At 41.0% G+C, this 69,365-nt stretch overlaps 7 protein-coding genes and 1 pseudogene across 9 annotated transcripts in view; 3 read left to right on the top strand and 5 right to left on the bottom strand.

Annotated features, from left to right (window-relative positions):
• The window catches only part of DDX25 (DEAD-box helicase 25), a 22,684-nt gene extending 19,276 nt beyond the window's left edge, over positions 1-3,408 (bottom strand). The window contains exons 1-4 of one of the 2 annotated variants that reach the window (XM_023516766.1): positions 3,369-3,408; positions 1,549-1,615; positions 1,272-1,316; positions 657-792 (exon numbers count right to left, since the gene is read on the bottom strand). Coding sequence is in view for 1 of the 2 variants with exons in the window: in XM_003795883.1 (XP_003795931.1) it covers positions 657-792; positions 1,272-1,316; positions 1,549-1,615; positions 2,221-2,283 (311 nt within the window). In the remaining variant the exon portion in view is untranslated. Of the gene's footprint in view, positions 1-656; positions 793-1,271; positions 1,317-1,548; positions 1,616-2,220; positions 2,420-3,368 lie in introns of those variants that run through there. The other variant, XM_003795883.1, reaches the window with a different exon arrangement.
• Positions 3,409-5,431: 2,023 nt separating this feature from the next.
• HYLS1 (HYLS1, centriolar and ciliogenesis associated) lies at positions 5,432-17,677 on the bottom strand. 2 transcript variants are annotated; one of them, XM_023516780.1, is made up of 3 exons: positions 17,650-17,677; positions 9,183-9,312; positions 5,432-6,679 (listed from the first exon to the last, which is right to left on the bottom strand). In XM_023516780.1, the coding sequence occupies exons 2-3, from the start codon at positions 9,194-9,196 to the stop codon at positions 5,758-5,760; spliced, it is 936 nt and encodes a 311-aa protein (XP_023372548.1). In that variant the 5' UTR covers positions 9,197-9,312; positions 17,650-17,677; the 3' UTR covers positions 5,432-5,757. The 2 variants fall into 2 exon arrangements, with proteins under 2 accessions (XP_023372548.1, XP_023372549.1); XM_023516781.1 differs by lacking the exon at positions 17,650-17,677 and adding an exon at positions 14,878-14,914 and having other exon boundaries at positions 5,676-6,679.
• On the top strand, positions 9,648-12,831 carry PUS3 (pseudouridylate synthase 3). Its single transcript, XM_012808966.2, has 3 exons — positions 9,648-10,086; positions 10,202-10,767; positions 12,055-12,831. Exons 1-3 carry the CDS (start codon positions 9,712-9,714, stop codon positions 12,554-12,556), a joined length of 1,443 nt encoding a protein of 480 aa, XP_012664420.1. The 5' UTR covers positions 9,648-9,711; the 3' UTR covers positions 12,557-12,831.
• Positions 17,678-20,300: 2,623 nt separating the features above from the next.
• Positions 20,301-22,544, bottom strand: LOC100955046 (annotated as a pseudogene).
• An 8,065-nt stretch (positions 22,545-30,609) lies between these two features.
• LOC100954737 (prostate and testis expressed protein 2-like) lies at positions 30,610-31,864 on the top strand. The gene is made up of 4 exons (XM_003795924.1): positions 30,610-30,661; positions 30,791-30,814; positions 31,166-31,306; positions 31,653-31,864. Exons 1-4 carry the CDS (start codon positions 30,610-30,612, stop codon positions 31,862-31,864), a joined length of 429 nt encoding a protein of 142 aa, XP_003795972.1.
• An 8,122-nt stretch (positions 31,865-39,986) lies between these two features.
• Positions 39,987-42,574, bottom strand: PATE3 (prostate and testis expressed 3). Its single transcript, XM_003795880.1, has 3 exons — positions 42,526-42,574; positions 41,149-41,271; positions 39,987-40,111 (listed from the first exon to the last, which is right to left on the bottom strand). Exons 1-3 carry the CDS (start codon positions 42,572-42,574, stop codon positions 39,987-39,989), a joined length of 297 nt encoding a protein of 98 aa, XP_003795928.1.
• Positions 42,575-47,565: 4,991 nt separating this feature from the next.
• On the top strand, positions 47,566-48,744 carry LOC100940637 (prostate and testis expressed protein 2). Its single transcript, XM_003795879.1, has 4 exons — positions 47,566-47,617; positions 47,747-47,770; positions 48,118-48,249; positions 48,608-48,744. Exons 1-4 carry the CDS (start codon positions 47,566-47,568, stop codon positions 48,742-48,744), a joined length of 345 nt encoding a protein of 114 aa, XP_003795927.1.
• A 4,201-nt stretch (positions 48,745-52,945) lies between these two features.
• On the bottom strand, positions 52,946-55,960 carry PATE1 (prostate and testis expressed 1). The gene is made up of 5 exons (XM_003795923.1): positions 55,909-55,960; positions 55,573-55,608; positions 54,919-54,954; positions 54,533-54,655; positions 52,946-53,079 (listed from the first exon to the last, which is right to left on the bottom strand). Exons 1-5 carry the CDS (start codon positions 55,958-55,960, stop codon positions 52,946-52,948), a joined length of 381 nt encoding a protein of 126 aa, XP_003795971.1.
• Between the last annotated feature and the right edge of the window lie 13,405 nt (positions 55,961-69,365).

Genomic DNA, 69,365 nt, shown 5'->3' with positions numbered 1-69,365 from the left:
ATAAATAGAGAATGCCAACTTTTTTGGAGAAAGTTGTTTACTTTAATACTATCTCAAACAAAATATAATTAGGAAAGTAAATGCTTGTAACTTTTCTAAAGGGGTTAGGGGAGAACGTTTATGTCATCAGTGCCCCTGTATCTAGATTCGGTATGGAGAGTAGCAATTTGGCTGTGCCTGGCTTAGCTATTCCCCTTAGCACTGTAAGATTAATATATTTTACTACCAAAAATATTCTCAATTCTCTGAGCAACTTGGGAATTCTGGTGTTTCCTGAGCTTTATTTTGATTGCATGCAAAATGTATATACCTCTTTTTCTTTTTTTTTTTTATGAGACAGAGTCTCACTTTATCACCTTGGCTAGAGTGTCTTTGTAGCTCACAGCAACCTCAAACTCCTGGGCTCAGGGATACTCCTACTTCAGCCTCCCAAGTAGCTGGGACTACTACGGTGCTTGCCACAAGAGCCAGTTAGCTTTTTTTTTTTTTTTTTTAGTAGAGATGGGAATCTCTTTCTCAGGCTGGATACACCTCATTTTAATACTGAATATTATTAAACAAAGGAAATACTGATGGTACTTGTTATAAGCCGATTAGTTTGCTGTGTGTTGCGCTTTCTGCTGGCATTTTCCCACACTAAGAATGAAAGTACTCACAGCCGCAGCTCTTCAAACGTTTTTACTGAGTAAAGTGGAGAGCTGGGATCCTTCTGTAAAACTTCGACTCGGTGACTGGATTCTACCAAGGACTGACGGATTAACTTGTTTAAGAGTGAATTAGCTGCCAAATCCACTAGAAAAGCAAAAATAAAAAAGGGGGATATCAAGCTTCCTGAATGACATTAATTAAGTTGCCCTGTCTCATTCAGTGTTTTCAGTGTTTGTATATCAAACAACTGCAGCTACATTCATTATTTCTTCTGAAAGAAGGTTCTAGAAAGAATGAAATAGCATGGAGAACTCATTCTTTATGAAGATCTACTTTGCTGGGTTGCTACACAAACCTCTAACTTCAAGCAGCCTATGACCATGTCCATGAGATCTAATTCTTCCCTGGCAGCTGGAAATTCTTAACCAGCTTCCCACATATTCCAACCCATCTTCCTCTAAAGAAATAGACCCACTCTTAGAATTTCTTCTGATATTTGCTATTAGTAAAGAAAATACAGTCCTTTTCCAATTAAGACGTTATTCACTCACACTGTGAAAATGGTAATAAACTGATCGATACAGAATGCCAGGAGGGTAAATGCAAATGAATTTATCTCCTACCTACATCTTCTTCATCCTCTTCTTCAGTGTTATTAAGAGAACCATCTAAAGGAATGGAAGAGAAACAGCGTAAAGATAAATGCTGACCAGAAATGTAAAGCATATGATTCCATTTATAATGACATGAGTCATCCAGCATAGCAGTGGATAAAATGAAGGTAGCTGAGGGTCCTGAAGGTTAAATTAAAGAAGCCCAAGATATTTCTCTTGGCAGAGAAGCGATTGAAAACAATACTTGTTAAGTAAGGTCAATCTGTTTTACCCTAACAGCACTCACCTATGTTTGGGACTGTAGTACTCTTAATACCCCGAAGGTTCTTCCGGGGGTGGATGGGGTTTGAAAACTATTGAAAGACACAAATTTCAACCAGTATTAGGAAGCAACCATCACGCAGCCGAGCGCTCCCTACCACAGGGGCTGGAAGGGCTTCAGGGAAAACCACCCGAGTACTGTTTCCTGTGCAATACCACGTTAGGTATCAATGAATTCCTTTCAGGAATAGGTCTCCTGTAGGAATTATCCTAAAATTGGTGGAGACTTTCTGTAGTCCCTGTGCACAAAGTTTCTCTTTATTAAGCCGCTAGTTTACATACAGGGAGTACTCGGGGGTCGCAGCACCAACAGGGGGACGGTGGCTAGAAAAGTGCGACGGCAGATACAAGACGGAGGCGAGGCAGGGCTCCATGGTCAAACCAGAGTGGGACACCAAGTCTAGCTGGGATAGCAGCTGCGTTCCCAGTGTCTTTACTCCACCCTTTCGAACCAAGGGTCTTGTCTCTCTGGACCTCCTGTTCCTTGGCCCTCTTCCAAACTCCTCCCCCATCTCCCTTCCACCACTTGACACCCATATCACAAACTAGCTGGGCCACCCTCCCTCCCGGCGGGCTTCCCCGGGGACTCGGTGCTCAGGCCCTGCTCCTGCGCCCTCCCAGGCTCGGTAGCGGTTACATGGCTGCTCAGCCGCTCGCTCTTCGCCGCCCCTGCGTCGCCTCCCCAAAGTAACGACGCCATAGCTGCGGTCGCCACCGCCGCACTCCGCACGTGCTTCTACCGCGCAGGATGCTCGGCCCCTCCCGGCGGCCAATAGGCTTCCTCAGGGGGCGGGCTCAAGCCCGAGACCACCCTTGCGCGGCGCGCAGGCGCTGGAGCTAGGGGCGGGGCTCGGAGAGGGGAGCGGAGGAAGAGGGAGGGTAGCAGAAGGGGCGGACCCGGGAGGTTTTGGTTTGCCAGCCCCGAATTCGCCTCAGGCGTTGGAAACCCGGTAGGGGGCGAAGCCGCAGCCCTTGTTCTCTTGCTGCTGCCCACGGCTAGGCTGATCCGCTGCAGTTTTCCGACTGACAGTCTTAACCCCGTCCCACGTCGACGGGTCTCCTGTGGCGAGGCTGTGTCCTCACCCGCTTCTGCGATGGTGTCTGCGTGTCCCCGGATATTCCCGCCTTTGCATTACAAGATGTAGGAAAGGTTAGCGAATTGCATAGGACGAAATGGGTGAATTTGATCTGAAGAATCAAGTCAAGTGCGAAAGTGCGGCAAGGAAGCAGTTGTTCAAGTTCTACTAATAACTACTGCTCCTGCCAAGATGCCTGTGAAGTTTCCACATACCTGCTTATTTTAATTTTCATTCTAAGATGTGGCCCATTGTTAAAGCAGTCCTGAGAAAACTTTTCCTCTTGGTGCAACCTCTGCTTCATACTTGCAGAGGGGCAGACCCCTCGTACTAATGACTGCTAAACTTGAACGAAAGAACAACATAACCCCCTCTCCCAGTTCTCTAACTGGAATTTTGAGACTTAGGTCAGCATCTTTGGAATTGGGGTAAAAATCCAAAACCCACAAAGGGTTGTCAACCCACAAACTGTTGTCATGACCTCTCCGTGGTGCTGAAACAAAACTCCAGCACTGCTCTGCCACTTAAAGACACCTCAGTGGTTTGTTTTGAGATTATCATATTCCTTTTTAGCTTTTACATTTGGATTCCAACAGTAAATATTTTGTTTCTCAACGATCACTTTCTCCTAACTTAACTAGGTATACAAAATTGGCCAGGATCATCAATGTGTTAATTTTCGGAGGATAACAGACATTTGAAAAATTACCTCTTTTCTGTTATCTTCACACAGCAGTAGAATTTCTCCTTTTATTCTCGTCCTGTCACGGGCCCCAGATTTTGATTTGTCGTGGGTGCAGAAACAGTGGCTGAACTGGAGAACATGAGGCCGATTGTAGCGCCGCGCCCTCAGGACCACATTTCCCACCGTGCGGACTACACTTCCCACGGAGCCGCGGGCGCGCGCAGACCACGCATAGTGACAACTTCCTGTCTGCAGAGCGCTGGGCTGTCGGCGACCGGAAGGTAAGGGTGGGTTCTGACGGGTGGGTAGCTGTCTGGGTTCGGCAGGGCCACGGACAAATGGGCGTACAGCTGGATGGTTATCCTCCTTTTACCTTCTTTCCCATACTTTAATCTTTCCAAGAAAGCGCCGGGGTATGGCAGTGAGACCTCGCTAAGACCGTGTCTTTATCTTTGGCGCTGGTCCTTCCTCGCGCTCCTGGCAGAAACTCTCAGCTGTAGGGGCACTTTTAGTCCAATTCTGTGTTAGGAGTGTAGGGGGCCCTGGGGTGGTGGTGAATCTGCCCTGCTCCCGTTAGAATTGATGCCGCATAAAGTAGTTAAACAGGAGAAGTTTTGAATCATTTTGGGATTGCTTTACAGCCCACTAATGCTATTTCCAGTAATACACGGATTCCTGATTTTTTTTTTAACTTCAAAAAAATGTATAAATGTTTAGTGATGGCTCTTTTAGCTTATAGTCTAAGCTTAGCGGACACATGAATTCCTTCTGTGGTCATTTTGGCGGTCTCCGCCAAGGAACTACGTTTGCTTGCAAACTACTGTACTTCACATTGAGGTTATGGTGTGCTGGAGAAAGCACTGTACTAAGTTTTGGGCTCAAGTCCTTTTTTGCCACAAATCTTTATGACCAGACACACTCTCTGTCCTTGTTTAGTGATTAAGGTTAATCACGTCAGAAAATTTTGATTTTGGTAATACTGGACTTTGAGATCCAAATAAAGGTAAATCAGTGAAGTGTTTTTTAGGTAAAATGTAAATTTGAGCTTCTTAAAAAATTTTGGTTACCTTTAATCCCACAACCCAGAGTTGGGTTTTGATATTCCTGTGTTGTGGGTGGGTACATGTCTCAGGCTGTGTAGTTCACAATGTATTTCACTTAATTTGCGTTTTTCCTTGTTTCCCAACATTCCCAGTGACTTTAATATTCTAATGTCTCTTTAAACTGTCCACTATTGGTGAACAGTTTGCAGTTCCTACTTTTTTGCAGTGATATATCCTACATATCTTAGTCACTGATTTTATCACTTTTACAGATAAATGCATAGCAGCAGAACTGGGGGAGTGAATTATAAAGCTTTAAATAATATAGAGAAAATATATATTTAGCAGATAGTAACGGTCAAGGTTGTTCATGCTTATGTTAAAAGTTTTCTGTGAACAAGCAAACTTTCTGTCACTCTTCTGTCCAATGTTAAAACTATTAACTTCTAGGCTTCATATGTTCCTCACTGGATTAGAAATATCAAGAACAGACACATTCCACTACAAGTTGAGCAGAAATAGTATGTGGATCTTTACCCAAACAGTCCAGATTCATTTTGGTACTTGTTTACATCCATCTGATTTCAAAGGTTAGTTTGAAATTCTGTTGTACAGTGGGACAGCCTATAAGTGACAGGCATAATTCTTAAGATACAGTCTCAGTGGTAAATTAGTAAAAGCCTAATACTCCAGAAGTAAAAAACTGAGAGACAGTATACTGTACATATTTTAACATCCGGAAACAAAACTTAGGATCCTATGTAAAATAGTGCTATTTGGGAGTTATTTATTAAAAAAGAATTTTACATAGAATTTTACCTAAATTTGCTATATTCTTTTAGTAATGGGGGATATCTATGCCACTACCTCTCTCCCATTCATTAGGACTGTGTGTAAAAGATAGGATTTTGTTCCTTTCAGCTAATTGTGTAGGTAGTGAGAATAAGATAGGCAATGTAATTGGAAGCAGAATCCTAGCCCAGGTTTGAGATCATCTTACTTAGGGAAGTATTTAAAAAGATTAAACTCATGAATGTTGAAAAGTCTTTAATTGATAACCTAAATGCCCATAACTTTAAAAACACATTAAAACACAGCAACTCATATTGGCCAAAGATAAATATGTTATAGAATAGAAATGGAGCTTATTAATTTGGCAAAACAGAAAGACTACTCATCTTTCTCTGGCATGATTTCTCTCACAATTGCTCAATTTGAGTAGTTAATTTGGGAGTAAAGTAGTATCTGATGTTGATGTGCTACATAGCTCAAGAAGACCAGTATGGGCTTGTCAAGTCAGTTTTTTTCTATTAAAAGGGAGAGAGGAAAAGAACTAGGTTATCCCAAACAGTTCTGTAAAAGGGGGGAGGTTAAGAAGGTGAAAGAGGGAAGGGAAGTTTGCTGGGCATGACACCATTTGCAAGGTCACAGCGAATATCCCAGCGGAGTGCAGATCTTTTCTTCTCAGTTGGTACTAGGTAATTGTTTGGAACATACATGTGCTGAGGTTTGGATTGGGGTTCTGGTCGACAAAGCATCTGCTCTCGGACACCCCAGCGTAGTTCTTTTCTATGATCTTCACCAGGTAACCGCATTGAGTCCCAGTCCCGTTTATACTCAAAGTATCGGGCTACCCGGTCTACCTTACCACGGTTACGGCTTAACTGGTCCAGCCTTGGGAGAATAAAGGACTTGGGTCTGCTGGCAACAATTAGGTCTTGTTCATAAGCTGGAGGGCCCATTCCTTCTCTTCGTAAATAGCAAATGAGCTGATCTTGAGAAATTCCTTGGTTTTCATGTGGTAGATTAAATTTTTGTGTACTATCAGCTGTGGATTCCTTGTCTTCTTGGACCTGCAGATTCATCAGCCTCTGTCTTAAGTCCCAGAGATCTGGATCACTTTCTGTACCAGATTCTGATTCACTGATAATGGACTCATCTGTCACCAACACTTCCCCACCTGGCTTTCTACGCAGCACCTTTCTCTTCATCACTGGCTTTCGGAGTCTTTGGGATGTCTCTGAGACTATTTCTGAAGTAACATTAGTTTTTATGTGTGGGTACTGCAGTTGCACAGGAAGAGCAGGTCGCTTCCCTGGGGTTACTGAAGCTTTACTGTAGGGATCATATTGGATAGACTGGGCTTCTCTCCTGACATCTCCCTCACCCTGCCCTGCACAGATACGGGTAAAAGCTGTAGCAGCTGCCAACATTCGTTCTTCTGGATCCATATTGGCCCATTTTTGTCTGTCAGGTCCCATGAGTTCCTCCATTGCTTCCCCGTATGACCTTCTGCAATAGAGAACATTGGTCAGTTTTCTTACAGTAAATTCCCAGCTCATAAATGACTCATTCCCTTGTCTCCATTTTATAGCAGTGAAATCTATAAGAGTGATTTAATCTAAAAAACCATCACAAAAGCAGTATTGTGCTCTCATACATACGCATATATATCATGTACATATGAGGCCAGACAATTAAGTTTGAAAACTTATCCTAGAAAGAGTGCTACACACATCATTGCTGAATATCACCATGGTTACCTTCACAGTACTCCCCTTGGGAAGCTGTGCCCTAATGCCAGTGCCTAGTCCACTTTTCCAAGCAATTTTGGGACTCTTTCTGGAATGGCCACCAGAGTTGTGGTCATACAAGGTCTAATAATTAAGTTTATGAATTCACCAGATAGGCAAGGGGAGTACTTCAGAGGTGACTGTAGTGATATTCAGCACTAAGGTACGTAGCACTTTTTCTAGGATGAGTTCGCAAACATAACTGTCTGACCTTCCATATACATTTATACTCCCTATGCATAAGTATTTTCAACACCTTTTCCATTGTCAAGATAAATCTGTTCATTCTGAACCACGTCACTAAAATAATTAAGTACCCAAATCAACTAGCAAAATACCCAGTGCTAGTTTCTCAACTTGATCTAAGAGGTAGGACCTATTGCTCACTATTTCCTGTGTCTCCATTTTTGTTTTTAAACTAAGAAATAAATGCACTTGATAATTTTAAGCCCTTCCTACAAAATTTCATTCTCAAAGGCAGTTTCTTTTCATTTTTTTATGAGACAGAGTCTCACTTTCTTGCCCCCCCCCAATAAAGTGCTGTACTGTCAAAGCTCACAGCAACATCACACTTTTGGGCTCAAGGGATCCTCTTACCTCAGGTTCCCAAGTAGCTGGAACTACAGGTGCCTGCTACAACTCCCAGTTATTATTATTATTTTTAGAGACAGGTGTCTCATTCTTGCTTAGGCTGATCTTGAACTTGTAAGCTCAAGCAATCTACCCACCTTGGCCTCTCGGAGTGTTAGGAATGAATCACAACACCGGCCTCAAAGGCAGTTTCTTATGATTTCTCCAGAAGTTTTTCATATTCATGTGTACATTTGTTTTTTTATATCATAAAGGAGCATAGAACACAACTCTTCTGAACATTAAAGATAACCTTGTTGATCTAGCTATATCAGCATGCGTACACTTAGTTCATAAATATTCCATAAAATTCCAATGTGTAAATATACCATAATTTATTCAGTCAATCCCTTGTTGATGTGATTTAGGTTTAGTCTTTTGTTGTTAAAAACAATGAATTAAATACTTGTGTAAGCATTTGTGTAGGTTAAATTTAAAGGGTAGGTCAAAAGGTATGTGTGGGCTGGGCACCCATAGCTCAGTGGTTAGGGCGCCAGCCACAGGTGCCTGGGTATGGCGGGTTTGAACCCAGCCCAGGCCTGCTAAATAAACAACAACAACAAAAATAGCTGGGCATTGTAGCAGGTGCCTTTAGTCCCAGATACTAGGGAGGCTGAGGCAAAAGAATCACTTGAGCCCAAGATTTTGAGGTTGCTGTGAGCTGCGATGACACAGCATTCTACTGAGGGTGACAAAGTGAGACTCTATCTCTATTAAAAACAAAACAAAAAGGTATGTGTGTATTCAATTTTGACAGCTGTTGATAAAATGCTTACCTAAAAAACAGCTGTACTAACAGTGTATCTCTTCTCCAGAGTGGGGTACCATCAGACTTCTTAGTCTTTGCATTAAAAATAGTTCTCAGATATATTTGCACTTATTTAAATTGAGTGAAATTGAACATCTGAAAAACTTATTTATAAACTTTATTTTCTGTTTGCAATGCTTGGTCTTTGCCCGTTTACCTCTCAGGTTATTAGGCTTTTTCTTACTGATCTTTTCATTAAAACTGATTTACATATTCATGCAATACTTATATATTAAAGAATTTAGCCCTTTACCATCATTCACTTTTCATCCCAGTTTGTCCATCCCCCCTTCTTTTTTTTGCTGGCAGAAATTTTTATTTTTAGGTAACTACGTTTTTTTGTGTTCTGTAGTTTCTGGATTTCTAGAGTGTTTTAATTAGAAATGCCATTTGCACTAATGATTTAAGAAGAAAAGTTACTCCGCGTTTTTTTCTAGTACTTTTATAGTTTCATTTTTTACATTTAAACTTTTGATCTGCCTATCACAGATACAGAAACTCAAAGGGCCAAAATGGAATGAGCTACCTAGACTTATAGCTTACCCTTAGAACAGATGGGGAGATGGTCTTCTATAAAGAAACTGTCAGTCATAGATAGTCTAGGACTGTCCCAATTTTAAGGATGTAAGGACAGTTGTCCCCAAGATTACTGAAATTTACCAGGAATTTCAACAATGACATCTAAATTACAACAGATTAACTCTTGTAACCGTTAGAGGTACAGAAATCTTTTATTGGATAATAAATTATGTTTGGCTTTTAAAAAGTCAGTGGTACTTATTACCTTTTTTCTGCCATCAAAACTGCTTAAAGTTTGAAAATATTTTGTCTCCAGGTTTTGCTTCCAATGTGAAATACAGTCTTGGACAAACTTCTTCAATAGGCTAGCTTCTATTACACCACCTTTAAGACAACTGAATAATGGGTGATAGAACATATGAACTAGTTATTTGATCTGAAATAATGGAAAACGATGGAAACTCAGAGTAGACATAAGTAGCCCATAATTTCACAATTACAAAAATAGGAAAAATAGGAGAAATCAAAAGGAAATATTTTAGGGAAAAAAATATCAATAATATAAGTCTTTACTCATGTTAATGAAGAACAGACAAATCTATAGACACTTCCCCCAATTTTGATACTTCAACCCATAAATTATTAAGCTAATGTTTATATTCCATGGATAAACAAAAGTATTAATATATTCATTGGGCATTAAATTAAATCTTGTATTGAAACTGTTGTATCCTTTTGCTCTCTTTTTCAGTTAGGGTGGACCTATATGATTCCTTTATTCCTGTGGTCGTATCATGGCTGAAAATGACAGAGACAGAAACCAAACTGAGAAACTCCTAAAAAGAGTACGAGAACTGGAGCAGGAAGTACAAAGACTTAGAAAGGAACGGGCCAACAACAAGGACTCAGATATTAGGGAAAACCCATCAGGAAGTGGGAAAGCTAAGCGTGCGTTTGATTTTAGTGCTCATGGTCGGAGACATATAGCCCTAAAAATGGCCTATCTTGGCTGGGGATACCAGGGCTTTGCTAGTCAGGAAAATACAAATAATACCATTGAAGAGAAACTATTTGAGGCTCTAACCAAGACTCGACTAGTAGAAAGCAGACAGACATCCAACTATCACCGATGTGGGCGAACAGACAAAGGAGTTAGTGCCTTTGGACAGGTAAGTGCCAGTACACTGTTTCTCAAAGCAAGCAATACCAAGATATTCTAGGTATACATTGAGTATTGAGATTATTTGTATCTCTGTAACACAGTATCTTTCTCTAACTCCACAGGTGATTTCTCTTGACCTCCGTTCTCAGTTTCCAAGGGACAGGGATTCAGAGGATTTTAATTTAAAAGATGAAGCCAGCAGTGCTGCAAAAGAGATCCGTTATACCCACATTCTCAACCGAGTACTCCCTCCAGACATCCGTATACTTGCCTGGGCCCCTGTAGAACCTAGCTTCAGCGCGAGGTTTAGCTGTCTTGAGCGGACTTACCGCTATTTTTTCCCTCATGCTGATTTAGATATTGAAACCATGAACTATGCAGCACAGAAGTATGTTGGCACCCATGATTTTAGAAACTTTTGTAAAATGGATGTAGCTAACGGAGTGATTAACTTTCAGAGGACTATTCTATCTGCTCAAGTACAGCTAGTGGGCCAAAGCCTAAGTGAGGAAAGATGGCAAGAACCTTTTCAGTTATGTCAATTTGAAGTGATTGGCCAGGCATTCCTTTACCATCAAGTCCGCTGTATGATGGCTATCCTCTTTCTGATTGGCCAAGGGATGGAGAAGCCAGAGATTATTGATGAGCTGCTTAACATAGAGAAAAATCCCCAGAAACCTCAATATAGGTAAGTTAAGAAACAAAATAGCAATTTTCGTCTTCCCCATGGTTGTCTAACCTAAGTCACTCATTCTGCCTTCATAAAGCTTTATTTATTTATGTATTTATTTATTTAGAGACAGTCTCACTTTGTCACCCTTGCATGGTGTCATAGCTCACAGCAACCTCAAACTCTTGGGCTCAAGTGATCCTTTTTCCTCAGCCTCCCAAGTAGCTGGACTATAGGTGCCCACTACAACACCCAGCTATTAGAGATGGAGTCTCACTCTTGCTCAGTCTGTTCTTGAACTCCTGAGCTCAAAGGATCCACCTGCCTCAGTCTCCCAGAGTACTAAGATTACAGGCATTTCATAAAGCTTTTAATCTAACTTGTACAATGTTATGAAGGAAGACGTTATTACTTCTAATTATCTTTGGTTCTAGGAAGCAGGTGTTTGACCTGGCTTTAAGTTCTGGTAAAATTAAAAAGCAAACAATCATATTAAATCTTGCTTATTTTGTATTACTGAGTAGTCACACTGCTGTACTTTTGAATCTTTCATAATCTCCAGTTTCTGAAATGGTAGGAAAGGCAAAAGAGTCAAGATTTTTGTTTTGAGAACAGGCTGAAGTCAGATACCAGCAATTCATTCCTAAGGTATGAAATATATTTTTTACTCATACTATACAAAATTGAAATGCCATTAACAAATTTCATCAGTGGTATGATAAAGCCATGTCAACTTATTTAAAGGTTTATTAAAACCTGCTACCATTGATATACATATAATACAGATCATGTCTAATATAAATCAAGTTAATTCATATTGCATCTTAAAAAATTATGTCCAAGTTGTTCAAGGTTAGGGATAGTGTATTTTCTTAGCTATTGGATATTCAATATTTACCTTAATGCCCCCCTCCTGCCTATTCCCCTTAACCCAACTAACCCTCAGTTTAAGAATTGTTGGATCACCAGGCACAATGGCTCAGGCCTATAATCCTAGCACTCTGGGAGCCAGAGGTGGGTGGATCACTTGGCTCAGGAGTTTGAGACCAGCCTGAGCAAAAGCAAGACCCTGTATCTACTAAAAATAGAAAACTTAGCTGAGCATTGTGGCGGGTGCCCAGCTACTAAGGCAAGAGGATCTCTTGAGCCCAAGAGTTTGAGGTCACTGTGGGATATGATGCCACAGCACTCTACCCAACATGACAGAGTAAGACTGTCTCAAAAAAATAAAATAGTTCAGAAAAAAAGAATTGTTGGATGGCTATGTGTATTCTTATACTTTGTTTCTTCTCCTTCCTTCCCTAGTATGGCTATAGAATTCCCTCTAGTCTTATATGACTGTAAGTTTGAAAATATCAAGTGGATTTATGACCGGGAGGTTCAGGAGTTCAATGTTACCCACCTGCAACAACTATGGGCTAATCACGCTGTCAAAACTCACGTGTTGTATAGTATGCTACAAGGTCTGGATTCAGTTACAGTGCCCTGTGGAACAGGGCCAAAGATGGATGGAATGAAAGAATGGAGAAATGTTCAGCCCTCTATAATGAAGCAGACCAGTGCTTTTGTGGAAGGAGTGAAAATGCGCACATATAAGCCCCTTATGGATCGTCCTAAATGCCAAGGATTGGAATCTCGGATCCAGCATTTTGTACGTAGAGGACGCATTGAGCACCCCCATTTACTCCATGAGGAAGAAATAAAAGCCAGAAGGGAGTCTAATGACACACCGGAGGAAGAGAATACTATGCTGGAGACACCATCAAAAAGGGTCTGTGTTGATACAGAAATGAAAAGCAGCATTTAATAGGAACCAACAACCAACTAGTGGTTGATGGGTAGAAAAGAAATTAAAAAAAGAAAATTCACTATGAGAAATACTAGAAATTCAGATGATCCACACCCTTTTAAGAAAAGATTTTAAGGCCCTATTAAGGAAGTTTTTGCTTTAACAAGAAAAATCTTTGTCTAAAAGGATTAAGAGATGAAAGAAGCAAAACAACTATAAAATGGAAATGTACTTATGTACTCCTGGAAACTTGTGCCTTGTATTCAAATTCATCAAAGCATAATACTGCAAGTGTTTAATTTGTTGTGCAGTTCTTTTTTAAGGCAAATGAAGTATTCATTACTCATCTGAATTCTTATAACGACCTTTGCCTGAGTGTCTTATTTTATAAGTATTTAAAAATATCAAATTCAATCAATTAAAGATTGGAAAAATCGATTTAGGGGCAGGCATGATGCTAAGTTGAAGTCACCTAACCAAATAAGGCACACCACCTTTTCCTATGAAGCATGTAAACCTAGTGCAGAGGTTGATAAATGTTTTCTGTAAAGGACTAAAGAGTAAATATTTTAGGCTCTGTGAATCACAATTTTTTGTCTCATATTCCTTTAAAAAATCCTTTGTAGGCCACAGTGTTTGCTTAACCCTGGTAATAGTGGGTTAAGGAGAGTTTTTATAAAGAGGAGATATTCAAGCTAAACATTGCAGAACAAGTGGGAGCCAGGTTAAAGTGAGGTTTGAGAACTAGAGCTGTGAGTCTAATGCAGAAGGTGCAATTTGTGTAAATGGCTAGAGATTATAGCATATGCATTCAGGCAACTGTAAATTATTTTAGTATGGCTTGAGAGGGAAAAGATCATAGTTCTACAAATTAAACAAGGGTCAGTCACATTGTAAGACCACATTGTAAGGCCTTGGAGACCTTCCTTAAAAAGCTTAGATTTTATCTTGTGTGGCCACTGAAAAAACCTTATAGAATTGTGTAGCAAAAATATTGTTTTGTGTATATTGTGGACAGGAAGAGGGTAAGACTGAAGGTAAAGGGACCAATTAGGAGGCTGCTGGAATAATGAAGACAATAGATGACAATGGCCTAGAATAGATTTGTAGTAAGAGGAAATGGAGAGAAATACATGAATTTCAAATAAAGGAGGCAGAACAACAGGACTCTGCATAAGTGAATGTGGGATTCCCAAGTAGAGAGGCTTTCAGACCTGAGCAAATGAGTGGCACGCATTACTAAACACTGAGACAGGAAAATGAGGTAGGATTTTGCTTGTACTCAAAACAAAGTTGATAAGTAAGCCTCAAAATATTACTCACGAACACCAATATTTATTCAAAAGACCTCAAAGTTCTCTTAAATACATTATCTTTTATAACAATAAACAATAATAAACATCAAAGCAAATGAACTCAAAACTTTTCATTACTGGAGAGTGTTACCCACATTTATAATTCTGCCATAAGTTTAAGAGGTCCAAAGTTCTATCTACCAACCAACAATTAATTTCTACCTATGTTCAAGATTCCAGATATACAAATATGGTTTCTATCCTAAAGCTCATAGTTGAAATATAACTGCACATAAGACAATTAGAAACAATACAAATATATAAATAGTAAACTGATGCTGTCTAAGTGCTATAGAAGCTCAATAGGGGGTAGACCACAAATAAGACTTCCTTGAATGAGTTCCAGGTTTATAAAGCAAAATAGCATTCAAAAAGTTAGGTGACTTTGTGCTATATTTGAAGAGAAAGGAGGCATATTACAATAGATTTTATTTTCTGAGACACAGTCTCACTTTGTAGCCCTTGTCACCCTTGAGTACTGCAGTGTCATAGCTTACAGCAACCTCTAACTCTTGGACTCAAGCAATTCTCTTGCCTCAGCCTCTGGAGTAGCTGGAACTACAGGCACCCGCCACAGTGCCTGGCTATTTTTAGAGTTGGGGTCCCGCTCTGGCTCAGGCTGGTCTTGAACCAGTGAGCTCAGGCAATCCATCCTCCTCGGCCTCCAAGAGTACTGGGATTACAGGCGTGTGAACCACCAAGGCCAGCCATTATAATAACTTTTAGATTCAGAAAATATCCCCATTTTAGAGATGGGGAAATACTGGTACAAAATAACTTAGGATATATTCAAAACAGTCAACTGATTATCCGGGTCTTTAGGACTCTAAATCACTTTTACTGCTTTTTGGGACCTGATCTACCAAACACTTTAGAATACCCTGAGTTTTCTTAAAATATGATTGCTTTGTCCTGTAATTTTGATATAAAGATACTCTACTTAAATATGTAAGTATAAACCAAAGTTTTTTTTTAATTTCTTACCTTATTTCAATGTACTTTGATTGGCATTAGTATTAAGAATTTTTAAAAAATCTAGAAAAGAACAGTTTGAGAAGTCATTCCACATTTAAAAAAACACATCAATGTAAAGCAGTGATATGTGAACAAAAAGCACTAAGAGCCATAAGAGATTCTGTAGACTTTATTATTAAAGTTTATATTTTACTATTTGCAAACATCATCTTAATGTGTTCAGGAAAAAAATGTGAGTGTGACATAATTTAAATGCAAAGGAAATAATACATTAATTAATAATGCATAAAGAGGATTAATGTATTGATCCTCTTAAAGAGGATCTTGGTCTTAGAACTTAAGTAAAATCCTTTCAAGATTGATTAGCATATATTATCAAATCTAGACAAGGATTTAGTGACCATATTTTTGGTAGTTCCTCTAGAAAAGTCCAAATAGTCATCATAGGTGGAATAATAAGCCTGTAAAATTGCTATCTGAGGTAGTCACACGGTAAGGGACTAAATAAATGTTAGAATAAAGTAAAATATGGCTTAGATATTACTTTCTCCATTTTAAAAATGGAATTATTTCAATTATTTCAATGGTGAATTAAGATGAGATTATGCATATACATAAAAATTAAATCATGATTTGTGGGATTCTATCTGGGATAGCAGGATTTTTGGCACTAAAGCCAAATCAGATTTTAATTATTATTATTTTTTTTTTGGTAGAGACAGAATCTCACTTTATCGCCCTTGGTAGAGTGCTGTGGCCTCACACAGCTCACAGCAACCTCCAACTCCTGGGCTTAGGCGATTCTCCTGCCTCAGCCTCCCAATCAGATTTTTTTATGGCATGTGTGCTATGCTATACAATAACTGATGTTACTATTTCCTCTGCATTCAAATTATGTCACACTCCCATTTCTTTCCTTGAATATGTATAGATGATGTTTGCAAATAGTAAAATACAAACTTTAATAAAGTCTAAAGGCAAATGTCAGTTCTTATCGAAAGACTTGACAATCCATTTTCTTTACTTAGAGGAAAACTTTCACATAGAAGTTAAACAAGTTGTCATTTTGTGGATAAATACAGACAATATTTGCTAACATACCTAATGATATATTCTCTTCAAAAATCTTAAGTAAACTAGTTGAAATGGAAAGGATTTTGAGGGTGGAAGGGAGGGGATTTTCACTTAACCACTACAGACAGGCTGATAGAGTTACAACAAATTTCTCCACCTCTGAAGAGGTAAATAGGCATCTTCTTAAAAGAATGGCAGTATTAAAACAAAACAGAGCAGCCTACCATGAAGGCAAATACCACCATAACTGAGTTCAAAAAGATGATAAAGTGGGAGAAATACCTGTAAGAGGTTTTAAAATCACTAATTCAAATTCCTCTAAGAAAGCTATTAAAAGGTCCACACATCAATAAAATAACAAGGAATAACAGATGATTTACCAAAGAAACAGTAACTAATAAACATTTAATCTCAATAATGCAAATAGAAATATCAAGCTATTTTTTTCAGATTGGTAAGATTTTTCAGTAGCCAGTGGTGGTGAGAGTGTGAAGAGATAAATACCCTTACACTGTGTGTTGGTAATCAACTTTTCCAGAGGGCAATCTGGCATCATGGATCAGAATTTAAATTGCGGGTGGCACCTGTGGCTCAAGGAGTAGGGCGCCGGCCCCATATACTGGAGGTGATGGGTTCGAACCCAGCCCCAGCTAAAAAAGAAAAAAAAATTTTTAATTGTGCCATAATTTCTAAATAACTATCCACCACTTGGAATTTATTCTAAGGGGTTAATCTGGACAAGAATGCAGACATGTATACGTACAAGTGACCATTACCACACTGTTTTGATCATGAAATTAGAAACATACACATCAGTAGAGAAATGGCTAAATAACATGTGGTGCAGCAAGAATGTCCGTGCACCCATTAGAAATGGCAATGCACACCTGCACTGACACAGAATGTGTTCCCAATGGGTCACCGGCTGCATAAGATAAGCTGCTTTTTAAATGTCATACTTCTTCACATACTTTATTATATTCCCCAAATACAACTAGGTGAAATATATTTTATAAGAATAACTATGTAAATATAACGTATATATTCCTAATGAATGTACCTGAAGTAAACCCAAACGTGAACAGAGTTTTGTTTGATAGTTCCGTGGCTGACAGAATTAAGAGTTTTCCTTTGTCTTTTATACATAATAACGCTTGGATTTCCAGGAACACGTCCGTTATATAGCCGGCGTTCCCGTCCATCTGTCTCTTGGCCTCCAGAGCCGGTTACCGCCCACTCGGAGTGTGACGGTTGTTCATATCTTCACACTCGCAGCAGCACTGAACACTGAAAAATCTTAACACTCCACAAGGCTATCTTAATTTTATCTGCATAATTTTCATAACAAAAAGACTTGTTTTTCACGTGGGGTAGGCGAACACTTCGCACATCTGCACTCGCAGTGCACAGGAGCACAGCCCGCGGAGAAGACCCTCCCTCCGCACAGGCACAGACTCTGCCGTCCCCGGCCCGCACCCCCGCGGAGCCCACCGCAGCAGCGCCGCCCTAGGTGCTGCGGCCACGCCCCATGCCCGCAGCTAGTCCGCTGGAGGAAACGCGCCGCTCGGCCCCGTCCCTGACAGGCAGCCAGGGAGGTACACTGCCACTCCGTGCTGCTCCTGAGGCGGAAAAGGAGCAGGGGCTCCCGCAGCAGCGGGTGAGCACCCGCAGGGTCAGCGCCCTGCCGCCCCGGCCCGTCCAGCTCACCTGCAGCTCAAGGTCCGCCCGCCCGCCGACCCCCGCCGCAATGCTAGCCAAACCCGCAGCCTTCGGTTCAGTTAGACTAGGCCTCCCAGCTCGCGCAGGCGCACAGCCGCCAGCGAACTGAGCTAGCCGTTAACCGTTGGCCACTGAGGTTTAAACCCCACCCAGCCAACCGGCGCCCTTATCACCGGCCCCAGGACCCACGCTCTTATTGGTCCTGAGGGTCAACGTCCTCCACCTCTGTGTTCTGATTGGTGAACATTTTCTCTTGGCCCTCCCCTACAGGCGGGAAGGAGCCGGGAACGAGGCGTGGAGTTAAGAAGGTTGGAATGCGGCTTTCCCGGGCGGTGATCCGCAGCCTTCTGGCCTGGCGGTGAGGTCAGGTCCCCGGAGGGGAACGGGGGCCTCTGGGATCTCAGTTACAGCCAGAATGGTGGGTTTCTGGAGAGGCCGTCTTAGCATCTGCCCCCGCACTGGAATCACCCTGCGCTCTTCCCAGTGTTCACCAACCCACAAGGAGGTTAACTGCTGCTGGCTGTCCAGGAAGCCAATTCTGGAACAATCAGAACTGTCAGGAAGAAGGGATTTATTTCAGAGGACCTGTCAACTGGGAGGGGAAGACACAGGCAACCTCAAATCTACCTCCCAAATTAGCCGGGTTCAGAATTTTTTTTCTTTTTTAAGATAGTCTTCACTTTGTCGCGGTCTGTAGAGTGCTGTGGTGTCATAGCTCACAGCAATCTCATACTCCTGGGCTCAAGCGATCCTCTTGCCTCAGCCTACGGAGTAGCTGGGACTACAGGCGGTAGCCACAGCGTGGCTCAGGCTGGTCTGGAACTCCAGAGCTCAGGCAATACCAGAGTGCTGGGATTACAGGCATGAGCCAAGGGTTTTTATGAAGGTGAAAATGAATAATGCATAGAGGGAGTGTACCCTTTTGTATGTTTGAGGTGGAGTACAGGGCACGCAAGGGCAGTGAGGAATCATGCTAGTTCATACATCCCATGAACAGAAAATGGTGGGCAAATTTGGGGTTTCGTTTTGTTCATTTCCATATGAATTTTAGGATTATTTTCTAGTTGTGTGAAAACAGGATGTCTGCCTTTTTATAGAAATTGCCTTGAATCTATTGATTGCTTTGGGCACTAAGGTCAGTTTAACAATATTGATTCTTCAATTGGTAAGAATGGGATTTTTTATTTGGTTTTCTCTCATTTATAATTTCTTTCGTGAGTATTTTATAGTTTTCCTTGTAGAGTTTTTTCACATCCTTGGTTAAATGCATTCCTAAGTATTTTATTATTTTTTTTTGTACCTATTATAAATGGGATAATTTCTTGATTTGGCTTTCAGCTTGATTGCTATCAGTATGTAGAAATGCTACTGGGTTTTTTGGTGTTAATTTTGTATTCTGAAACTTTATAAAGTCAAAGATATTTTGGTGAAGTACTTAGGTTTTTTTTTTTTTTTTTTGGTAAAAGATAAATGATGGCAATGATAGGAGTAGGAGGGAGGAATTAGGATTATTTTATTATTATAAGCTATATACACTACCCATGAAGTGGTGTGTGTATTTGAAAATGGACTTGGATTAGTTTGAAATGTCTATTGCAACTAAAAAAGCAAAAAAAAAAAAAAATCAAAGAAAGAAAAAGATCAGGGATAAGAGTTACATAAGGATAAAGAGGTCAGTTCTCCAAGAAAACATAACAGTCCTTGCTGTCAGTCATTTTACTGCTAAAGTTCTACCATTTTTTGGCAATTTGGGAAAAGCAGTAATTGGCAATTTCCTGTAATAAGTTAAAGATGTATGCAGTAGCATCCTGAGCAAAAGCAAGACCCTGACTCTACTAAAAATAGAAAAACTGACTGGGGTAGATGAGGCAGGAGGATTGCTTGAGCCCAAGAGTTTGAGGTTGCTGTGAGCTGTGACACCATGGCACTCCACCCAGGGTAAAAGAATGAAACTGTAGCTAAAAAAAAAAAGTATGCAATAATTTCAAGAGTAGCCTTTTAGAGAATAGTAAAAACAAAATGTTTACTCCCTTGCTCCCTCTGGCCTCTAAGTGCTGACATTCTTTAGGATTTGGCTTTAGATTCTTTCCTGTTTTTTAATTTAAAGTCATCCACCTAAAGAACACTTGCATCTCCATGTCTATACCATTCTGTATCATCGTTTTGTAGATAATTCCCCACCCACATTTTTATTTTCTAGCCCAGTCTTATCTCCTGAGCTACATAGTCACATAACTACAGCCTATCTTGACATTTTTTACTTGAATATTATCGCCGAACTCTCAGGTATAGTATGCACTAAATTCAATTATTATCTCCCTTCTTCATGTCGCACTTTGAAAATTCCTTAGTTAGGTTTCTCTGTGTGAGTCATGACACTTCCACGCGGTTGCATGCACTGAAAACCTGGGAGTCTTTTATATACACCTCTCCTTCCATCCTAGTGGACCAGCAATTGTGTATGCAAATTATGTCTTCAGACCAACTGTGTCCTAACAGGAGACTCAAAGCCCTGCTCCTAGGATAGTTCAGGGAAACTGGGTAGCTGTTTGGTTGTTACTGTTGTTGTTTGTCCTGGTGTTGACAGATTCCACAACTTCACTGAGTCCTGGGCAAGTATTAGGTCAGTGTATGGTTATTTATCTGGACATATAGGTATATGTTCGGAAAGGGGAGCAGGGAGGTTCTGCTTTTGCAGCTGGATCATTTAGGAAGTCCCATGTGAGAATTGTGTCATCATGTGAACTACTGACAATCTGGAATTCATCAAACTGGAGTTGGAAAACTCTTCTGGAGTGCTCCACAAGGGTCTGTAGACAGAATGTCCCTGCAGGAGGAGGGTCCAAAGCAGCCATAAGATCCCATTCTTTAATTTTCCCATCAGAGGCCCCACTATCCTCTTGTTATCAAATCGAGTACAACGAACCAATTCCTCATGGTCTAACACTTGCAAACATGCACCACATTCTTTTTTTTTGTTTGTTTGTTTTTTTTTTTTACATGCACCACATTCTATGTCCCATCATCTGATAGTGTTGTCAGAAGAGCCACTCACTACAAGCCTGTCTCTGTACCGCAAACAGGCAATGCCTCGTTTGTGTCCATTTAAGGTCCTTACAAATTCACAAGTACTTGTGTTCCATACCTTTATAGTTCTATCCCCAGAAGCAGAAACGATGTACTTGTCTTCAAAGTCTACAACTTTGATAGCAGCTCAGTGTCCAACCAGTAACCTCCAGAGAGTAATGTCTGTTGGGGAGGCCATATCCCACACAGCAATGAAACGATCTTTGGAGCAGGTCACCATCATACCATTATTGAAATGCAAGTGCAGAACTGCTTCACAGTGGTGAATCAATGTATTTAGCATTTCACCTGTATTTATATCCCACACTCTGTGGAATCCAATGATCCAGTTATGATCACCCTTTCGTCATATTGGAGACATAGGACAGAACCCATGTGTTCTGTGAGAATTTGCTTGCATTCCAATGTGCTTTTATCCCGTATCTTGATTGTATTGTCTTGAAGGCTGCTTACTATTTTCTGATCATACTGTAAACAGTAAACTCCTTTGCTTGTTTCACTTCGGCAGTGGATTCTTTGTAAACTATGTCTTCCACATCTTCAATTAGATTCTATTGTCTCAATGTCTTGTATAATTTTAGGATAAAGTACTCTATAAAAAAGCATATAAAGCATATAAAGTTGGGAGAAGCATTCCCATCAGGAGGCTTATTTTTGAGTAAATACTGTCCCCACCCTCTCCATTCTGCCAGGCCTCTCCACAAAGAATCTGCCCTGATCATTCTCTCAATGAGCTCCTTCCATATCATGCCATCAGATGTCAGTTGGTACCATTCCTTGCACATTAGTTCAGCAGCACATAGTGATTTGGCATCCAGATATGACAAAATGTTCTCAGCAATATGATCCAAACCCCATGCTGACAGAGCAGTTATGAAATCCCCCTGCAACATAGGAGTTTATTTGCCCATGTTGGTAAGGACACATTTGGGATATAAGATGTTCCACAAATTCCACTTGATCAGACTCTGACTACTGCTCAAAATATTTGACACACAGTTCCTTTTCCTTCTCATAGCTTGCAGACAGTTTCCATTCGGTAAAATCATACTGGAAGTGCCATTGGCAAGTTTTGTTTTGGCCACATAATTTTCAGTCTTCATAGCAGTGCTTGCTAGACATACTGTTTCTTGGTTTAAGCAGAGTCTGGCACAGCTGCTGTAAGTCTTTAAAAAAAGCAGCAGTGGGATAATCAAGTTCAGGGCAGTCCTGGACAGCTGCCCTGTGATCCAATTCTATTGACCTCTGCTATTCATCGCTGTTTCCTAAGATCAAGAGGGCAAGCTCCTAGAGAGTGACCACCACAATAGACAGACACAAGCCAACGGTAATCTAGTTTGAGCAAAAAAACAGATGGCACTACTTAATCTCCAGAGCTTGGATCTCAATGCTGAATGACACATATTTGAGAAATCATTTTGGAGCACTGTGGAGGGTGGGGCCTAGCAGTGAGCAAAAATATATTTTTAAGATATCAATAACAGCCTTTAGGTAGCAACCTCAAATTCCTGGGCTTGTGCAATCCTCCTGTCACAGCCTCCCAAGTAGCTGGGACCACAAACACAATGCCCAGGAAGTATTTCAATTTTTAGTAGAGATGGGGTTTCACACTTGCTCAGGGTGATCTGGAACTCCTGAGCTCAAATGATCCTCCTGTGTCAGCCTCCCAGAGTGTTAGGATTATAGGTGTGAACCACTATGCCCAGCATCACCTAGATGTTTTGTGTAAGTGAATTCTCTGGTATTATCTTCCTAGGGGGTTCTCCATTATTACAGTCTCTCTCTGAGGAATTCATAAACTCGAGTGCTTTCTCCTGTAGTACCACCTTGGCCTGTGCTTTCACTTCTTTTTCTCATCTGTTTTCTTCTTAGTAGCTAACATGAGCCACTTTCTCCCCTTTTCCTTTCTTCCTTCATTCCCATGCCATATCCTTTTCTACTTGCCTTTGGACATTTGCACTCCCTCCCCACCCGCTGTTCCACAGTCACACATATTCATCTTTCTTTTTTTCTTTTCTTTTCTTTTCTTTCTTTTTTTTTTTTTTTTGCAGTTTTGGCTGGGGTCACTCCTGGTATATAGGTTCAGCACCCTACTCCTTGAGCCACAGGCGCTATCCCACCTATTCATCTTTCTTTCTCTTTATGTCACCATCTTAGAGAGCTCTTCTCTGACTACATTGTTATCTTATATTTTATACCTCAGTACCCTCTTTGCTTTGTTCATAGCACAAGTGACACTTTATAATAATTTCTTTATTATACTTATTTACTTGTATATATGTTTTGTGAGAGCAGGAACCAAGTCTATCCTATGCATCACTGTTTTTCCAGCTCCTGGGGCAGCACCTGGTACCTAGAGGTGGGATCAGTAAATAATTGCTGAAGAATGAAAGCCTTGAGTCAGGGCCTCTGCTTCCCCATTGAAATGAACTACCAAGGATATCACTCTATGGCAGTCAAAACATTGTCCAGCAGAGGGTATGAAAGAATATTTCAAAGGCCAGGCCTGCTGGAGAGCTCCTCTCTGCAGGAGGAGGCTTGCTGTTACTGTTGGATTAACACATTAAGTCCAGGTGCTGTGGCTCACACTTGTAATCCCAGCACTCTAGGAGGCCTAGGTGTGTATTTTGTATGCTACTGGACTTTTTCTGCACATATACAGTCTATGCCTTATATATTTGAGACTTTGTTTCCCCCCTTTGCCCCAGAAAAATATAGTGGCACCATCATAGCTTCTACCAACAGTGTGATGATTACACATCTGTGAGTCCCCACTTCTCCTTCCCTTTATGAATGCATGCCAGTTATTTATGAGGAAGTGCTATTTTTATAGATGTGATTGTGATGGCTGGAGATGTCCCTAACTAGTAACATTGCTAAAAGTATTCAAATTACTGTGATTTCAAGCACCATTCCACAGATCCTGGAAATAAGAATCCGTGTCTGATAATTTTCAGTTTTAAACCAACCTATATGGTTGGAGGTACTTTGAGAAGCACCCATTTCATGGAGTTCCCTTCATAACTAAGACCAGGATAAGAGGTTTAACAAAATTTTATCCAAGTCTGGACTATCTAATATAAAATGACAATACAGGTGAGTCACCAACAGCTTCCTATGGGCAGTGTTTTTTCAAAAGCAGTATAGTTTTCTATAGCCCGTCCTCTGGTGAGGGAGAGCAGGCAAAGGTTCCATACTTCCCCTGGACTGGTATAATCTTACAATGTCATAGGAACAGATACTTGGGCAGGAAGAGTCACATCCTACCATAGACTGGAGATAGGCATGGAAGGATGAGGACTTAGGAAGGATACTATTAGGGCACCATTATATTGAGTAGAGCTGCAAGAGATATCTCGGTATCTGGTGATGTGTGCTAGAGAGCCATGGCCAGCAATAGCACCTGCAGTGCTTATCTACATAGCAGTGACTGTGGCCAGGGCTCTCCTTTGGGGTTGGGGAGCAGGAAGGAAGGATAGAGAAGTTCTGGGGCCCCACAGAGCTGCACAGAGTGAATATCTGACTCAGCTAAACGGTTGAGGTTTTTCCCAAGAAATTTGGAAGGGGACTGGATCCCAGAAGGCTGGCTGCTTTCTTGAACTGAGCAAGAGCTTTTGATGATGGCTATTTTTCCCAAAAGCAAGTGAATAGGCAGAAAAAAGCTTATCTAATGGCAGAGAAAGGAAAAGTATATATTTATGGAAAGAGAGAAGAAAGGGATGTTGAGTGTTTGTGTTAAAGTTTGTTCTTAGACTCTTCTGCTTATATGCTGTGAAATACATGAAGACACTGAGAATAAGTTCTCCCCTTTGTTTATGCTAGCTTAATTCCTAATACTTGCAAACAACAGAATACTAATTAACATTCTCAAATTGATTGAAAACCTGCCAGACAAATGGCGTCATGGGATTCAGGCTGATGCCTTGTGAGAGAGAAGTTGCCGACATTGGAGAAGTGACTTTTTGTGTTGAGTCTGGATGTGATCAGTGTCACTTTTCTGCACTTGAGCATGTTCTGACCAGTTTTGTCACTGTCAGACCATATCTTTCAGAAAGGCTTGATCTGGAGGATAGCTTATAAACTCACAACTTCAGACATGTAGAGTTTTATTGAAGAAAGTTAGTTCTCCCCTAGGAAAAGAAAGAAGGCACTCATAGTTGGGTTGAGACTTGGGTCTGGAATGCTGATTGTCTCAGCGGTTTCTTTAGGTCAGCTAAGGCTCTGAGGCAAGTAGTAAGGCAGCATTTTGATCTTTGATTCTTGCCACAAAATGCTGAAAACTTAGTGTTTTCAGGGGGACATACAGTATCTTTCCTGGAGAAAAGCTGCTTGGGTCCAGGAGCTTGGCATGTAGAAAGGCATTTGGAGACTCCCAGAAAATCTCTAAGAGAAGAAAAGCCTGCAGATGGGGGAAGATACTAAGAGAGCATCCCAGACCCTGTGTGGAGCTCCTTCTAGGATGGGCACAATGCTCTGAATCCATCTTTGCTTACTCTGGAATGTAGAGATCTGGTTATCACCCCTCCGAGTAGGTCAGAGCTCAGTTAATGTCTTAGCTGCTCACCCATCTGAGAGAAGCCAATCTGTCCTGTACCTGAGCCCCTGACTTCAAAGGCCATCTAGAAGAGACTTCCTGACCTCCTGCCCACTCCAACATGCAAGCCAAATCTAAGCCTTGCTGGCAGTAGACCTTTATCAGGCCAATCCTGTAGCCACCCATGAACAGGTTCTTCCTTTTACCATGCAAAGCATCACCTGTAGACTCTGGTCCACTATCCTTTCTAGATAGGTGACCTCTGAATGTGCCTTCTGTTGACTGAAGCACCTGAGACCTACTCTTTGGCTAGGGGATCTGTGTGGTTCCTGAGAATCCCAAATGCCAAGTCTTCCATTTTTTGCCTCTGCCCTGTCTTTATGGCTTGGCCTTGGGGAGAACCAGTGCCAGCACTTGGTTCACTTTTGCTTGGGGAAATAAAAATAACAAAGCTCACCAATTCGTGTTACATGGTGGCGGGCCTCCTTTTCCCAGTATCACTACGTGACAGGCTTATGTGAGCCCAGAGTTGGCTTGTCACTCTCATGGGCATTGCCCCTAGGCTTCCTCAGGCAGGAGCTACAGCTCAGGAGGAGTCACAGCCAGTTCCTCTTGCCTAGCTTGACTTGCTGACACTGGCAGTTGCAATAGGAAGGGCCAGCAAGCAGCCACTGCTGCATTTGCCACTAGAAGTCAGCTCAGTGAGGGGTGCCCTCTGGGGTTGATGTTGAGGAGCCTGTAACTGTGCTGGCCACCCAGACTGTTGTGGCTGCTCACACAGTGAAGGCCTGGAAGGCTGTAGGCTGGCCTGCTAGAATGGACTGGTGAGCAGGGATGGGGCAGAGACCTCTCAATTTGAGGCACTGAGATCTGGGGATGGAAGTGAGGTGCAATTGTGGGAGCTGGCCTTCTGGGGAAGCCTCTGAGAGGGTCCTGAGAAGAAGGCAGTCATGTTCATTGGGACTTCCCCACTATTCTGCTCTCAGCAAACTGGGTGCATTAAGCTCCTGTGCCTAGCACAGGGCAGGAGCTGCCTTAATGATAGAAGGTGCCTCATAGTCCATGTCTGACCCTAGTTCCTACTCTATGCTTCTCTCACCTGCTGACACAGTGCCTAGTTTGAAAATGAAGGGAGTGTGGGTCAGGGTCTCCCTCCTTATATTGTGGTGACACTTTCAACTGACTCCTTTTTGGACATGTAAAATGAAAGACACTGGCTATGCTGCTTCTATGCCCAACTCTTGATAATTTATGCATCTGGTAAAATGGTACTTTCTGTGGGGCTGTCAAGGCTGTTCAAGGCCAGAAAGTTTGGGGGACAGTTAACAGGAGGGTAACAGGGCTCTGGAGGCTGCTGTGGGTTAGCCATGCAGAGGTGGGTTAGCCATGCAGGAGATAGAGTCTATCTAGGCAGGTGGGACATTCAGGGGTTGCTCCAGGCAGCTAGAGGGAGTCTGAGGCAGCCTGATTTGGTCAGGAGGCCTGCTTGTCTAGGCCCCAGCTGCTCTGTAGGGTTGGCAATGAGACAGGTTTGATGTGAGGAAAGACGTTACCTTACCTTAGTCACATGCTTCCTTCCCCACCCGTGAGTAGGCTCTAAAATAGCCCTACCATGAGGTCAGCCTTGGTCTTCTCACTAACCTACTGGAAATGCAATGATTCTGTACCTCAGGTCTCTTCCCTGCTCAGCGAGACATGAGCACTGCTCTTCTGAGTTTGCAGAGTGGTGGAAAAGGATCTTGCTCAGGGTAGGGAAACATTCTTCTGGTGACTTTTGTTTTTATTTTATTTTCCTTTGTTTCCCTAGAGCAGGGGTCCTCAAACTTTTTAAACAGGGGGCCAGTTCACTGTCCCTCAGACCTCTGGAGGGCTGGACTGCAGGCCCCGGGACGAGTCAGCTGCTAAGCAGGACAGGCAACGGCAGCAAAAACACCCAGCAGGTCAGATAAATGTCCTAGACGGGCTGCATGTGGCCTGCGGGCTGTAGTTTGAGGACGCCTGCCCTAGAGGGACAAAGTAAACAACTTCGGACTGACTACAGGAGCTAATTTGACTTCAAATCCATACCTTCTCCCTCTCTCTGTAGGGATAGGGATGGTGCAGGGTGTGCCTCTGGGTAGGAAGGGGTTGGGACTGGACAGTGTGTCCTACAACCCCTGGTCCAGGAAAGAGCAGCAAGGAATGAGGACACCTTGGGCAGGAGCCAGGGGTAGGGAAGATACAGGCTCTGTCTCCCGGAGAAAACTCAGGGCAGGGCCATAATAGTTCTGGAGGCTCAGATATGAGAGGTGGGAAGAAAGGGCAAATTGGACAGCATGTCCTCCTCAACTTTGTGGGGGAGAGGTGTTCCATGGTGCCTGTGGTCTGTGGCCCATATCACACTACTAAGCAATGAAAGTGAGATACATTGGTAGACTAAGCAGTTCACCCAAAGCTGTGGTGGAGTCTGGAAGCTCCAGTTTTTTTCACAAGGGTTTACTGGGTGACTGGCTCCTGAGTCTCTTGCCTAATTCTGGGTGTCACATTCTAGGAGGGACAGTGATTTAAGGTGCCAAATTTCTCTGTAAAATATTAGGTGTAAAAATCAAAATATCACAAATATGATGTCAACTATGATAGTGTTTATTAGCATGAAGTTCTGACATGTGTCCAGAAATAAAATTGGATGGAGATGTGGTGTAATAGTTCATATTGTTTTTTTCAGAATGAGGGGCAAAAGTGGATTTTCATTTATGAATTAATAAGTTTTATATATTTCAAAAATTTCTGTTATTTTTTTCTGGGAGTAATAGTCAAGGTAACTTGGGCAAACTGTAAGAGAAGGAATGGGTTGTGTGGAGTCTGGGATTCACACACACATGTTCAGTCTCTGGGAACAGACTACTCTTCCGAGAGTATCTTCCTAGCTCAGGAAAAGAAAGTCAGAGCATGACACTTTTAGCTCAGCCTTTCTGGGCCTTCTGTCTGTGGATTACTGCCTGTGTCTCACACATTTCAAATGCAAGACCCAGGAAAGGGTCCCCGTGGACATCACTTCCCTGACAATGGCACATAGATCTTAGATCCTAGTTAAGCTTTGGGACCTTCTAGCCTCAGTGGGATTTTGCTGGTGAAATCATTTCATTTTGGCAGGCAGACAAAGACCCAATTTTTCTTTGACTGAGAGAGCCTTTTCTTACCTGTTCTCCATCACTGCACCTCTTGTTATGATAATTCTAAGGTAGACCCACCTGGATCTCCAGCCCTGGGAACTCCTATCCAGACTGTAATACTCATGGAGTAGTGGAAAGGTCGGGTCTTGTGGAGTCAGATAGATACACACTTTGTTACTTTGGGAAAAACACTTCAACTTGGAGAACTCCCAATCTTCATTGGTAAGATGAGGTCACTTCTTTGAAACTCACAAGATTTTTTAGAGAATCCAAAGATGTCAAGTGAGTAACATGCCCAGAAGAATGTCTGACACCAAGTAAAGCCTTAATGTCTGTTCTCTTCCTTGCCCCATTACCTGTATATGAATTTATTAAGTATTTTTTTTTTTTTTTTGGAGACAGGAGCCTCAAGCTGTCCCCCTGGGTAGAGTGCTGTGGCATTACAGCGCACAGCAACCTCCAACTCCTGGGCTCAAGGGAGTCTCCTGCCTCCGCCTCCCAAGTAGCTGGGGCCACAGGCACCCACCACAACGCCCGGCTATTTTTTGGTTGCAGCCGTCATTGTTGTTTGGCGGGTCCGGGCTGGGGATTCGAACCCGCCACCTTAGGTGTACGTGGCTGGCGCCTTAGCCGGTTGAGCTATAGGCGCTGAGCTGAATTTATTAAGTCTTAACAACCACCTCAGGTGCACCTGTGATTGTCCTTGTTCTTACCAGTTAGGTCACATAGGCACAAAGAGGCTCAGTAGCTTATTTAGCATCACACAGCAGGTGGGTAGCATATTTGCACTTCTATTGAGGTGTGTTGGCAGGACCTTTATAGTCAAGTTTATGTAAGGGATTGTACTTGGATGTAGCATGTGTCATGCTCTGGGAATGAGACCACTCAGATAAATGTGTCTACACTCATCCTGTTTTTACCACAAAGGATGTGCTGTTACCACTGCCTGATTTCTCTGTAGTGATTACTAACTGCAAGGTGAAGGCAAGGAATTCCATCTTATCAGCTTAGAATCAGGGACTGTTCATACAAAGACTTTTCACCATCCTCTTGTGCCTCCCGAGTTAGTTATAGGCAATCATGCCATTCACCTTCCCAGCAAATATTTCTGATGATGTGATATGTGATGTGATCCTAGGGTCTGAGGGGAAAGCAGTGAATGTAATGCCTGGAACTCTGGTATTCATGGAACTTTCACCATGAGGGAAAGAAGCAAAATTCACATTAAGAGGGAAGAGCTATAGGATCACAAATTGGGTCAAGTATTCTGGGGCAAATCAAACAGAGAAGGGACAAGAAAAGTGTGGCCAAAGAGCCTGCCCTTTTATATATACAGTGGTCAGGATACACCTCACTGAGAAGGTGGCCCCTGACAACAGGAAGAGGGATGGCAGGAAAGTGTGAAACCTTCCAGAGGAAGTCGGGGGAAGGCATGGAACCAGTGGGAAGACTTGTTTCCAGCCCTCCCTAGCTTCCCCTCCACTCACACATATGACCAACTCCTAGATTTCAGGTACTGTGCCACAATAAGTGTAAATATTTCCCACTGTAATCTTTACAGCCTTTGTCTTTCTTGAAAAAAATGAATAAATGAAGCTTAGGGGAAGCTGAGCTAGTCTTCACCTCTTATTCCCTTTACTTGGGTTTACCTGTCCATCCATCCAAGATGGGTGTTACACTAAGCTGTTGGACCATATCTGGAGTATCAGGCTCTGTGAGGGATATAGTCCCATTGGAGGCAAGTGTCCAAAGTGGTTATGGTACCTGAAAAGAGCTTTACTCTCACAGATTCTGGAGACCCCAGTCTTTTCCCACTGCTCCCATGCATTTTAAGAGACATTGTTTGGATATGGAGTTGGACATGTTCTGTGTAGACCAACAAATAGAAACATGGCCAAAGTGAAAAGAAGAAGATTCTTTGCCAATGTGAATTAGTATCTTATGATAGATTTGCTAAAATGAAATGGGGTGTCTGGGTAGGCTGAGTTCTAAGTGGCTGGAGGAATGCAAACACAGACAGGGTGTACCCTTTTCTGGGAACATTGTAGAGAGGATTCAGGTGATTTGAGCTGAAATTTATGATTCTGTGATTCTAGTGGGATGCCTGAGGGCAGGTGATGGGAACAAATAAAGGTGGAACCTCCCACTGGGACCATATCAGGACCAGGCCCCAGGATGTTTCGGTTGCTTCTGCAGGGCATAGTCATGGTGCTCTTCATGGATGAGGGTGAGACCTGGAGAGGCAGGCAAAGATGGATATGAAAGGATACGTGGGAGGGAGAAAGAGGTTTCTACATGTGGCTTTTAGGGCTGCTGTAAAATAATTTAAAGATAATTTTTCTTCTTATCTTCACAGGAGACAGAGTTCTGACAAGCAAAGGTACGGTGTAGTTGGTTTGCAGTTCTTGGGTGAATATGTCACAATGAGAGAGAACGTGCTTGATTTCTTAACACATTGTTCCTAGCCCTTCCCTGACTCTATTCCACTCTCCTCCTTCACTGCTCTAGTGCCTTCTTTCTTCTCCCAAACTTGGGAAGGGTATCTTTGACTTCCTTGGGAGTCATAGCTGTCACACACTTGAGGAAATAAGGGACCTCTGACAGAGGATGGGATGCAGATCTTCTTATGAAGTTTGTACTACCCTAATATGCTTACAGGTGGGAGCAGTCTTCTGATGCAGAATCACTTTCCCTAGAGAGGTTCTTTAAAAACTTCCCTCTCTCTTTTAAGGGATTCGGTATTGCAATGACTGTAAGCGCTTTGATGGATACAAATGCCTTGGTGGCATGAAACAATGCTGGAAGTTTGATATATATCGTTACAACAGGAGTTGTGCCACAGAGCATTTTTACTATAGTGACCGTTCATCAGGTAAGTGAGGGTTAAAGAGAGACACAAAATATCATCAGTGGTGGCCATAATCCCTGGAGTCAAGGTGTGGAAGGTATCTGGGGATCATAGGAGAGGATGGGAGGGAGTCTGGGATACTAGGAGAGGGTGGGGAAATGAGATTTACCATTTAAAGACCTGAGTGTGGAGGCTATGTGGGAGGTAGGTGTCTTTTGCCTGGTCATGATTGGAGATACTTAGAGACGATGCAGACACAATTTTGGGATTCAGTCCAGTTTACATAAAACTGATGAAGTTCTGGAGAAAAGCTATTCCTAGGAAGATGATGAGATGGGCAAACTGAGTGATGTGCTTTTCTTCTCTTTAGGGAGATACCTGTTTCGTTATTCAAAACTGTCTTGTAAAATCTGTGAGGAGGGAATGACCCAATTATTCCATGACCTCCTGAGAGAAACAGTCTGCTGCACTGATAGAAACAGGTGTAATAATGGCTTCAATAATTTAGAAATTACAAGGATACCTGGATTAGAGCATGAAGACGAATTGGTGGCTGCTAGTTCAGAAAAAAATGAAGATTAAAATTTTTGAACTGTATCCCCTTATAAGGTCTTGGCCTTTTTTTGACTCAATAGCATCATCATATTACATTTTCTCCAAACCTAGACTCCATTCTCTTCTCTCTTCTAGTAGATCTACCTATGGAAGCTCTGTCTTTTCAATGTCCATGCTTCCATTAATAGGAAAGGGTAAAACTATAGGTCATAAAAAAACCAGTTTCTGCCTTCTGGTTGGAGGCCTCAGTCTTTGTTACATGATATCTCTTGGCATTCTCTAATTGCCTTTGAGTTTTGACTAAACCTGGGCTAAAGCTAGAATTTTAAAGTCTCTTGCTAAGGGAGCAAGGTATTTTTTAATGGTAGAGCTTCTGGTGGAAGATCAGGAAAAAGCAGATTGGATACAAATTGGGACAAGGAATTAGGAGATTGTGAGAGAACTATTTGGAAGTGGAGTAGAAGAGGTATTTGTTGGGGGCAGGGAGGAGTTACAGTAAGCAGGGGTTTGGGAAAGTCAGTGTGACATTAGAAAACATTCTCTAACTTATGTGAAAGGAATAGTCAATGTACTAGGCATAAGAGTCAGAATGCCAGCACCAGTGGGGACCAAATTGACCACAGCTGCTTCTGACCACATAGCCTTAGGCCATTGGGTCTTCAATAATCTTCCCTGGCTCTCATAGCTAAGCCAAGTGTAGCAGGCAGTGTTGGCCAATTGCTTTCTAAGCACATGCTATTGTTTGAGAGTCTCATGTTGAAATGTGATTGGCAGTGTAATGATATTGGAAGGTGGGACATTTCAGAGGTGTTAGCTCATGAATGGATTATCACTGGCATGGGTGAGATTATGGTGCGAGTGGGATCCTGATAAAAAGGATAAGAGTGGCTCAGTTTCTTCTCACTCTGTCTTCCATATTCTTGCCCTTCCACACATCACTGTGCAGCAAAAAAGCCCTTGCCAGACTCTGGTGCCATGCTCTTGGACTTTTCAGCTTCTAGAACCATGAACTAAATAAGTTTCTGTCCATTACAAGTTATGCAGTCACAGGTGTTTGGTTGAAGCAATAGAAAATGGACTAATACAGCATGTGAAAGATACCTAGTCCTCAAAAATATTCAAATATGGCCTTTCATTCAGTGATAAAAGCTGAGGTTTTATTAACCTATTGACCTACCCCTGCAACAGAAAATGTTAGGGACAGATAAGAGTTTCAGATTATCACTATAGTTTTCTTTTAAAAAGCCATGAAATGACTAATCCCTGAATGGTTATTGACTGACTTTCGATTTATACATTTTATAATTGTTAAACTGCCTATGTATTAGAATCTATAGGCACTATTATATTTATTTTTTAGCTATAAAATTACATACATTATATGTAGTATTATCCAAGAGTTAGTAGTATCCCTCTTGATTTCTAGGGTTGTAATTATGTATTGGTTTCTACGGTATTTGTATTTACATAAGTAGAACAAAATATATCTACAAATTAATTTGAAAATATTTTCAATGTATGTGATGAGATTTCTCCCAAATTGTGTAATGTTAGGATAGAATACTATATTTTAATATCTTGAGAAATAGAAAATATGGTAGATTCTTTCATTCACAGTTGGTTAGTTTAAATGGACAGAATAGAGATATTGGTAGTAGGTCCTAAAATAGTAATGGTTCATGAAGAAATTACTGTGATGTGTGGTTAGTGTCTAGAGTGGTCCCAAGCCAGTAAAAATTATGTTGAGACAAACAGTAAGAAGAAGGTTCAGATTAAAGAGGCGACACAATGTAGATAGTGAAGAGTAGACACTGAGTGATGCAGATGGGTAGAGACTGAATAACACATGTTAACAGATAAGCTTGAAGTGAAGATTTATAAATCACTGTGGCACTGTCCTCAGAGTTGTACCTGGGTCCAGTTTTCCTGAACTTGTGACTTGTTTTGGATTTCTGTGAGATAACTGAATTCTTTGTTGCCCCATGTCACAATTATCCCCATTTCCTACCCCATTTTCTTGGTCCAATCAGAATAAATCTCTGTTCTTTATATTTAAAAACAACAAAAACAAATGGAAAGTAAAGGGGACAGTAAAGGAGATGGGAAGCTGAGCAAGTTCCCTAGTTCTATATTTTGGCCAAGAATACTAGAACTTCTAGGTCCACCAGCAAGCAAAAATCTCTTGCTTGGTGGTGTACCTACAGTGGCAAAATTGATCATTGTCAAGGGAAAACTAACTTATTATATGAAACTAAATCCTGGGAGTTTGTAACATTGGGAAGAACATGGGTTCGTTTGTATAAATATGTGTAAAATGATAGAAATACAACATTAAAATGTTCATTTATTAATAAAATACCTGAAAACCACATCTCAAAAGTTGTGTTATATTTTAAATTTTGCAAAAGTCATGGATGGATTGGAATATTAGGAGGAAGACTTCATAATCTCTAGAATTCACCTAGAGCAGTGCTTTTCAACCTTTTGACAACTCATAGCACACTTAAATTATGTTGATTAAAAAAAAGAATAATAAAAAGAATATACTTACTGCGCTTTGCACTTCTTTTGAAAATAGTTTAATTAGTGAACCTTTATAAATTTTCATGGCACACAGTGTGCCCTGAGGGACACCAGTTGAAAATCCTGATCTAGAGACATTATATAATCTGGGGTTTAAAATTTGATCTCATTTTTTTTTTCTATAGACTGAGCTCTAAAGTACCTGCTGAAGATTTCAAAATTTTTCCTCAGAATGTTAAACACATATCTGTGGATCACCCAATTTAAGCTGGTAGAATGCTGCTGATGAAGAAAAGTTGGCAAAAAATTATGTGCACTGTTTTTAGCTATGTGGGTATATAATTAATTGTGGTTTTAATACATATTTTCTGGCAGGGTGACCTGCCCACTGGCTCTTATTCATGAGAAACAGCCCATAAGAAGGATGTTATGAGCAGACCCTGAAAAGAAGCTAAGTTAGGAAGGCCAAGGATACCTGCCTTGGCATTCATTGGCTGATTTTAAGGCTTTGCTTAGGAATATCAAGGTAGTCCCAAGATTTTCAGCTGGGATTCATTGGAGGTAGAAGTATAGTATGAGCCCCCATAAAACCTTTTATAAAAGACAGAACAACTAGGATAGCAAAAGGAAAGTGTCATAGACAAAATCAGGGTCCACCAGAGTGGCCTAAAGCCCTCAGAGATCTCAGAAATATAGGAATAGGCACTAAAATTTCTTTTCCAAAATTAGAGCATGATTCTTAGGCGGAAAAGAACTCACAAACATTGAAGGGATATTGAAATTGAAAAATCATCACCTGGCAAAAATCATGCTAAGAAGTCAGTCAAAAAACACTAACAGGTAAGTTAGTTGGTGAAAGTGGAAAGATAATAGGACATTCATATAGTTTAAAAGAATCTCCCCACAGAATAGTTGTTAATTACAAAGGGAAAATATATAAACTTTATATAAATCACTTTCTCTAAATCACTTTGTGATCAATTTACATCACTAGTAATGAAAAAAAAATCATGCATCTAGTGCATCTAGATATGATGCACTGAGAACACAGTACCACTTCTGTGATGTTCTTGCCAAATTCTATAACCTGAATCTAATCTGGTAGAAACATGGTATAGACCCGCCTTGAGGAGAATTCTGCAAAGTACTAGCCAGTAATTGTTTGAGGTATTAAGAGGATGAAAATGAAAAAAAAAAAAGATTGTGGAACTATTCTAGATTAGAGAAGACTAAAGAGATGTAGCAAATAAGTGCAATATAGTGATCGTAGATTGCACATTGCTATGAAGAATGTCACTTCAAAATTAATGAATGTTGGATGGAGGCCTGTAGATTACATGATAGTAGGAAAATGTTTATAGCAGCTCAATTCACAATTGCAAAGATGTGAAAACAACCCAGTGCCAGTCAACTCCTGAATGGATTAATAAACTGTGGTATATGCCACAAAATACTATTTAGCCATAAACTAGATGGAGACTTTACATCTTTTGTATGGACCTGGGTAGAGTTGGAGAACATTCTTCTTAGTAAAGTATCACAAGAATGGAAAATCAAGTATCTAGTGTACTCAATACTGATATGAAGCTAGTACATGAAGACTTGCATGCTCACAGGAGTGCAAAACACAAACTCAACTGGAGGGAGGGAGGTGGAGAGGGGGAGATTGGTAAGCTCTCGCCTAATGGGCACAATGTAGGGGTATAGGGCACTATATCCTGGGTGAAGAGCTCAACTACAACTTGGACTTTACTTACACAAACAAATGTAACCTAATCATTCATACCCTCACATTAATTGGAAATTAAAAAGAGAATAGACAAGCAAAGAATTTCAGAAAAATGAGGAAGAAGAACAATGAAGGAGGCTAACCTTTACAAATATTGGAATCAACTACAAAGCTTTGTCAGAGTAACTTCTTGAAAAGATTTACTTAATGATTCAAATGGTAGTCTAAAATTCTTTTTTGAGGTAAAGCTCCTTCTGTTCCTGCACATATCCTAATCCTCAAATAAAGCTATGTTTCTGAATTCTATCATCATATATTTGTCTTATTCTGAATGTCATGTAAATGAAATTGTATGCTGTCACTCATGTTGTCCCTGGTTTTTTTAAAAAAAAAATCCATGTTGTTGCACATTACAATAGTTTGTCCTTATATTGTAGTACAGAATTTCATTGTATAAATACACCATACTTTGTTTACCATTGACAACCAATTGGGTTGTTCATAGGTTATAGCTTGTATGAATAAAGCTGGTCTGAACATTTATTTATCTTTTTCAGCTTTTTGGGAATTTCTTTATTAGAGAATATGTATATTGATTAAAAATGGACTCTTAGGGTTATTGTTTGTCTAATGAAAGGGCAATAGCTATGTCCAATGACTTCAAGGAAGGAGAAACAGCTATTAAAGGAATTTTTTGATCTGATTTAGGCTGGACACGGATGGAAACAGTTAAAGGGCTCTAGGTGGTTAGGATTTTAATTAAAATTATTTCTGGAAAAGTAGCAGACTATGAGACTATTAATTAATTCTTTGGCATTTTAAAGGAATAAATGTAACACATTTATCACACCTAAGCCTGTTATCGAAGAATTCAAATGGAAATGTGGACCCCAGGAAATACACACTGGCTTCTAGTGAGCTAATTTCTGTTAAAGAAAGAAGGGGAATTTGGGAGCCCGAACAGCCTTCCCAGTTGTCCGGAGTGACATGGAGGGAAAAGACAAATCTTGGATTAGAGCTGAAATCCTGGTTTAGGATTATGTGATTATGTGACTTAAACAAATTCCATTATCTCTCTTGGCCATGTCTCTTCCTCTGAACGTTCCTATAAATGCCTTTTGGTGAGCCTGTTCACTCATTTCCCTTGGTTATATATGTAGGGTCAAATAGCTGAGTCATGTGGTGCACCTGTGATGAGATTGATGAGAATAGAAATGATTTTTTTTAAATGACTGTACCAATTTACAGTCTTATCAGCTATATTTTTAAAATACTTGTTGACAATTTGGATATTCTCTTTTGTGAAGCACTCGTTCAAGTATTTTGTCCTTTTATTGGGTAGTATGTCATTATTGAATTGATCTGTAAGAATTCTTTTTATGTTCTGGATATAAGATTTAGGTAGGATATAAATATTGCAACTATCTTCTCTTAGTCTTTAACTTTTTCTTTCACTCTCTTAATGATAATTTTGATGAATAGACATTGTTAATTATAATGAAGTCTAAGTTCTCAATTTTTAAAAATGGTTTGTGCTTTTTAGATCATGTTCAAGTAATCTCTGCTTATCTCAAAGTCATAAGACATGTTATGCTTTCTTCTAGAAGTCTCATTGTTTTACCTTTCAAATTCAGTTTACAATCCATTTGAATTTGTTTTTTTGGTGTATATTGTAAGGCGGGAATAATAGAGAGAAGAACTTAAGTTACAGAATAGAATAAGTGCTACTGAAAATTAAATGTAGTATAAAATAGGCATCTCCATTGTTGAACAAAAAACCAAACATTTAAGTATTTTAGGGCTAACTGGAAGGACATTTAGAAATACATTCAAAAATATTAATTTGTTTGAAGGATAAATTCCAAAGGGAGAATCTAAATGTTAATTTAAATCAACAAATATTAGAAGGAAACACAGGTAAATTTGGAGCATGAAAAATTGCTGAACAGTATTAATTACCAGGAAAGTGTAAGATACCACTCCACACATACTAGCACAGCTAAAATTAAAATGACAGACAATAATTGGTGATAAGAAGTGCACGGAGTCACTGGAACTCTCCTACAGTCCTAGTAGGAGTACATATGGGCACCACCATTTTGGCCAACTATTTGGCAGTTTCTTTTAAAGTTATGTATATTTTTCAGGCTGGAAGTGGTGGTTCAGGCCTGTAATCCTAGCACTCTGGGAGGCCAAGACCAGTGGATTGCCCTGAGCTCACAGGTTTGAGATCAGTCTGAGCAAGAGTGAGGCCCCATCTCTAAAAAATAGCCCGAGCACTGTGGCAGGCACCTGTAGTCTGTCTACTTGGGAGGCCAAGGCCAGAGAATAGCTTGAGCCCAAGAGTTGGAGGTTGCTGTGAGCTCTGTCTCAAATAAATAAATAAGTAAATAAATAAAGTTATGTATATTTTCCCCCTGTGACTCATAAATTCCACTCCTTATAAATTGCATGCAGTATGTGCATACAATGAAATAAAAAAGAATAAACTTTTGATATGAGCAACAGCATGCATAAATCTTAAAAATATTATGGTAGGTGAAAGAAGCTGGATTCAAGAGAATACCTTCTGTGTGATTTCATTTATAAGAAATTGAAGAATGGATAAAGTTACTCTATGGGGACAGAGTGCAGTGCTAATTACCAGTTCTGAGTGAGGGTTCCTGCTGTGTGAAGAGCAGGAAAGATCATTACTCTGCCAATCACAGAAACAGAGCCCATTTACTTCTGCCTGCTGTGCACTGGCCTGCTGTTCAGGCCCACTGTGCATGCTTTACCTATTTGTCTGAGTCCCAGGAGGCACAGCACACCCAGGGAAGTTATAGAACAAAGCTTTATTATTTATAGGTGGGCAGCAAAGGACAGAAGGAGTCTTGGACCTATGGTGAGGTGGTTCTTGAGACGTAAAAATGCTGCTCAAGAAAGACTGATCTTGGGCAGGGCCTGTGGCTCAAAGGAGTAAGGCACTGCTCCCATATGCCAGAGGTGGTGGGTTCAAACCCAGCCCTGGCCAAAAACCACCCCCCCAAAAAAATTGATCTTGACTGTGAATACTCCACTTTTCCTCATAGATGAGGGGTCCTGAAAGACAGCCTGGCCTGAGTTCCATGTGTCAGTGGCCATGTGATATGTGGATCAGAGCTTTGAGGGACAGCCTGTTTCTAGAGAGAGTTTGTGTGGCAATGGGGTAGTAGTAATGGAGAGGGGGAGGTAATAGAGGAGATGAATGGCAAGGAGTATAGGAATAGAGCAGCACTAGGAAAGACAAAGAAAGGAGAGCTGTGACGTGCTTGGGATGTGCTCCTGCATGGGAACAGTAGGGCTGTGTGTGAGTTCTGAATGTCATGACAGTGTGACTCCTGCTAACACGTGTAAGGATGTACTTTGAAAGTGTCAGGAAAATCACGACTGAGATTGAAGTGGGCACTGTTTACTGGTAGACTTTGTGTCCATGTAGGAAAATCTTCAGTGTCTACCATTCATTTTTTGTTGTTGTTGTTGTGATTTCTGCTAAATCATTGTATGATACATGGGAATTTCAGTTAAAAATATTTGTGAATTTTTAGCTGAAGTCTTTCAAACCCACCTCAACTATCTAAGCTAATCAAAAGCTTCTAACATGATCCTGTTTTAAATTTCACTGTACAAAGCCTCTTATGAAAGGCTTCTTAAAGTATGGAGATGCCAATAATCCTTGTAATAGAAGAAATCCATTGTTCAGAACTATTATCCACTGACCAAGGGAAGAGCCAAGCTAAAGGGACCAGGAAAGATGACATAGAATTAAGGAGAGAGCAGGGATATTGTTAAGACAGAAAGAGCCAAAAAGCAGGGGTGGCCAAGTATGAAGGGTGAGAAACAGTGACATCCCAAGTGAGACTCAGAAGGGCAAAGAGCTTAGAGTTTGAAGTTACAATAACTGTAATTGCAGCATTTATGAACATAAGTTCGATTATTGAGATTAAATTCCAAGTCTCTGCAGAATTTCTGACACACCATGTATGATATCTGGAGAGCATCACCTGAAATTAAAAAAAAAAAAACAACATAGAAAATAAGGCAATGATATAAGTTATCCAAGGTTAGTCAAACCTGGCTCTAATTTTGTTAGCGAAATTTTAATCAGGCACCAGGGTAGGTAGGTGCACCTGGGCAGGGAAATGCAGAAATCACTGGCCAGTTGCGGGTCTTGTTTGCCAGAGGTCCCTGACAATCCTTAACTCTTTGTTAAGCGGTGGTTTCATTCCTTTTCTTGCTAGAAGACTGGCAACTAATGCCTGTGTTATAGTCAAATAAGCCAAAATCTGTTTGAACATTTGGTCATTAATGAGCCTCTCTTCACTGCACCTCCCCTCTGTACCCTCCTCAGCCTCTGATAACCACTATTCTATCTACCTTCAGCTTTTTAAAAACTCCCACATATAAATGGGAACATGTGATATCTGTCTTTCTGTGTCTGTCTTATTTCACTTAACATGATGTCCTTTACCCAGACAAATAACAGGATTTCTTTCTTTTTTTCTGGCTGAATAACATTGCATTGTGTATATATGTCACATTTTCTTTATTGTGCATATATTTCAAAATAACTAGAAGAGAAGATATGAAATGTTCTCAACACAAGAAATTTTGAAGTGGTGATATCCCAATTACTTCATTTAATCATTATATATTGTATACATGTATTAAAATATAACATATATACCATAAATATGTACAGTTATTATGTGTCAATAAAAAATATATCTGGTTCGTTTTCTTGGAAATTTAGACCCCACACCTTCTTCCTTCTGTCTCACTGTTACAAAGCCTCTTCTGTCTGCATGCTCAGGGACCTGTGCTACCTATGCTCAGGGTATTCTCCACCTTTTCTCCTGAGATCTACATTTAGTGAAACACTGTCCTAAGAATTCTTCTTTTTTTTTTTGGCCGGGGCTGGGTTTGAACCCACCACCTTCAGCATATGGGGCTGGCACCCTACTCCTCTGAGCCACAGGCACTGCCCCTGTTCTAAGAATTCTAAGAATCTCACAGTATCTCCCTGGACCCTCTAACTTACCCTCAAAGATCTTTAAGAGCATGCATGTCTCATACTTCTGAGCAATACAGACACCAAAACCTCTCCTACAGTGGTCTGTCGGTGTGCGAAGGTGACATGTCATGCATCTAAGTGATGTCACTGCTGGAGAGAGCACAGAGCTGGTGTGAGGCCAGGCAGAGGCAGGGACTTGAGACAGAGCTGGAAATATCCAGACTGGGGTGGGTGGGTGAAGGGGCAGCTAGTGATAGGGCATTTGGGCAGTAAGCTGTTGGGACTCTCTCCAGTTTCTTATTGCACAGTAATGAGAAGAAAATGCCACTGTGTGAATAAAAGGATTCTGTTCTCAACTTCAGCCTTTTTAATCTGGATAACTTTGAGTAAAATTTAGTCTCCATGATGTTGATTTCTAGCTTAAAAATAGTGCTGTGAATGCTGGCCTGACCTATCTGACAGAGCTATAGAGAGATATGAATATGATAGGAAGACTGAGGAAGTACTATAAAATATTTTACATAAGCTAATGTTAATATTATGGGACTTCTGACATTCAGCTTTGTTTTGTGTTGTGTATGGCTGCTTGGATATTGCTATATGATATTCATGTCTTCTGTTATTTTAAGCTTTGGATTAAATCTACAGAAAGGCTCACTGAATTAAAGTACAGTTGGTGACACCTTTATGAAGTTCTATGCGGTGAACTATTCAAAAATACAAGTTTAATTTTTTAAAAAATTCCTCCTTGGTGCACCTAAATGAGAACAGAAAGTTGCAATTATTGAGCATGTCATTTAGGCCTTGGACTCTCAAACCATATCTGATTTAATCTTCTCTGAGTTCTTACAAGAGGGTATTATTGTCCTCATTTCTCAAGTGAGCAACAAAAGGTACAGAGAATTTAAGAAAGTGACTAAAAGCCATTTTTAAAAATTCTGTTTGACTCCTGGGCACTGTTTCCTCTCTAAGAATTACTAGTTGTAAATTAGTTGTAATTACTAATGTAAAGTCCCTGGAAAGGACTGAAAGAAATTACAAAATTATTCATTGTCCAGTGGCCAGTTCCTGCAGCAAATGGGATATAGATTTACAAAACAAAAAGATGTCCTAAGAAAAATCTTGCCATCATTTTGAATTATGAGGAGTAGCAGGGACAGAGGGGAAGCAGGACAACAGGGCAGCAGCAGAGCCTTGAATGTCCTGGGGTGGGGAGGATAGCCAAACCCTGGGAAGGACAGGAGAGCTGGCAGGGAGGCAGAGGGAGCATTCTGAGGGCCACTGGCCTCCCTTCCTCATGGCTGTGGTCAAAGTGCAGCCCTGCACAGGCACATGCTATGCGTTAGAGTTTACCTGGGCTCCCCAGATCCTGCCCGGAGCCCCTTCTTCAGGCCTGGGACTCACCCACAATGAGGCAGCACAGAGGGAATAGCAACAGGATGTGCTTGCTCATCACAGCTCAGCAGTTACTGTGCAGAAGAAAGCTGCAAACACAGGTCTTCAGGCTCCCAGGGAGAAGCTTTCTCTCTCATTGGCTCTCATTCGTTCCCAAAGGGAGCCAGTCACATGGGGTTTTCTCCTGGAGCTCTAGTTAATTGGCTGTCATCCTGACATCATAAAATAATGATAATTAATAAATGTGGGTATTTACCTTGAGCTAACTGTGTTATATATAATTTTCATCTCAGTAATAATTATTACTACAGTTATAATACTGTTATTCTTACCCCAATTGCACAGAGTAGGAAATTGGGGCTTGGTGAGGACCAGAAGATTACCCATGCTCACATATCTCATGAATGATACTCAAAGCAACACTTTCTAATTACAGAATTAACCCTTTTCACCACAATGATTCAAAGCCTTTTTGAGATTTATTTGAACATTCAACAAACATCAGTTGAGAGCTTTTATATGCCAGGAAGTTTTATGAGTGAGAACAGAGCAGTAAATAGGACAGACAAACTCACCTCACCCCTCAGGTGAGAAACAAGACTGAAAAGGATGAACAAGCTGGGCCTGCATCCTACTCTTTCCCTTATAAGAAAGCTGTCCCTTGGGCGGCGCCTGTGGCTCAGTGGGTAGGGCGCCAGCCCCATATACCGAGGTTGGCGGGTTCCAACCCAGTCCCACCCAACTAAAACAACAGTGGCAACTGCAGCAAAAGAATAGCCAGGCGTTGCTGCGGGCACCTGTAGTCCCAGCTTCTCAGGAAGCTGAGGCAAGAGAATCGCTCAAGTCCAAGAGTTGGAGGTCACTGTGAGCTGTGACGCCATAGCACTCTACCGAGGGTGACAAAGTGAGACTCTGTCTTGAAAAAAAGAAAGAAAGCTGTCCTAAATCTTCCCTAGAATTATCTCATTCCTTGATCTTTAGATTTATATTTTGAGTCTTGGCAGTTTTCTCTATGAAAGCTGCCTCAGTTAAGGTTCACCACAGGTAAAGTGCTGGAAAGCTGAGACCAGTCCTGGCATTCTGTCTCTCCTAAATCATCAGCCCACCAGCTGATGGTACTTTGGCCAGAAATAATAGAAATATTCCCTACTGAATTGATACATGTATCATTAAAACAAACTGAGTCTGATATTTTTAGACATCAGATGAAGATGGGGTGAAATATAGTCTTAGGTCAAATGCCATAAAATTTGCAATGTTTCTTTTCTATGACCAATCAGAATGTGAACCCCATCTCTACCTAAGAAGAGATCCAGAAGTCCTAGAGACGTAGACATGTGAGGATTGGTTTCTTTAAAAAGAATTGATTCTGGAATAGAGAATAAGGTTGTGAAGTCTTTGGATCTATTTTTTTTTTTTTCTGCTGTATTTCTGGAGAAAGTGTTAGAAACTTAATGGCATTTTTTCAGAGCACTCCCGGGTTTATTGAGAAGGCAAACCATAAGCCTTTGGAGGGTAGAGATAATAGAAATATTTCCTACTGAATTGACACATGTATCATTAAAACAAACTGAGTCTGATATTTTTAGACATCAGATGGAGATGGGGTGAAATATAGTCACTCATTTACAGGGTATTTCATTTGTCATTTCTCAGCTTTATCCTCTGTCTAAAGATACAGAGCAATACTAGCATCAGAGCAAATGAGGCAACATTCTGGGTTAAACTGAGGAAGATTGGTACAGTTTCTAGCCTTCTTCCTTCAAGGTTCTCCTTGGCAATTCTTTTTGAAAGGCCAATTGAGTTTTGAATCTCCAGATTGTTTCTAGTTAGGATTGTGGAATTTTGCAACTCCATCCAAATATTGGGATGTCCTGACTCCTCATCCTCCTGCAGTACCATGTCTATCCAATGTTCTCTTGAAAGCAAATTCTTTCTTCATTTATCATGAAGGAGGGAAGGATGGGTGTCAGAACCAATGACAGAGGTAGTGCAGCACAGTAGAAAGAACACTGTCTTGGGAATTTGGAGATTTGTGGATGATTACTACATAACTCATCATATCTTTAGCAAGTCATTTATCTGTGATGTTAGATCTTGACTATTTTTAACATTCAGTGGTTCTATGACATACATCCTGAGGATGGGTCCAAGTTCTGTTATTCTGAAGCTCCTCACATTCTGTGTCAGGGACAGCACCCAGATCAATGTACCTCCATGCCAAGAGGGCCTTCCACTCTCTATAGATCCCATTTGCCCTGCTCTGGGGACTGGAAAACAGAACACTGTGTCCCCGTGTTCATAGTCTCTCTTGGCTCCAGGGTGGGTGACTGAGATCTTGGTGATCTTTCTAAGTGCTGCTTTTTATTTTGGGGAAATGGATTTTGGCATAGTGTTAGAGATCAGACTACTGTGTTCCTGGATTCACATGGGCAGCATTGATTTTGCACAGTGTATAAGACAACCAGAGTGAGAGATAATGATTCTTTAAAAAAAGTCTGGTGGGCAGTGCTTACTTGCAGGGCCCAGGGAAATCAGAGTTCACGTCCAGCCCCTTCACCTCCAGTTGCTGGTGGGGAGAGAGGCAAAGGAAAAAGGAGAAAAAGCAACATTTGCTGAGTAGTTATTACAGGCAATGCAGAAGGCTAACTGCTTCCACATAAATTGTCTTATGGAACCCTTACAAAGATCTGATAGTGAAGTCTCAAGCAAGAAGTAAAACTGGGGTTCAAGCTTAGTGTCACTAAAATTCAAGCTTTGTTCACTACATTGCTGTTAATATGATGCTTCTTCAGGTGATAAGTCACATGGATAATAAAAAGTTGCAAAAGCCCTCATGGAACCATTTATAGGCTGTTTTTATGTGTGTTGAGTATCAGATTTTTGTTAGTTCCCTACTTATATTCCCAAGTAAGGTTTACGAATAGAGGATCTAGTGTCCTCCTTGTTTCACAGGGTTCATAAACTTTGATAGAAAATTTACATTTTGGGGTGCAGCACCTGTGGCTCAAAGGAGTGGGGTGCCGGCCCCATATGCCAGAGATAGCAGGTTCCAACCCAGCCCCGGCCAAAAACTGCCAAAAAAAATTACATTTTTAATTTTTATTAATTTCTGATATGAGTAATTTTTCATGATCAAAATATAATGAATAAAATAATTTCATTTATACTTTTTTACCTTGTTAGGACACAAAAGTCCCCCTCATTTTATTTGTGTGAGAGCATTCTTGACAATGAAAGTATGAAACCTGACAAAATGAAAGAGTATCTTACCTCTGTCCTGAAAATGTATCTCAAAATATGGGTTTTTTTCCTGATAAGAAAGCTTAATTGGAAAAAATAGGCACATTTCGGAATGTATTTTTTCCATTTTACAAAATCTTTTTTCTTGGACCTCTTCATAGACTTTACCAGGTTGCTAAGAAAAAAAAAAGAGCTCTGTGTTATTGGGCAAACTTTATTAAACTAAGGTGGTTTGTGGGCTGCCACAGAGGTGCAATCTATCATCCATTTTCCTTTTGAAATAGAATAGTTGATATTTGTCTTAAAATTTTCAAGTAGTCATTGGGGACCTGGCATGTTGCCATTCTCCTTCACTTTACCATTGGAAATGGGAGGCATCTTTCAGCATAACCATTTCCCATTCTTTCTTTGGGTTTTGCTTGTGCCTGTGGCAGCCACCAAAGAACAAATATTACATTATGAGATTTTGGGGGAAACTACATTTAGGAGTAGTGGTAAAATGGCTGTTCTACCAGACACAACTAATTGTAAACAAAAGCTTCTCTTCTCTTTTCACAGAAGAAACACCTTCAATGTTTCATAATCATCAGATTTTGCAGTGAAAAAGGAATCTCTGCACATCATGGCCACTCACTGGTTTTAGGAAAGACTTCTCAACTCTAAAGGAAATTGTGTCATCAGGCATTAAAGATATCAACTTTTACCAGAAGGGGGGTTGTAAATCATCACATTAAAAAAATATTTTTATAGAGAATAGGAAGTCTCTATTAAGCAGATGTTCCTTGTCTTTCAAGAGGATAAACCTTAAGGTATCTGTTCTAATAAGAGAAGTTTCCTTTTTCTGGAAAAAGAAAGAAAGAAAGATTTTCTTTCTTTTCTTAAAACATTTTGAAAGAGAAAACTTTATTGTTTTTCCCTCATTTAGAAGATATTTCTTAGTATAGCCGAACACATCTTTTTTAAAAATGGTTTTGTATTTTGAATTGTGTATAGAAAGGAATCTTTCACCTGGGAACATCCCCCAGAACTGCTATAAAAATGTGAAAATATAAAGCAGGAAAAGAGTGGAGAACAAAGGTTGCTGTTTCTAGAGACTGATCAGGAAATGCTGCTCTGTCTGAAGTACATCTGAGCAAAGACCAGAATGGAAAGGGGGAATGTGTTGGAAAAGGAGAGGTGTCTGTGGCTCAAATGAGGAAGGCTTTGCTATGATAAGAACTGTGGGTTTTCTTTTAAAGGTAATGAAAACTCTTTGAGAGGTTTTGAGCAGGAGTGTGACATCTCTGACCTATAAAAGGGTTCTCTGACTGCTTTATGAAGAAACTATTGCAAAGGGAAAAAATAGGAGCAGCGAATCCCCAAAATAAGGTTATTACTTGGTCTGGGCAAGAGATGATGATGAATCAGATTATGGTAACAGCAGTGGAAACAGGATAATGTTTCCTCTCCTGTGGGGAGAAGTTAGTAGGTAGAATGGATAAGATTTACCATCATACTCTTCCTTGAGGGGGGCACATGGGGAGTTGTAAAGAACACCCCCCAGATTTGCTAAGACCTATAGCACTGAAGTAGGAGCAAGCTTGAAGTAGGAGGAAGGTCACAATTTTATTTTCATTAAATGCTTGATGAAAAATCAGAGTGAATGTGATGAGGACATTGGATATGGTAGCTCAGCTCTGGGAACATTGAGGTACTGTCTGTCTTTGATCTTTTACGAGTATATGATTCAATGACTAGCCCAAGGGCAGAGCACAGGAGGGGGACAACCAGCTTTCCCAGGAAGCTGCACATGACCAAAGTCCCAGCATGTTTCCTCTGCTTCTGCTGGGCACAGTCTTTCTGCTCTACCCATACTGGGGTAAGTCCTGGAGATAGAGGTGCAGCTGGTGGTTGGTTAAGAGATAGGGGAGGTTTCCAAAATTGGCTCTTGGAGTTGTTGCAGATGCGTGTGAGCTTATAACAGGGAAGACTTTTCTTCTCATCATAGGTGATCATCAAGGCCCTCTAAAAGGTACAAGCATGGCTTGTCTGAAATCCTAGTTAGACAGGTCATTTGTACATTTAGAAGTAGAGAGACTAAGATTCTCTTCTTTGCTGCCTGGCTGGATGAGGGGTTCTTTACTGGTAGTCCATGGATAAATTTCCTAAGAACCCCGACCTCCTGAAATCATACACAGCATTTGATTTATGTTTGTATAGGTTATCATTCACATGATGATTGAGTGGGTCCATGACCCAGGAAAGGTTATAGACCACCAGACAGGAGTAAGAGAGTGTAGCAGAGCCCCCAGGCCCAGAAAACTTCTCCAGACTACATCCTCTAAGCACTTTTTTTTGGGGTGTGTGTGTGTCTAGCAGAGACAGAAACAGTACAGTGTTATAAATGTGGAAAATATCATCTTGGGTTGTGCTATGACATCATGAAATCCTGCCACCTGAAGCACAGACAGTCCTGTGCTGTTGAGAACATCTATGTGCTCACCACGAGAGGTAATGTGGGAGGTAGGGAAATGAACACCACCTTCTCTAACAAGCAGTAGTGTCCTCTTGTCCTCAGAGTGAGTGGGTGAATGGGATGGGTGAGGTTGGGGTTGTTAGGTAGAAGGGGTGGTAAAGATGAACTTTTCCTTAAGATAATATGTGCAAAGGGAGGCTGATGCCTATTGTCTATTAGGGAACAAAATCCACCCTCTGAGAAGCAATATTAATAGACTCAGCCTTGGAGTTCATTTGGGCCTGGAGAAAGGTTAGTAAGGATTTGAAGACAGGTTATTCCTAGGAATTTGTCAGGAGGAAGCAAGGTCATTATAGTTGTATTCCCTTTTTTTTTTTTTTTTTACCTCCACAGGGAACAGTATGTACCATTATTCAAAACTGTCTTGTATGACCAACTGTGAAGACATCAACTTCTTGAGCTTTGAAAAGAGGACAGAGCTCATCTGTTGTAACCACAGTAACTACTGCAACCTCCCGGATGGCCTCTAGTTCTACATCTCTCCTGGATTTTGAATCATTTTTAAACCACTAACCCCTTTTCCTGTTTTTCTAAACCTCCATTTGCCCTCCTCTTCCAGCCAGCTAGCAGTAAAAGGAGGAACAGTCACATGTATAGTGGAGGGTGAATCTGATAATTGTTGGGACACTAGGCAGAGTGTTTGAAAGTCTCTGTTGCTCATATCTGGCCAGGGGTTTTAGTTCTCCTGTCGATTCTGACATAATTAAGCTCAGCCTTAGTCATTTATTATCTCCTATGTGAAAAGGTGAAGGCTTGGGCCAAAATAAGCCCAAACTTGTCCTAAGAATTCTGTGACTACCTTCATCCACACACACTCTTCCAGGTTGGCACTCTCTTCCAATGAATCCTAATACTTCCTGGTACTGTCTTTTTGCCTCTAGGTCCTAGAGATAGCTGACCCTAGCTTCCCAATTTGGAGGCCACATGAACCAGCTCTTGGGGGAATCTTAGGGCAGAAAAAAGAGAGACATCAGGATAAGGCATCAAGAAAAATTTTAGGGGCATTTCAGTTTGTAGAAACTAAGATTTGAGAGGCAATTTGGTGTGGGTAGAGTTGATTTGAACTTGGCCTTAGCTGCCCAGAGAACCTTGGGCACATAACTGAACTAGGTGATTGGATTGAGAATGAGGCCATTGCTGAAGGAAAGCTAGTTTGTTCCTTCTCATGGGAATGAGAAAAGGAAGCTGATAATGGAATAGTGGTAGAAAATAATAGGATGCACACAGATACTATGAGGTAGTGTTCAAGTAACAGACACCCTCTGTCAGGTGAAGCTGTGAGTAAGTAGAAGGTGTGAGATGGCCGAAAGGTGACAATGGTGGATGAGAAGCAGGAAGACACTGAGCACAGCAAATAGGCAGAGAGAGACCAAGTGGCATCTCTGTTGGAGTGGCACATTGAGGCGAAGATAGTAACGTGTCCTTGGATACAGACTAACCTTGCATTTCTCTCCCTATGAGGCTTACTGAAGTTCCAGGCTCTGGACTTCCATGAGCTTTTTTCTCTTATATTATGACATATAAAATTTTCACAAGGAAGCAACTAACAGTCTACTTTAGTAGTTTGGTGTCTTCTATCTTTGCATGTTGTCTAATAATGTAATCCTTTCTGAGGAACTCTCAGATTTTGCAGGGTGAGGATGGAGACATATATGAAGACAACTTTTTCAAAACAGACAAGCAGATTGGAAAAGCCAAACTAACATTGGTATATTGAGCTTGAGTTGTGAGCTCTAGTTGTATGTGAGTATGAGCTGTTTCATCCACTGAATCACGGAGATGGTAAAAGTCAGTCCAGAAAAAAAAAAAAAAAAAGAACATTGTCTAACTTTGAGGTTCAAAATAGACATTAATAGTATTTTTGAATTAGTGTTTAACAAAGTCAAAGTTCGGCTTTGTTGTGCAAAAGGAGAACTCTAATTGTAAAATCTTTCATTATGTTTCAAGAGCAAACATTGACATTCTCAGCATCAGAAAACTGAATTTGATTTTACATAGTGGGTGATTTTGATGCAAATTCTTTTTGCTGATTAGTGTACCCAGCTTCATTGACTGTTGGCTTATGGCAACTCATATCTATTCAGTTCTCTGGAGATTTGCTCTCTACCAAGCAGGAGCTGCCTTGCCCAGAGGCTTAGTTCTCAACTTGAGCATAGACTTCACCCTGGGATCAGCTGGCTCCTTGCATGATGGAATTGTCTGTGGTGTAATTTGTGTTCCTGAGATTCTCCGTGGATTCCAACTAAAGCTAGTCTCCAGCTGAGATCACATTTTGTTAATGTTTTCCCCTTAACTTTTCTTGCTTCTTTATTCCCTCTCTAAATTTTAAGCTGACAAGACCAAGTATTTTGTCTGATTGGGAATGGAACACCAACTCAAGATGAAGTCAGGTTAGGAAATGAAATTAGGTGTTGGCATTTTATATTGATAGTGTGTGTGGTTCTAAACTAACTCCTCCTGACTGAGAATAATCTTTCATGTTAGGGGTCCTTACAGCCTACATAAAATTGTTCTAGTCTTGGAATATTTTCCTTTTCTTTACCCTACCTTGGGATATTTTCCCTGGTTCCATTTTCCAACTTGAACAAATGAGCAGAGCAAAAGCTCTTTTACCAGATGACTTTTTTTCCTCCTTGCTTTTGTTAGGAAGGCTATATATATCTCTAAAGGGTATTTGTCCTCATCTTTACCCCTGCCCTCTTAAATGCTTAACTTCAGTGGGAATGCATATTCCTTTCTTGGACCATTTGACAGTTTCCACTCTAGCCACCATCTGGCTTAGCAACTGAGATCACATTCAGATCAAATCTTACAATAACAACAATCACAACCAAAAGCCACCTACAAAGCTACAGAGTTGTTCTCTCCTGCCCAAGAAAGGCAAATGGACTGTGGAGTTAAAATGTCAATAGTGGCTCGGCGCCTATAGCTCAACCGGCTAAGGCGCCAGCCACGTACACCTAAGGTGGTGGGTTCAAATCCCCAGCCCGGACCCGCCAAACAACAATGATGGCTGCAACCAAAAAATAGCCGGGTGTTGTGGCGGGTGCCTGTGGTCCCAGCTACTTGGGAGGCGGAGGCAGGAGACTCGCTTGAGCCCAGGAGTTGGAGGTTGCTGTGAGCTGTAATGCCACGGCACTCTGCCCAGGGGGACAGTTTGAGGCTCTGTCTCAAAAAAAAAAAATGTCAATAGTGAAGGTCTCAGAAGTCCAAGGAAAGTTGGAGGGCCTGGACACAGCGACACCAGCAACAGAAGCAGCCGCAGCAGCAGCAGCTATAGGGCTGATACAAAAGGCTAGCTGCACTGTGGTAACGTGGAAAATGGTTTATGGCTGTTTAATGAAGTACACCAAGTTTGTCACTGGGTGGCAGTACAGAGTTTTTGTTTTAAACAATGAAGCGGGGCTACTGGAATACTTTGTGAATGAACAGTCTAGAGAATCAAAAACCTAGAGGTACTTTGCAGTGTGCAGGAGCTGTGATACCACCCAGTGATGAGAATTCTCACACCTTCACTGTAAATGCTGCCAGCGGGGAACAGTATAAACTCAGAGCCACAGATGCTAAAGAGCAACAACATTGGATCAGCAGACTTGAGGTAATACACAACACCCCATGGAAGCTATTGGAAAGAATAATGCTCTTATGAAGCCATTGAGTTTCTCAGGCTTCATTCTTCCAGTTTGTTAGAAAACAGTCTGAATTCTTGTGAGCAGACTTGTTGCAACCCCTGTCTTCCCCCAGGATGCTGTAATTATACACTGGAAGGCTTGAGTGTGTGTGGCAGGGAGGTGGGGTAGGACATGCATCTGGTTGTGGAACTTCTGTCCACAGGAGTTGCTGAGGAGATGTCCCGTGGCTAGACCCAAATGGCCTCCTCAGATCTTGCAGCTCTCAGCTTCCTCTGTGCTGTGCCTCAGATATGGGAGTATCATGAGGCAGCTGGTAGTCTCATCTCCTTGGAGGCACCCTACAACTTCTTTCTGTCTATTGATGCTTCCTCATGAGTTGTCCAGGAAAGACACTACCTCTAGAATCTCACAGATTCCCTCTGTAACTCCCAACCTCAAAGAGAGTCTCAATCTAGAAAGCAGAAAATCGTTCTCTTTTCACGGCTCTGTTGCAAATTCACTCTTGTGTACTAATCTTCTTTTCACCCTGAGAGCAGTATGAATGAAGATGATCCAAGGAGGCTTAAGCTATTTCTCTTCATGAGGAGAAATAGTGCTGTTAGCATTAACACGCTTTGACTGGAGTGGGATCTGAAGAATGATATATAGAGAAAGAAACACAAAAAACAAAATATTCTTCTATAGAAGGAAAGAAAGAAGCAAAAGAAAGATGAAGGGATATTTTATAACATTGAATTATCCTTTTCCTCCTTTTCTGAACAGCTTGGTTACACAGTGGTAGCACTAGGGTTTGTGGCAACCTGCAGGATATATTGACCTTGATCTTGTTCTCAAAGTTCATTATTTATTTACTTACTTATTTATTTTAAGGAGCAGGACAGAGACTTTAAAAAAGGAGATGGATTTTTATTTCATATGAAGAAGGTATAAACATGTGTTCACAATCCTCCCGTGAAGTGATTTTTTTAGGATGTCATTGTGAAGAGTCTTAGACAACAACCCCAGCCTGACATTGGAGCCACAGAAGAACTAGCAACTTCTAAAGCATTTCATTACAGAGGTCATAGCCCCTGCAGCAGTTGAAGTTCACCAAATAGACACCCCAGTTTATGTTTTTCACAGTAGCACAGTTCTTTAGGCAGCCCATGAAGGTTAACCAGGGAGTTCCATCCTCTGTGGGAGGAAGGAGAAACAAATATCAGCAAATCTGGCCCTGCGGTGCCTGCAGACAAACCTCTCCAGATCATAGCAGTATAGAAAAATAACCTTGTGTAGTTTGAGGCTCTGTTATTCATATGCAAAGAAAACAGGAAAGATGGGGGCCAGGAGCAGTGGCTCATGCCTGTACCCACAGCACTCTGGGAGGCTGAGACTGGTGTATTGCCTGAGCTCACGAGTTCAATACCAGCCTGACCCAGAGTGAAACCCCATCTCTAAAAATAGCTGGATGTTGTGGTGGTTGCCTATAATCCCAGTTATTTGGGAGGCTGAGGCAAGAGAATTGCTTAAGCCCAATAGTTTGAGGTTGCTTTGAGCTGTGATGCCACAGAACTCTACCAAGGGCAACAAAGTGAGATTCTGTCTCAACAATACAAACAACCCCCCCCCCAAAAAAAAAAACAAACCTGGGCTCGGCACCCATAGTACAGTGGTTACAGCACCAGACATATATACCAAGGCTGGTGGGTTCAAACCTGGCCCGGGCCAGCTAAGATAACAATGACAACTGCAACAAAAAATAGCCAGGTGTTGTGGCAGGCACCTGCAGTCCCAGCTACTTGGGAGGCTGAGGCAAGAGAATCACTTAAGCCCAAGAATTGGAGGTTGCTGTGAGCTCTGATGCCACAGCACTCTACTGAGGGTGAGACTGTCTGAAAACAACAACAACAGAAAAGAAAAAAACTGGTTCTTTGTACCCTCAATGAATCCCCAACAACAACAACAAACAAACAAACAAACAAAACCTAGAAAGATGTTGCAAGTTGGAGGCTTCCCAAAAGAAAAAGCAATGGTAGAGCTTTCTAAAAAAATTATTGGGACTACAGTGCTTAGGAGAGCAGCATTCCAGGGATTGCCAAAGCTAGATGTTTGTACTGAGAATCTTTTTTTTTTTTTTTTTTTTTGTACTGAGAATCTTAACACTGGTTAAAGTAAGGGTTATAAATGCTGAAGGCTTATTTAGCACAGAGGGTGGGAAAAGGGAGAAATTCTGATGTTTGGTCTTACTGGTCAGTGGCCATTTAGCTAGTGTCTACTACTGACACTGGCCCCTCTGTTTCTGTAGTTTAGAACTGTCCATGAGGAAATCTAGGCAGGCACAGAGACCAAGAGCTCCCCCTACCCCAAGGACTCACTGTTATTCATTGGGCTAGATCATGCCTCTTCCCTTACCTTAATTCATTTTACTTTCTTCAGGCTTCTCAAAATATCTCCTTAGCTACATACGTCCACCCTTAATGACATTCTCTATCTCTTTTTCATTATGTATATGATGTGGGGAGAGATATTAGCCATCCGGGCATGAGACTGCCTGTAGTAAAGTAAATTAAGGCCCCTCTTTCACTGTGGCTGTAGTGTCCCTGTCTGTTTCCTCCACCCCTTCTTCTTTTCCCAACCTACAACTTACTTCTGAAAATCCTCCCCACGGTGCAGGCTTCTTGTGATGTCGCAGTGCATATGCCTCGTCCTCGGGAGCACTTTTCCCCTGGAAACTGGAGGTGGCACATCCTGCACTGAATAATTTGTAGGCCTTGGCCAGGAAGAAGGGAAATAGAAGTGAGAGGAAGTGTCATGAACATGAAAGGGTTTGAAGTTCACTTGGAGCCAGGGGCCATCCCCATTAGGCATGACACCTGTCTCCACTTAAACAGGCTAAGTCAAAAGAGTGACTTGAGTTTATGGTCTTAGGAGTTTTAGCCTGAAAAGTAGAAGGGGAAGGAAAGTTGGAAGGGGAAGGAGGGCAATACTATCGAGAGAGAGAGAGGTGATCAGATTAGGTCTCTTCACACTCACCATAATAATTGTCTTCCTGAACAATTATTTCATTGTCTGTGCTGGCAAAGAGAAATAAAACAAATCTCTAATTTTGTCTGAGATTCAGCCTTGCATAGGCTCTTTGTAACTCCCCTTAAGGGTCCCTCCTTCACTGTTCACATGAGGCTACTCCAGGCCGTGTCTGCCCCTCCAAAGCCTAATCACCTGCTAGGTACCTTCGTATCTCTTTTCTCCTTCCATTTTCTCTCCTCTTCAGAGAGTGTCAGGCTCATATGCTCATTCCTACAAGTGCCCAACAGACCAGAAGGCCCTATGTGACATTCTTATCCATGTGTGCCTAGACTCTTACAAAGGGGACAAGGACCTGAAATTCATGACATTGCTATACTTCAAATTTGGCCAAGCAGGTCCTGCAAAGTCAATATCCTGTCTCTAGCTTTTCCTTATCCTGGCCCTTTATGATCCTCCCTCTTAGCCTCATCAGTTACTGCCAATATTACTTTGTCAAACCTAACATCAGCTCCCAGCCCAGTCTGTTCTGCTGAGAGAGATTATTGAAACTCAAGGTCTATTTCTGTGTTGTTCATATCCCCCAACCCCACCCAGACTCACCCACCCTGCCCCTCCCACATCCTCTCCTCAAGCCTTCTCGCATATCATCGTTTTACTCACCAGTGTCATCTCTGTGTAGAAGTGACCCAGATAGTACTGTTGGGAAAAAACAAACAAAAAAACCAACTCATTGTCTTCAGACCTCATTCTCCAGACCCCACTTCACAGCCGCTGTGTAGTCCTCTCAATTCCTCTCCAGTCTGCCTATTTACTCCCATAAGGGGAGAGTGAAGGCCTTTGTTTAAGTTCCCAGAGACGTGGCACACTGGGTGGGAGCACAGCATTTGAGCAGCAGCTTGCCATGCCTCCGCTACCTTAGCAGGGTTCTGTGACAGGAGCTCTGAACCATTCCTGATGCTAGACACATCTCACCACCTATCAGCTTTAGGGACTGACCTGTAAAGCAGCACAGCAGGATAGGGAGTCCCAGCATGAGGGACCTGTCCATTTTGGAAGAAGCCAGGGCCAGCCTGGGTGGAGTACCTATTTATACACCTGCAAGGTTGGGCCTCCCAGGGAAGGGTGGGGCATGAGACTGTGGAAGTCCTTTGGAGTCCTACCCTGTTCCTAGGGAAATCAGTGACTCCTTAACTTCTTATCAGTTTGGGGGGAGGGGAAATGGCTGAGGAAGTCGTGAACCTGATTTATTCCAATTCTACCCTTCAGAATTTCTGATTCCAGGTTCCATGGCCTTTTTACCATATTGCACTGTGGAAGAACACAAAGATAAATCTGGGCTGGATGGGTAGAATTCCCAGACATCTATACCAAATGTGCATTATAGTTGAGAACATGTATACATACAAGTAACTGAAATGCAAGGAGGCCAGAAGGCAAGAAGAAAGGTTGAGAATAGAAAAATTAAAAATTAATTGCATAACTCTGGGCAAAGGAGAAGAGAGTAGATGGGAAATTTCTTCTCAGAGGCACCAACAGAGGATTCTCATGAGGGGAATGAAGTTCCTTACTCTTTTTTTTTTTTTTTTTTTTGAGACAGAGTCTCACTTTGATGCCCTTGGTAGAGTGCCATGGCATCGTAGCTCACAGCAACCTCAAACTCTTGGGCTGAAGTGATTCTCTTGCCTCAGCCTCCCAAGTAGGTGGGACTACAGGCACCTGCCACAATGCCCAGCATAGTTACTCACTCTTACATGATGTCAGGCCAGGTTAGAAGTCAGGGTAGTAGCAGTAAGTTGCAATGGAAGTTGGAGATTTGTCTCTGTTGTCACTGCAGACAATTGAGGGAAGGGTCTATGCCAATGTTTAGGGAAAAACAATAGAGAAGGGAAACAGCAATCGGAAGGAGGCAGTTTGCAATAAGGCACAATATAGGTCTATAGCAAAGTGGGTTAGTGGTCTCAGCCAACTGTTGGCTGAAGTGATAGGAACAAGAGTGAAGCATGGAAGAGATTTTTACATCCATGAAATTATGGAGGTTATTGTTACATGCCAAAAGAGAAAATTGGCATTCCCATGCACAGAAGAAGAGAGGCATGCACCAAGCAGTAAGTCAACTGCTTACCTGGGGCACCTATTGTGAAGGTTTGAAATAACACCAAGAAGTGCTCATGTACCACAAGTGCACACACACACAGGACAGCACTGATTTTTGTGTTCAGTATATTCGCTGGCAGAAATCTCCCTTTCTTTACTTCCACTGTCCTGAAATTTAGGATCTCCTCTTGCATCTTTGCATTTCTTTCTCTTACCTTTGGTGATCCCCCCTCCTTTTCTTCCAGGGATCCTATATTTAATTCTCTGTCTAATGGCAGCCTATACAAAAGGAGGAGAGGTTCTCTTCTGCCCTGTCAGAAACTGTATCTCACCTGATGACACTTCTGTTATTATTGGACTTACCCCAAAGCAGAAATTTCCTCTTCCCCATGTACTGATTCACTTATATTCCTTGCACATATGTGAACCCTATTACATTAACTTTTTCCCTAAAATATTCTCAAATGCATACTCTTTCTGTTAGTGGCCCTAATACCTAATTTTTTTTTTTTACTGGGTCTCTGTCATTATGGGTCTCATTTTATTTTTGCCTCTAATGCTTTTTTTCTTATCACTTTAAGGCTTACACCCCACCCCAAATTCTCCTTATGTCATTAATTTCAGATCCATAACTTAGAAGTATTCAGGGATCTCTTTTGAACTATTGCTTTAGAATCCATTCAATCTGTAAAGCCCTTTTTAATGATCCCCTTTTCTGAAACAGAGTTCTGGAGATGCAGTTAGTGCACAAGAGTAAGCTCTGGCTTACACTTCAACTCTGAGCCTGAATGGTACTTAATTATGTCTCCATGTGTGATTAGAACAGAGGTTCTCAACCTTCCTAATGCTGTGATGTATTTTTAGTGTTACAATGGGGTTGCGACCCACAGGATGAGAACTGCTAGATTAGAAGATGCTTAGATTATGGGCTAGAATTTTTAGTTTGTATCTCCAGTATTATCATGAAAATAAATAACAATGATGTTTTTTGAATGGAAATTCACCTTTCAATCAGCTATTATTATTTTTAAAAAATTTTCTTCTCACAGGGGATTCAGCAACACATCCCGAGTTTCATCAGTGATTGAGATGTTTTCATATAATAATCTTTCTGAATAGGCTGGGGGTGAGAACCAGAGTTGAGAAAAGAAATCTCAGCTTAGGGAGATCCAACACCTGATGAGGTAGGTAAACAAGATGAAGAACCACAGTTACTGTTTCACGGTGGCACCAATGGCCTTAGATTCTGGAGTTTTCTCAAACCATAGGACTCCCATCAGTGACCCAGCAGGGAAAGAAGAGTTTTTTCTCGAGCAGGGTTTGAAGGAATGGTCAGATCAGAACAGCCTGCCTCACTTCCCTCAGGCAGGTGAGCAGTGCATCTCAGGCAGACTAGAACTAGATGAAATCAGAATGGTTCCACCAGCCTGAGCAAGATGAAAGATGGAGGAAATATTCAGATAATATGTGCACATCTAAGACAAAATATAAAAGAAGTGAATCTGTGGAGTCCTTATGTCTATTTTCTTTTCTATTATGACACTTGCCAGCCTTAACATGTTCTGGGAACCCCTGAGCTGCTCAAATGCTCACAGTCCCCTAGGTGGTTCATTTCTGCTGTGCTGAGGGTTGAGGAAGATATCATGGACATGGAAATGACCAGGGAGGTAGGTCCAGGATTCAAGGGTGAGGAAGTAGCTAATAATTTATCCATCGTTCCTGCTATAGCTTACAGATTAAGTAAAACTTTCTGGACTTTAATCTGCTGTGTCAACAAACCTAGCTTTAGTCTGAGAACTGTTTCCAAGAGTGACTTCAGTTAAGGAGAAATGAGGGGTTCACCCTTTGCTTTCTGCGGTAACTTCACCAGCACATGAAGGCCATGGTCAGTGACTTCTTCGCACACTGCCAGTGCTTCCCAGGGGGCAATAGAGACACTTACCTGTTTCTATTGCTGACTCATTATATACTTTTAAAATGTCTCCCTCCACACTATAAAAATAATCCTTTTATATTCAGAGAGGCTGTCTCTGCCCAGTTACATTAGCAGTTTCCTCCTTTTCTTTCTCTCATTGTGTATGTGCATAGGTGTGAGGTTTTTATATTGTCAAAATATGATACATGTACCAAAAAATGCATGAAACATACACAGAAGGCTCAAAAAATGTATACACATTTAAAGAATGAAAAAAAACTGTATTTAATTGTAATACTCAACATATGCCAATAACAAAGGATGAATACAAGCCACGTTTGACTTCTCTCAAGAGGCACTCAAAATATATCCATAATATATAATACATAGACAACATCACTTATAATGTGTGTACCTCTTTTTGTAACCCCCAAGTATCAATACTTTAAATTGTTTTAAGGAAAAATAAGTAAAGCTATAAACCAGGTTGGGAAATTGATTCTTATCTGAACCACAGAAACCCCTCATACCAAATACTCCTTCCTTTCTACACTCTCTTCATCTTAATTTATGGGAAAAACTATCCTTTCTTTTATGGAATCTAACCATTGTTTCATTTTATAGTTTTATCACACTATTTTTTTCTTGTTTTAAATATTGACAAATGCAATCATGCAGTATTCATTTTGGAAATTACTTACGTTTGGCTTAAAGCGTTAATGTTTTTTGCAATATGGTATTTCTTTATATACTATTGCTCAGAATTTTCCAATACTGATGGAAAATATAAGCCCAGAGATTCAAGAAGCTCCAGGAGAAACAAAAAAATACAGCAGGATTGTGAAATTTCAGAAAGTCAAAGAAAATGATAAAATATTAAAAAGCAATTCAGAGAATTAAAGACATCCAGAAGGTCATTAGATTTACAGCTAAATTTTCAAGAAGAAACAAGCTAGATGTTAGTGGGTGATATCTTTAATATGCCAAAATAAGATAACCACCACCATTAGAATTCTATATCCAGAGAAAATATTCCTCAGGATTAAAATGAAATGAAGACATGTTTAGACAATAATTCAGCCATTAACAAACTTGCATTTATAGGCACTATTTTCTATCAATAAATATGTTTTAAATTGAAGCGATATGTGAGTCTGAACTAATCAAGGTTGGAGGACAAATGTATGCATTTGTAGATTACTGTAGAGAAGATACATGAGCCTGCTAACGTTCCCCTTCCTAGCAGGCGTCTCAGTGTGTCAGCATGACTCTAGCAGTCACCAGCTCCACAATCCTTTTCTTTGGTAAATCTTCCTGAATGCACAGGGGTTAATCCAGCTTTTCTGACTGGATCTAAAAGGACACAGACATGTTATCTTTGGGCCAGCAGTATCCTCAGTATTAAAGATGTTCATGAAAAAAAAGTCACCCAAAGACAGCAAGGATGATGCACAAATTCAGCACTAAATTCTAAGAGACCAATTAAAGTGAAGCCTGAAATGTGATATGATTGAGCATGTAGAGGTCATGCGTGTCCACAATGAAAGCAATAAGGGGGAAAAAGGGAAGCCAGATGAAATGGAATGAAGAGTGAACTGTCTAGCAAAACAATTAAAAAGGAAGTTTTAAAAAGCATAAGTAGTGTTAATATGAAATATCTAGGAATAAATCTAATAAAGTTGTATAACTTCTCTAAGGAAAAAGTAATATACTTTTAAAAAGTGAACCAAGATCAAAAAATAAGTTGAAAAACAGACTAGGATTATTGACTGCAAGTTCCAGTGGAAATACTGCAAATTTTCTCAGAACTATTAATATAAATTCAATACAAATCTGAAAAAAATCAAACAAGTTATTTCAAAAACTGTTATTTTAAAATAATTTAAGAATTTCAAGAAGTTGCAAAAATTAGCTTCTGTGTATTTTTTACTCAGCTTTTCCAATAATAACATCTTTGATAATCATAGCATAATTTCTAAATCAGAAAATAGACATTAGTATAATACTATTAATTTGTGGACTTTGCTTGAATTTCATTAGTGTGTACATGTACTAATTTCTTTTCTTTTCCTCGTTTCCTTTTCCTTTATTTATTTATTTTCCTTCATTTTTGACATAGTCTCACTCTGTTGCCCAGGCTAAGTACCATCATCATAGCTCATAGCAACCTCAAACTTCTGGGCTCAAGTGATTCTCCTGCCTCCGCCTCTCAAGTAACTGAGACTACAGGCACCTGCCATAATGCCTGACTACTTTTTCTATTTTTGAGATACAGGGTCTTATTCTTGTGCAGTCAGGTCTCAAAATCCTGGCTTTAACTGATGCTCCTGCCTTGACTTCCCAGAGCGCTAGGATTACAGGTATGAGTGATTGCGCCTGTCCTATGCACTAATATTTTGGTATATATTACTATGAAATTTTATCAGATGTATAGGTTTGTGTAAAATCATCAAAAGTAGTATACATAACTGCTCATCACCACAAAGAAGCTCCTTCATGTTACCCCTTTACACCAGACTCTCCCCCAACTTAAGAGCCAAATAAGACTGATGAGTTTGGCATCACTATAATTTTGTCATTCTGATAATTTTGTATAACTGGAACCATTTAGTATGTAATCCTTTGGAATTTGATTTTTTTCATTTGGCATAATAACCTTGAGAGACATACAATTACTATGTGTATCAATAGTTCATTTTTTATTACTGAACAGTATTCCATTGTGTGGATGTACTATTGTTTGTTTATCCATTTACTCTTTGAGTACAATATGTGTTCTTTTCAGTTTGGGGCTATTACAAATAAAAGTGCTGTAAACATTCTTTTTTAGGTTTTTACTTCAACATATGTTTTTCTTTCTCTACTATGAAAATGTTATACTGAGTGAAAGAAGATAAACACAAAAAGTATTTGATTCTCTTTATATAAAAGACTTTAGCAGCTAAAACTGTTTAGTGACAGAAGAGCAATGGTTACACGGGATGGGAAGTGGAGTGTTGCTGAAACTAAAAAGTGCAAACAGGGAGTTGGAACCTAGTGGCCTATTCCACGGCCATGTACAAATAGAGAAAATCTCCAGAAGATATGGTGGATACAGGTCTGGGGAGGAAATAAAGGCAGTTGGGTCCCTGGATCATTGTAGGTAAACCCAGGGGATCCTGGAAAAGCTCCCCCGGTGGGGTCCTGCTCTTTTTCCTGGTTGTCTCCTGTGCAATCGGTCTCACTCATTGTGCACTCTGGGCTGCAACAATGAAGACCCTTCCTTATCTCCTTGCGAGAGCCCCATGCTCTTTTCCTTGCTTAGAAAACTTCCGCTCAACTTCGGGTATTAGTGTAAATGTTTGCCCTTCTAGGATTCCATTTCTGATCCAGTTTCTTCCGTGTGCTCTCACAGCATAGGCATAAGCCATGATGTGAATTCACAGTCAACATCACCTTTGCCTCCTCTTCCTGCCAGGCTCCACATTCATCCTGTGACAGTCTCAGGTACTCTGCCCACCACATACCCATTTTCATTCTCCTCTTCATGCCCACTATTGCTCACCTGCAGCCCATTCTTTTTTAAATATGTGAGCATTTGTTGAGTTACATTCACTGAAATGGAATTCTATGAACATTGGGTTCAAGCAGGACAAAAGTCAAGAACTCTTTGGCTGTGCTCCTCTGAGGGGAGGTGGGGGAACCAGGGATTCTGGAGCTTCACAGAGGGAAGAGGAAAGAGGCTCTGGGAGCTGGTGAGAGACGTTGTTTTAAGCACCTCACCTTGGGAAAAGGCTCGGAGGAATGAAATGATGAAACTGCAGAAAGATGTGTTGTATAAATTAAAGCCAAGAAGAAGAGGCCCTGAGAAAAATGTGTCCCTGGTCATTACTTAAAGTACCAGGAGAAGCCAGATTGACTCTGTTCTCCAGGAGGGGAAAGAATGCAGTTCTTCCTGGGAGCTTCATGGAGCTCTAGACAGGGTGGGAGGAGAGAAATTTCAGGTGTGGAAAGAGAAGTTCAGTGGTGTGAAACACTGATAAGCCTCGGACCCAGCACATGCAGTTAGGGGAACAGAACATTTTCTTCTTAGGCCCTGGAGCTGAGGTAGATTTTGGTCATTAAAGTGCAGATGGGAAGCAGATGAAAGAGGATAAGCTCATCCAGGTGAGGAAAGGGAACAAGGCACATTTGCACAAGGCAGCACAAAAACTCTTGGCAGCATTCAAAGGTGGGTGGGCGAAGAGAAAGAGGGCATTAGTACACCTAGAAAATATGAACACACTTAAGAAAAAATTCCAGCTCTTATAATTTCAAAGAGTTAAATATGTATCAAAATGATGAAAATCCAAGGATGGAAGAGGACACAGCATTTTCTCCAAGTCTTTGAAATTTCCTGAGGATGTATGCTCACACATGCAATAAGACAGTAAGATTTTTGTAACACCTGCATACTCTCCACTCCATCCAAAGCTTCTCCCCCAGAGAGAGATCCAGAATATGTGTCCAAAGGCACTCTTACAGGGGCTCTGTGCTTGGGTACTGCCAAAGTACGTAAGTGTCCACAATATCAAAATTGATAGTCAAAATTTTTTTCTATTTTTTTACCTTAATTTTTATTAAATCATAACTGTATACATTTATGAGGTACAATGTGATAATTAGATATATAATGTGGAATGCTTAAATCAAACTAATTGACATAACCATAACCTCACTTACTTATTTTTGTGGTAAGATATTTACAATATGCTTAGTTGTTTTGAAATGTGCCTTTGGATCTTATACAAAAATTTTAGCATCATGAATGTAACGGCATAATTTGGGGCATGAGATTTTTTTTTAATTGTCAGGTTATATTTAGTTCTCAGTACTTGGTAGTAATTTACCACTCTGTTTCTGTCCTGCCTTCCACCAATCAGTGCCACATTCTAGTTTTACGGGGACCTCTCTGGGGCACTTCCATCATTCTTATGGCCTCTGTTTTTCTAGGTTTCTCCCCAGAAGTGACACAAATTTAACTCCACTCATCTGAGAGGATTCTTAGCAGATGGCTCAGTCAGAACACAGGCTGCAGTCTAAAAACCAAAGAGAAAAGACTGCACTTGTTTAGCACAGCCTCTATGCAAGTAGACACGTAAAAGTTACACGAAACAACAGTAATGCCAACACTGCTAATGATAATAATGCCTGGCAGCTTGAATTTCAGGTTCAAAATGTTTCTTTTCAATACCCCAAACTCAAGGCTAAGGAACTGATAACCTTGCTCAGGCCCTGGCTCTCTTGCCTTGCTGCTTCCTCCGGTTATCTCATTTTGTAGCACTAAACACTTTCTGCATACTGAAGACACATATTTTTATCTTCCTCTCTAAAATTTCTTCTGATGTCTGACTGCCCTCTTTATATCTCCACTTGACCGGGCATTTCCCACTTAACATGTTCAAAAATGAAGTATTGATTCACGTCCCAACTCATCCCCACATTGCACTTTCCCCCATCACTCACTGCTCATACATTCTTTCTCATCTGAGTAAATACCTGCACAGTCCACCCAATCCCTCATGCTAAACCATAGGGGCAATCATAGATTCCTCCTGTTTCTTTCCTTATCTCCCTCTCCTCCTTTAAGCTATTAGCAGGATTTGTTGGCTGTACCTTTAAAGTATTTTCCCAAGTTCCACCATTTCTTACTACCTCTCCTCTAAGCCTGTTGCCCCCAACTCCTGGGCCATAGACAAGTACCAGTCCAGGCCTGTTAGGAACCAGGTCACATACCAGGAGGTGAGTGGCAGGTGAGCAAGTGAAACCTCATCTGTCACTGTCTCCCAGTATCCTCAGATGGGACTATCTAGTTGCAGAAAAACTAGATCAGGGCTCCCACTTATCTGCATTATGGTAAGTTGTATAATTATTTCATTATGTATTACAATGTAATAATAATAGAAATAAAGTGCATGATAAATGTAATGATCTTGAAACACCTGAAAACAACCCCCCGCCCCGGTCCCCTGGTCTGTTAAAAAAATTGTCTTTTGTGAAACCAGTCTCTTTTTTGGTGCCAAAAAAGTTTGAGGATTACTGCTCTAAGCTACCATTCTTCTTTCCTCATTGTTTTATGCTTTCTAAAAGGTATTTGAATTTATCCTAATTCTGTCTCAGCCCGCCAGTAATTCTTACTTGTGTAATGCTTCTGCTTTGGGTTAGGTTAAGTTTCTGTGTGTGTATTAATTATATATGAGGTAATTTTCTTTTAAAATCATTTGATGCCCATGTCAACCCTGTGGTAGGAATTGTAATTCTTCTTTCTCAGATAAGAAAACCAAGTCTCAGAGAGGCAACACCATCTGTGTGGGAAGCTGGGGTCCCCACTCTTGTTGGTCTGACTTATGAAAGGTTGTGCTCCTTTTCCCCACTTCTCTGAGGACAACTAGTTAATGAAGAATATTTACCTGAGCAGTTATTTAGAGCATACCAAATTAAACATTTCTTTTTAGAATGTAGAGACACACTAGTAAATTATTTCTTTAAGAAATAAAAGAGATTTGAGTCCTTTAGTCAGAGAACTGAAGCATCCAGCCATGCTTTAGATAGTTCTTGTCTTTCCTGAATTTTCTCTGCTTCCTCCCCAACCCTTCCCTGTCACATCAACTGAATTTTTGCACTAAATGAATACAGGTCTTCAATTCCTTACATTTCTGAAGTTTTTGTGTCAATTGTTGGAAAGATGTTTAAGAATCCTACCATTGAAGGAATAACTTTTCTCATCCTACTCAGTGGTGAATGATTCCTCCTCTGAAAGGCTTTTAGTCTTATTAGGTAGACTGTGCCATGAAACTTCTGAAGGGAATGTAGTTCTATAGCTGTGGGATTCAGAATAGGCTTCTTGGGTGAACAGGTAAGTTTTTAATTCATCTATATCTCATATTTGAAAAGAGAGATAACTAGAAGACTTCAAAAGAAGCTTTTTTTTTAACCAATCTAAATAAGTTGAGGTTTAGACTTGACTTGTGTCCACATAAATGGTCCCAAAATAACTTAGTCCAGAGACATGGGAAAGAAGAACAAGTAGAGTTAGTGAATGATTTGTCAGAAGAGAAGTGGATGAAAGAGGAATAAAACATACTGGGGTGTTGGCAACGTTCAGATCCCTTTGCTTTGAATAGGTGCCATGGTTTCCTTAATACAATGAATTTAATCATGTTTACATAAGTAAAACCAAATTTTGCAGATTGATCAACCAACTCTCTCCTTTATTTTCCCTGCCTACAATTTGTCCCAGCTGTGAACTGATGAGTATCGTTCCTAGATTTTCTATCCTGTGGTTGTCTTGCCATTTGGAAAAATCTGATATGTCTATATTTTGGGTTCCTTGCCATAGACCTGTTTTCAAATGATAATTGGAAATGGAATCTACAACTTCATTCTTATCAGACATACTGATAAGAATCAGTATAAGGTGAGCTAGTTCCTCATGTTTACCCAAATGGTCTCCCCTACATCAGCCCAGTGCTGTGCAATATGGCTGAATCAGGGACTGTAGCTCAACTTGTAGGTATGCTATGCACTTGCATGTCTGTGAAGCAAGCTATCTTGTCTTCCCTTGATACTAGGCTAAGGATCACCTCTTCCTTATACATATTTCTTGGTTGAGGCCTTGGGTTGACTTTGGAATAGGAAGAGGAAGCAAAACACTCACTCTCCTAGAGGCAGGAACCCCCCCTCCCCAAATAAGTAAGTTAATTGCACTTTTTATAGCCCAGGTCATGCCTCACCGAGCAGGAGACAAAAATAACTTAGTCAAGAGACATAGGAAAGAAGAACAAGTAGAATTAATCAATGACTTGTCAGAAAGAAACCACATCCCCATCCCACATCCTGTTCGGCTCACTAGTACTAAGTCCCTCCAGGAGCTTGATTGCCTGCCTCATTCTTTCCTTCTACTTCTTTCCCCAACATATATGGACTGGCTCCTATTCATCCTGCTCTCAGGAGCCTTCCTGGTTTTTTGCTGGTCTCCCATGGAAGGTGAGTCTCGTGGCAGGAAGGTAAAGGGAACAGGTTGATGGGGTTGGAGAGTAATGTCTTGAAAGTCCTGATCTGTAGGAGCAGGTGCTACAGAGACAATGTGTGTTGCATCTAGCTCCCTGAGCCCTTGGCTGGGGCAAATTCCCTTTCCCACCATGAAGACTCTTCCTAGGGACCCTACTGTTGTTGCTGCCCACCAAACTATAACTCTGGGAAAGCCGTGGAGAGGGAAAGTTTAGAGGAAGGAGTGATAAGGAATCCTTGCAAGTCTATGGGTGGGCAAATCAGAGAGCAATAGCACTGTTTATCTCAAGACCTAGGAATTGGTAAGCAACTGAGAAGACAGATACTGTTCTTTCTCTTCCCCCACTGAATCCTGAATCCTTTTCTCTCAGACAACCTTGTCCAGTGTTAGCAGCAATTAAATGTCTCCCTCAGTGTCCCCTTCAGAAAACAGAGCTACAGGCAGAGATGACAAGATAAAAGGAGAGGGCTTCCTGTTAATTTTGTGTTTCCTAAAGTGAGATTCCCTATAGACCTGGACTTGGCAGAGAGGGATCCACCAAGAAGAGAGGCTCCTTAGAGGTCCCCATAAGTCTGGCTGGGAAAATCCAGGGTCCCAGCCTCAAGGCAGACTCCTGCATCAGTGATCCTTCTTTCTCCCCTGGTCTCACTCTGTGATTCTGATATAATATCCAGATCCTATGAGGAGATCTACACTTTGCACCTCCTGTGATGAATTTGTTGGCAACATCTGCAGAAAGAATTCAGGTTTCTGTCATTCCAAGTATCCTGACTTTGCATGCCAGAGCAAAGAAGTGTATATTCAACATTTCACTGGAGGTAAAGTGGGGACAGGAGAAGGGGGAGGGATGAGAGATTGACATTTATGACTTGGCTGGGGATAAAAAGAGTACCAGATCTAGAGTCAGAATTCTCTAGTGACACTAGCTCTCATAGGAACTCAGCTGATGGTCTAGGATATGTTACTCTTCTTCTCTCAATTAAAAATTCTCATCTGTACAATGATTGTGTTTTAATAGGTGACTTTCTAATTCCCAAAGCATTTCTGATATTCAGTGATTTAGATCCTAATACAGCATGGTTGGTACAGCTCCTTTGCTGTAAATGCATGTGTGTGCTGGGAGCAGGCATAAGCTGCCCTGGGAGAAGACTGCTCGTACTGTGGAAGGGCCTTCAAGTCTCAGGCTGTACTTGAGGGGAAAAGAGGGAAGGGAAATAATGCTTACTCAGCCAGGTTCCCTCTCACATCCCAAGTCTAACCTGTGGCCTCTGTTATTTTCTTGCTCTCTTTAGAATACCTGTACCAATATTCCATCCTGGGCTGCCCCAGGAGATGTGTGGAATATGTACGTATCACCAAGTCAGAGAAAAATAGATTCTTCTGTTGTAATGGAAGCTATTGCAATAAGCTGCCAGTAAAAGACAACATTCCATTCAGTCCCTTTGCACTAAAGAATTTTGTCTGAGAGACTCATTTGATTTGAAGAAAACTTCTGACTGCATCCTGACCATTCCTTCATGAAAACATCAAGATCCAGAAATGCCTTTACTCCCAACCTCCACCCACATTGTCTTTTGAGCGCCAAGAGGCCCAGGAGAAATGATCTGTGGATAAAGAAGGAAGGTGGTGAGACTTTGAAATGCCATCTGTATCTGAGTCAGATCTGCCAGGCCCAGCATCTGGTTTTGCTGTTTGGGCTGGGAAGAAACCCCAAGTCCAGGTGGGGGTGGGAAAGGGCATCAGGGACATCTGAAACTCCCTAAATGAGTTACATGAACAACTCTAAGGAATGACATATACATGCATGGGCTCCACCTTAGTTGGGGTGGAGATGATTACAGAGAAAGCAAGGTGAGGTTACTTTAGGGTCAAACTCATACACTAGAGACTTAAACATAAACAAGATGATCCAAGGGAGTTTTCTCAACAAAGTGGGGATGATGTAGATCTCAAAATGGTCAAATTTAAAGAATAGAAGATGGTATATGAGGATAAAGTTAAATTCTCCAGAATAGAAATAGAAGATAGCTGGAGATTATCCAGGTAAGACATAAAATGACCCTTCCAGGCCACTGTAGTGGTTCCTCTCCTTGGGATCAGACTTTGTCGGTCCTCTTTCCAGAACCTCTCAGAATAATTGTCAATCCTGAGGACATTGGTCTGTCCCAGCCCTTCCTCACTTTTTCAGGAGAATGAAGATTTAGTGACCAACAGGGTGGTCCAGGGTAATACTAGGTAAGACATTTTGCACATCAGTACTACTTCAATGTCTCAGTGGGTTATGGGATGAAGATGGTCCATCTGCCTGTCGCTGGGAGTCAGATGCAGAGATGGGGATTAGGTCCACCAAACTTTATTTGGGAGAAGGTCAGCAATTCTGGAGAACAGTGAGAGTAATCTCTCAAAGACTATTCT

The sequence above is a fragment of the Otolemur garnettii genome, unplaced genomic scaffold, assembly GCF_000181295.1.
Source record: "Otolemur garnettii isolate 467f Iridium unplaced genomic scaffold, OtoGar3 scaffold00097, whole genome shotgun sequence".
Taxonomy (NCBI): domain Eukaryota; kingdom Metazoa; phylum Chordata; class Mammalia; order Primates; family Galagidae; genus Otolemur; species Otolemur garnettii.
This window is presented reverse-complemented; position numbering and strand designations above follow the sequence as displayed.

What these genes read in the sequence shown, in the direction of transcription:
- PUS3 (XM_012808966.2), top strand. Translation starts at nt 9,712, where the DNA reads ATGGCTGAAAATGACAGAGACAGAAACCAAACTGAGAAACTCCTAAAA. An exon ending in GAGTTAGTGCCTTTGGACAG is followed by an intron (nt 10,087 to 10,201) that starts GTAAGTGCCAGT and finishes CTAACTCCACAG; the next exon opens with GTGATTTCTCTTGACCTCCG. An exon ending in CCCCAGAAACCTCAATATAG is followed by an intron (nt 10,768 to 12,054) that starts GTAAGTTAAGAA and finishes TTCCTTCCCTAG; the next exon opens with TATGGCTATAGAATTCCCTC.
- PATE1 (XM_003795923.1), bottom strand. Translation starts at nt 55,960, where the DNA reads ATGGACAGGTCCCTCATGCTGGGACTCCCTATCCTGCTGTGCTGCTTT. An exon ending in TCAGGAAGACAATTATTATG is followed by an intron (nt 54,656 to 54,918) that starts GTGAGTGTGAAG and finishes TTCCTGGCCAAG; the next exon opens with GCCTACAAATTATTCAGTGC. An exon ending in CGTGGGGAGGATTTTCAGAA is followed by an intron (nt 53,080 to 54,532) that starts GTAAGTTGTAGG and finishes TTCCTCCCACAG; the next exon opens with AGGATGGAACTCCCTGGTTA.
- LOC100954737 (XM_003795924.1), top strand. Translation starts at nt 30,610, where the DNA reads ATGTTTCGGTTGCTTCTGCAGGGCATAGTCATGGTGCTCTTCATGGAT. An exon ending in CAGAGTTCTGACAAGCAAAG is followed by an intron (nt 30,815 to 31,165) that starts GTACGGTGTAGT and finishes CTCTCTTTTAAG; the next exon opens with GGATTCGGTATTGCAATGAC. An exon ending in CTATAGTGACCGTTCATCAG is followed by an intron (nt 31,307 to 31,652) that starts GTAAGTGAGGGT and finishes TCTTCTCTTTAG; the next exon opens with GGAGATACCTGTTTCGTTAT.
- PATE3 (XM_003795880.1), bottom strand. Translation starts at nt 42,574, where the DNA reads ATGAGCAAGCACATCCTGTTGCTATTCCCTCTGTGCTGCCTCATTGTG. An exon ending in TCTGTGCTGCCTCATTGTGG is followed by an intron (nt 41,272 to 42,525) that starts GTGAGTCCCAGG and finishes TGCTCTCTCCAG; the next exon opens with CAGTGACATCACTTAGATGC. An exon ending in GCTCTTAAAGATCTTTGAGG is followed by an intron (nt 40,112 to 41,148) that starts GTAAGTTAGAGG and finishes TTTTAATTTCAG; the next exon opens with GTGATGCTCTCCAGATATCA.
- LOC100940637 (XM_003795879.1), top strand. Translation starts at nt 47,566, where the DNA reads ATGTTTCCTCTGCTTCTGCTGGGCACAGTCTTTCTGCTCTACCCATAC. An exon ending in TCTGCTCTACCCATACTGGG is followed by an intron (nt 47,618 to 47,746) that starts GTAAGTCCTGGA and finishes TTCTCATCATAG; the next exon opens with GTGATCATCAAGGCCCTCTA. An exon ending in TCATCAAGGCCCTCTAAAAG is followed by an intron (nt 47,771 to 48,117) that starts GTACAAGCATGG and finishes TGTGTCTAGCAG; the next exon opens with AGACAGAAACAGTACAGTGT.